Raw genomic sequence first — 67,124 nt, 5'->3', positions numbered from 1 at the left:
GCAGGCCAAATTTCACAGCAATAGTAGTGGTGATGGCTATGACCATCACCCCCATTTTCCTATTTTGTTTTCTCCTTCCCGTAAAATGGGAGAAACCTTAATGGGATCCCTTTCATGGGTAAAAAAAATGAGGTTTTGAAAAGGGAGTGTAGTTGCCGCCCCTGTTCTTTTTTTTAAGGAAACCCTAATGGGTTGGAAACAGATACGTTGGTGGTGCAGGATAGGGCAGTCGTCACCATGATGGTGGAGCTGGCGAAGGCAGCCGAGATGCAGAGGATGATTGTGTTGCTGGAGGTGTGGGTGTCGCTCGTGGATGAGGGCAGCTTCTCAATGCTCATTCAAGGGCGGAGGAGACCCGTTGAATGGTGGATGCAGAGGCGTTGTCCCCCTTTTGAGTAGGCAGAAGTGCACTACAAGAAATCTGTGGATTAGCGACGAATAGCTTCCATCGTGAATTTTTCGATGCTAATTAGCGACAGAATATATTTGTCGCCAGTTCCGTCGCTAACTTGCGATGGATTAACGAATGCCAAAATCCGTCGCAAGGTCGTCATTACTCTGCGGAGGTTTGGTTTTGCGATGGATTTCTCGTCGTCGCTAAATTTAATGCTTGATTAGTGACGGATATATCTGTCGCTAATCCGTCGCAAAAAAAGAAAAAAATTAAAAAAAAATATTTGAAAATTAAATATCGAGAAAAAATTTCTCGTGATACAATTTATATTTCCTGTACAATTTATATTTTCTGTGAATAAAAAACAAAGTACACATCAAAATACATATAAAAGAAAACTGAAACAATTAATCGATCCACCATAAAATTCGCAAGTTCTAAATATTTACAATTCAATATTTGCATTTTTGAAACAAAAAGAGGATAGAACAAATTCAACACATAAATCTAATCATCGCCAAGATTTTGTGCGTCCGCTTGTTCAGTGTCTCGATCTGTCCCTTCAGCTCCACTACGCTGATTATCGCCAGCAACCTACACGAGAAAAGAAATGTCAGTATTGATAAACAAAATATACTGAAATAAATTATACTCTATATGTGATTCTATCATGCTCATATGTGTTTTAAGGCAGTAAAAAAACTTTATACATGATTCTATCATGCTCATATGTGTTATAAAGCAGTAAAAAAAACTTTATATGTGATTCTATCGTGCTCATATGTGTTCAAAGGCAGTAAAAAATTTGTATATGTGATTCTATCATGCTCATATGTGCTCTAAGACAGTCAAAAAGTTGTATATGTGATTCTACCATGCTCATATGTGTTCTAAGGCAGCAAAAAAACTTTATATGTGATTCTATCATTCTCATATGTGTTCTAAGGCAGTAAAAAAATTGTATATGTGATTCTACCATGCTCATATGTACTCTAAGGCAGTCAAAAAACTTTATATGTGATTCTACCATGCTCATATATGTTCTAAGGCAGTAAAAAAACTTTATATGTGATTCTATCATGCTCATATGTGTTATAAAGCAGTAAAAAAACTGTATATGTGATTCTATCATGCTCATATGTGTTCTAAGGCAGTAAAAAAACTTTATATGTAATTCTATCATGCTCATATGTGTTATAAAGCAGTAAAAAAGTTGTATATGTGATTCTATCATGCTCATATGTGTTCTAAGGTAATAAAAAAACTTTATATGTGATTCTATCATGCTCATATGTGTTATAAAGCATTATAAAAACTTCATACGTGATTCTATCATGCTCATATTTGTTCTAAGGCAGTAAAAAAACTTTATTTGTGATTCTATCATGCTCATATGTGTTCTAAGGCAGTAAAAAAACTGCATATGTGATTCTATCATGCTCATATGTGTTCTAAAGCAGTAAAAAAACTTTATATGTGATTCTATCACGCTCATATATGTTCTAAAGCAGTAAAAAAACTTTATATGTGATTCTATCATGCTCATATGTGTTCTAAGGCAGTAAAAAAACTTTATGTGTGATTTTATCATGCTCATATGTGTTCTAAGGCACTCAAAAAACTTCATACGTGATTCTATCATGCTCATATGTGTTCTAAGGCAATAAAAAAACTTTATATGTGATTCTATCATGCTAATATGTGTTCTAAGGCAGTAAAATAACTTTATACATGATTCTATCATGCTCATATGTGTTATAAAGCAGTAAAAAAACTTCATATGTGATTCTATCATGCTCATATGAGTTCTAAGGCAGTAAAAAAACTTTATACCTGATGGGCACCAGAGCTCATGTTGAATGCAGACGAAGTTCCTTTGTCCTGAAAAAAGTTGCGCAACTCATTACGGACAATGTTGGGAATGACTTCATTTAAAAAGTACTGCATTTTGTCTTCAATATGCTGACGGACACCATCCCATGACATAGCAGGGTCATTAGGACGTTGAGAGTTGATGCTGGCGGGAGAACTCTGTGGGCCCGGGCTGCAGGAGGCAATGACTGGTGCGGTGTTCATGTTACTCCCAAACCTGAACACACGACCCTTTTTGGGTTCACCGGTTGCAGTCACCCATGCTGCAGGATCAAAAGGCGAATGCTGAGTGGAGTCATCGACATATTACTGTACCATTTGTTGCTCGTATGACTCCTACAATGTAATGATTAGAATATAAATTAATAATTAAGAATTAAGAATTATAATGTTTATGATAACGTAATTCATATTAACTTGTCTATTACAATGTTTATTAATAAAATAAATATATATCGTTGTCGCTCTCGCCTTCTCTGATACGAACTCTCCCGTGGTCTTATGTTTATGTGTTTCAACAAACACATCCTTGTATGACACAATGCCTCCTTTTTCTGCTTCCTGCGAAGTGAAATGATAAAAGATTTAGTTAACAGGTTTGCAACAATACTTATAAAATTGACAATATATATTAATGAGTTACCATTTTCTTCTAGTGGCTCCCAAAAGTTCTAGATTCACCTGCGTGTAGATGAGCTTCGGGCATTTTTGCTTGATTTTGTGCAACCTTCGCTGAGCGGTTTCGAAATGCATCCCCAGCCCACTTGTCGCACATTGCATCCCAAACATTTGACCTGATAGTAGGAGGTCCATGGCCCTTCCATTGCAGTGGATCATCTATCCCGCCAGATGATTTCTTGTTGCAGTCTTCATATTGTGTAGCATGTCTGCAAATCGATTGGCAGCCACCTTCTGCCATACCTTCCTTGCATCATGTTCCTCCACCGTATTCGCGAAGCGATTCAAAGCCTACAAATATTTTCAGAAAGTTAGTAGACATGACTATAACAAAAAATTAAATATGAAACATATTAACTATGACAAACAACTGTACACCGTGAATGAGGACCACAATCTGTCTATCACCTCTTTTGGATACTCTTTCCATTGAGCGACCGGTCTTGGTAGATGTTGAAGTAGTGAATTCCTAACTTCGCGTACTACTTCTTGTGGCTCGAACCTCGTGCTGCACATGAATTGGAACATAGTAAATATCAATATACAATATTTATAAGACATGAAATAAGTGAAAATGAAATACTTACGGTCGATTATCAATATACACTATTCGAATGAGTCTTCTTGTGCCGGACTGAGAAGACCCTGCATCCTGTGTTGGCTCCTGACTTGTATGATCAACTGTGTAGGTGGGTCATGTACAGGCGAAACATCATCTGTAAAAAAATACGTTAGAAATTCTCAGAATGCACATTTCAACTAATCAAGTATCCAATTAGTTAAATGATATACCTATCAAAGGAGCCCGTGAAGATGAAGGTTGAGCTTGGCTACCACTGGATGAACGACCACTGTAACCTCCACGAACCATATTCTAACAAATAAAAAATGTCATGCAATATATTCAAATTATTTCAAATCATTCACATCAAGTATTTCAATATATTCAAATAATTCAAATCAAGTATTGCAATATATTCAAATCATTCACATCAAGTATTGCAATAATACATTCAAAACATTCAAATCATTCATATCATGTATTGCAATAATATATTCAAAACATTCAAATCAAGTATTGCAATAATACATTCAAAACATTCAAATCATTGCAATACATTTCTATACATTCAAATCATTCACATCAAGTATTGCAATAATACATTCAAATCATTTACATCAAGTATTGCAATAATACATTCAAATCATTTGCATCAAGTATTGCAATAATACATTCAAAACATTCAAATCATTGCAATACATTTCTATATATTCAAATAATTCACATCAAGTATTGCAATAATACATTCAAAACATTCAAATCATTCACATCAAGTATTGAAATAATACATTCAAAACATTCAAATCATTGCAATACATTTCTATATATTCAAAACATTCAAATCATTCACATCAAGTATTGCAATACATTAAAAACATTGTAATACATTCAAATAGAGGTTTGTATTACAAGATTTTGCTCACTAGCTCGAGAATTTTTCTTCATCACTTGTTTGACTTTCATATTCTTCTTCTTCTTCTTCTTCTTCTTCATCTTCTTCATCTTTTTCATCATCTTCTTCTTCATCATCTTCTTCTTCTTTCTTCTTCTTCATTGTTTGCCCATCCACTTGGTATATCATTTGGATCACATTCTTCTATGAATGTTTCATCGACCAATGGCGATATGACATGCATATCATGCGCAACATCGTGACCATAAGAGAAGTCATAGATATCATCTGATTGATAGTAATCACTCTCTTAAGTTAACTTGTCTTCTTGTAACTGATCATTCTCAGGGTATAGTTTGGACTTCACCTTGCAAACTACCCACCATTCATTTCTATCTGACTTTTTTGTACTCGGATATGAAGTATAATAAACTTGTTGAGCTTGTGAGGCTAATATGGATGGTTCATATGTTCCAAACCTTGATTTATGATTCACTTCCACAATGCTTGAGGCTTTGTCGACTCTTGTTGCAGTTGGATCAAACCAATGACACTTGAATAAAGTTACCCTATTATTTATGTCTAAATAAGTCAACTCCATTATTTTCTCTATAACACCGTAGTAATCATGTTCATTTTCATCGTAGCTGCTACCCTTGACACACACGCCATTATTCATCGTTGATTTGTTTATACCGTAGTCTTTTGTATGGAATCAATAACCATTTACGATGTACCCGTTGTAACATTGCATAACTTTGGTTGGACCATTTTGTAAATCACATATTCCTTGATCTTTAACATCACCATGGCGGACCTACACACAAACATAAATAATGATTGTGATCACGACCAATTAAGTAACTTAGTGTTGTTTACAAGTACACAATTTATGTGAGCGTCCTTACCAACTCTTTTAACCACTCCACAAACTTAGTTTCACATTTTTTTTGTACTTCTGCATCAGTGAGATGTGAAACTTCTTTTCACAACTCCATATCAAATCGTCTGCAAACCATAAATACTTATATTACCGAACCATGTATGTACGTATAGCACATAAAAGGATTTAGAATTGTGTTGTGGCTACATATACTTACTCGATGTATGGGTCGATTGCTGAGCAATTAAAAAAAAATATAGATGTGTGATGCATCTTGCTCTCGATCTGCCAAGAGTCTTGATCAGCAACTATCAAATGCATGCCCAAGTGATTGAAATATCAATACTTTGTCAGCTACATTCATTTTGTCGTATGATGTTACGAAATGTATCCTAACCAGTTAAAAGAGAACCATCAGAATGCTATGATGAAGAAAATATCAAATTTATCATGCAATATATGATGTCATACAATCACAATAATTATGATGCATGCATTGATAACTTAATATTTTCATGTGCAAACTATTCATAACACGATACATTAATTTGAAGCATACTTTCATTATACAATTTCATATGGAAGTCATAATTAAGTTGAAAATAACTACATGCAAGCATGGATATAATCACATCAAACATTGCAATACATGGAAATCATTCATATAAAAAAAATATCAAACATGTACCTACAACAAACACACTTCAATATCTCGCTAACTACTACCATGCCTAACATGGAATCCGTACTCCAAAAATAAGAACACTTCTATTCTCATACATTAAAATCATGCTCAGCATGATCTTCAAACTCTAACAAAGCAGTCCTAGATATCAACAACTAAGTGAATGTGTGAACAGTAAAGTGTTGCATCCAATAAATTAAATAACATGTGATGCACTTGCATCACTTACTCACCATGGGTATTTACCCGATTTGCATTGTTTTTGTCACTTACTTAATACAGGTGGTGGGACACAAGCGGGTTCCGTTGAGAAATCTGCAAGAGACACTGTGTTAAAAGGAAGTCACTCCCTGTCGAAAAAAAAAACTAAGGCAAGGTCGCCCCCTTACCGGAAAAGCAGAGGGGCGACCCCATGCCTGAATAAAAAAATGACAGGGGGGCGACCCCCTACCCGAATAAAAAAATAACAGGGGGAAGACCCCCTGTCTGAATAAAAAAATGACAGGGGGGCGACCCTCTGCCCGAATAAAAAAATGAGGCATGGGGGCGACCCCTGCCGGAAAAAACAAACGAGGCAGGGGTCGCTCAGAAAAAAAGAGAGGCAGGGAGCGACCCCCTGCCCGAATAAAAAAATGAGGCACGGCGGCGACCCCCTATTGGAAAAAAAAACCATGCAGGGGTCGCCCCCTACCGAAAAAAAAAAGTGGCAACGAGGCAGGGGGTCGACCCCCTACCGGGAAAAAAAAAACGAGTGGCAGGAGGGCGACCCCCTACCAGAAAAGCAAAGGGGCGACCCCCTACCCGAATAAAACGAGGTAGGGGGGTCGACCCCCTGCCCGAATAATTAAACAACGAGGCAGGGGGGTGACCCTCTGCCAGAAAAAACAAAACGCGACAGGGGGTCGCCCCCCCCCCCTGCCGAAAAAAATAAACGAGGCAGGGGGTCGACCCCTTGCCGGAAAAACAAACTAGGCAGAGGGGTTGACCCCCTGCCGAAAAAAACAAACTAGGCAGGGGGGGTCGACCCCCTGCCGAAAAAAACAAAACGCAAGGCAGGCGCCCCCCTGCCGCAGGTAAAAAAAAAACTGGGATTTACCTGCGGGGGGCGACAGGCCGGGCGGCGGACTGGGGAGCGACGGGCGGTGGGCCGGGGAGTGCATCGGGCGACGGACCGGGGGAAGACGGGTCGGGTGGAACGGGGGGCGACGGGCGGCGGACCGGGGGGCGACGGGTCGGGCGGCGGACCGGGGAGCGACGGCCGGCAGGCCAGAGAGTGCGCTGGAGGATGGCGTCAGGCGGCGGAGGGTTGCATCGGCCGAGCATGAGAGACGAAACAGAAAAGAGGAAAAGGGGCTCTGATTAGGGATTTACGCGAAAATTAGTGACGGATTTGGCGACGGCTTCATTCTGTCGCAACTCCAGCGTAAATTTATATGACCCCTTAGCGACAAAATATTTCTGTCGCTAACATCGTCGCTAAGTAGCGACAAAAAACCATATGTAACCCAATCCATTGCTAATCATCGCGTATGTTGTGACAAAAATGGGCCGCCGCTACGTAGCGACGGATGTAGCGACTGAAGGTTTTCCGTCGCTACATCCCTCAATATTACAAATCTTAGCGACGGATAAGTTTTTGTCGCTACATCCATCGCAAAGTTGCGACGGAAAAAATCCGTCGCTAATTGGCATTTTTCTTGTGGTGGTGGTAAAGACCCTGTGTTGAATGGTAGTGGCAGAGACGCCACTGTGTTTCCTTTTTTTCTTTCTTTCTTCAGGTGAGGCGGTGGAGCAGGCTTCACTGTTAGGGCATTAGTGCCCTGCCGGATGGGTGGGTGCCAGGAATCGCAACACAGAGCGACCGTCGAAGAGGAGGAAGGAAGCATTGTTGTCGGTTGAATCGGCGGTGGTGGACTCAGAGATCTCCACCAGATGCTCGCCGAAAACCTTTGGCCAGAAGATGGAGGAGAACCCCATTTTCATGAGGTAGTTGCACCAGTCGAGCGGTTGCCAGATCTTCAGGCAAGGAGGCGACGCAGTTGCCGCATCTCCCGGCGAGACTTTATTTCCACCGGACTCTCGCCGAAAATCTCGGCAGCGACGTCGGTCGCAGAGTAACCTAAGAAAAAAATAAAAATAAGGGTTAGGGTTTCTCAAAAACTTGAGAACCCTTTATCTCTTTCTTTTGTTTTTTATTTTTTCATATTCAATCCATATTTTTATGTGATACTACATTTTGGTACTTCTATTGTTTTTAGAATAGAGGCTTTAGTTTTTGAAAATTTCAGAAACAAGACTGTCTTCTGGTTAATACCTGAGACAAGGACATATTTTTTAAAATTACAGAAGGCCACCTGAAGTTTTCTGTTTAACTCGAAGATATTATGTTTTTAAAGTTCTACTTTTTTTTATTTTACTCATAATTATTTCTAACTTTTCTGATTTTGCAGAAAAGTACTTCTGGTTAGCAGAATACCTCCCAGAGCATCATCGTGACAGGTTTGGATCTAGTTGGTACAAGTATTTTCGTAAAAGATCTGGTTGGATCTGGTAAAACTTTTGGATCCAGAAGTTTTTTAAGTTATTGCATTGTTCTGATGCTTAATATTATGATTCATGTTTTGGATCTGGCATCGCTTCAATTTATTGGGTCCTAATTTGTATGAATCTGAATATGGTATGACTTAGTATAGATTCAGTTTTTATATGGATCAAGTTTAATTAGAATATGATACATTACATCGGTTGATTGGATCTGACCGGTATTAAATCAGAGGTTTGGATCTAGTAAGGTGACATAGACCTAGTTGATCTAGTAATTCATATTAGATTTGGTTGAACATATATGAATCTGAATAGAGAAAATTAATTGAGTATAGATCCAGTTGTATTAGTTTTAGATCCAAACAATATTATTGAATCTTGTTAAATTTGAGTGGATCTAGTGTTATATCCAGACAAGTATAATTACCATAGGGGATCCAAGTTTGTGACTGATTCAGATAAATCTATTACCATATGAGATATGGATCTAGTTTGATCCAGTTTTTGAGATTGGATCTGAATGAGTGTTATAGTGTTATGCCTGGATATGGGATATCGATCCAGTTTTCTGATTGGATCCGGATGAGTGTTATGCTCGGATCCAAAATTGATCCAGAGACAAATCTAAATATATATACATATATTATATGGATCTAGATTTGATCCAAGTTTTATGTTGAATCTAGATAGTATTAGGCCAGATATTTGGATCTAATAATGATATATTTTGTATGGATCCAAAATTTACACAGTTAGATCCAGATAAGTGGAATATTGGATGTGTAATATGGATCCATTGGCATTTGAAATATATGGTTTAGGATATGGATTTGGATTATGGTCAAATCATGTAAGATCCATGGTTTTATTTAAACTTGTATGGAGATCCATTTTAATATGGATCGTATTTGACTTGATAGATAATATCTCAAGTCGGTTTTGGATATAGACTCCTACAAATCCAATAAATTCGGATATATATATATATATATATATATATATATATATATATATATATATATATTACGTGGATCCGATAATGGATCTGAACTTAAATGTTCAAACTTGTGGTCTGATTAAGGCCTTGGAGTTGGCTTATCATATTTGGCATATCCCAATGATATAATGGATCCAGTGCATATCTAAATTGGATTTGGGTATGGGATTTATGATTTAATTTATGATGAAAAAATAACCTAGTTTTAGAATAATCTCATGATAGGGATATATTATGAAGGAGAAATCCAACTAGTGTATGTAAAACTACATGATGTCATGGTTTAATGCAAATATTGCTTAAATGCAATGCATTGAAAATTTTTCAGGTAGCAAATGAGTGGAGCGATCACGGGTGTCGCAACGAAAGTAGCCATGGGATCTCATCTTTCAGTGTTCATGCTTAGACTCTGATTAGTTAGATTTATGTTTCAGATATGAGATATAATTAATGACATTAATACTTTATTTAATGAATGAAATGTTTCTTAGTACTCTCTGTTTTACCTTGTAATTTGCTCGACTATTGGACTGGTCACTTTTGCTATTTCAAAAAAAAAATTATCCAAAATTTTCCGTCCAATTTGTTGGGGTGTTACAACTAGAACCAAATATTATTTTAGAAAGGTGTACGATAAGGAAAATCTCACTGTACATGATAGTTAATCCAACAAATAACTTAAAAGAGAGAGAAACGGCATACAAACCTATCGAAATTCGGCAAGGGTGGCTCATCGAAGCATAGAGTCACTCATAAGTCATGGTCAGTATGTCCTTACATCCGGTACAGTCACAACCAAGAGATTCTAGTGTACAACTTATCGGTGCAGTGAAATAAAGAGGTATAGGCCAAAAACAAATTGGACATAGTTTATGTTCAACTGGGTTCAAACAAACTTCAAGTGGGCTAGACTAGGTCAAATGAGTTGAATCTAGTCAAGAAAAATATAGATGAGGTCAAGACCAAGGGGTCTGGACTCAACTGAATTCAGTCTAGGTCAGGTGGGTTCAAGCTCACCTCAAGTGGGCTCAGTCTAGGTCAAGTGATATTGACCCATGTTAAGACCAAAAACAAAGGAAGAGAGAGAAAAGCTAACCTGGTAGGTCAAGTCAACATGACCCAGGTGAGCTCAAGGTAGGAGAGGTAGGTCTAAGCTCACTTCGAGTGGGCTTGGTCCAGGCTAGAACTAAGAGAGAGAAACAGAAGAGAGAAAAGTGGGGAGAGAGAGTATAGAGAGAGAAAGTAGAGAGAGGGGAACGATTTTCTAAGAGGGGGTCTCCTCTTATTTATAGCCAAGAGTTTGGATCTTGGGTATGGACTGGATCTGATCCATCCAAATGACCCAATCTAAATCTAAACTTAAGGCTAAAGTAAGATAATGGCATTCATATCCCTTTGGGGCCCACTACATATTTTTATGAGATATTTACGTAGGGCCCACAAGATATTTTTGTTAGATATCTATGCAGGGCTAGCACATTTTTGAAGTTTTGTCGATTTTTTTTACAAAAAAAATGAGTATGCGATTCTTTTTATTTCGACGAGACGAAGCGGATTGGCTCTGTGAAATTCTCTAATTTTGCCCAGTGAGTGAGATATGACTTTCTGATTGTTTGAGCGTATATCTCTGATAATATATACATCCTAAGTATAATTGGCTCTGTGAAATTTCTTCATTTGGCATTCTAGGTTAATATGATAAATTTACATAAAAATACCTCTTATTTTTATTCAAAAATTGACTAAAAAATTGTGGTTCTTACAGATAAAGTAAACTATCATTATTGTTGTAGGTAGGCAATGAAGGCATCTGAAAGGGCTAAAGTACACTATCGTAGGTCTGATTACACCAATTTAAAATCTATAGTGGTCTCAAAAAATATTACCTTTAAGAAATTTACAACTTTGATGCCTCGTAAAACTAGATATGATGCAAACTTATTGAGCCTTCTATATAGTTATTCTCCAAACTTAAACAACCAAGAAATATGGATAGATGGAGGATGATGACGTATAATCAATGTTATTTAGTGGTAAAGTTTACTTGAAAATATGCAAAGTTAATGAAGGAGCAATTAGATGAGTAAGTGATCAATAGAATGATGCAAATCTCATGGAGAATGTGCTTGTTTTTCAGGCACCATCTATCGAGTTAAGTCCTTTGTCGGTTATCCAACTATCCCAAAAAGTGGATGATATTGATGTTGTACATGTTCAACGGATCACTGCAAAGGTTATGGAACTACATGGGCAAAGAAGTGCTAGTGATCTTCATCACAATAATTTAAATGACATGCAGCACTCTCGGGTATACGACAATGCTATGTATAAGTTATAATTTTGATGTAATTTATGGTTGGCATGTAGGTGTGATGATGAATGTGGTATTTTAATGGTTAATCTTGAATGTTGAAAATATAAGAATGATGCATGCATGAAAGCAAATAAAGTGATAGATATAATGAATTTTGATTTAATTATTACAACTGAATAATCAATTAGTAGTAGCAGGGATCATGTCGACAATGAACAATCGGATGATATTGATGATGATGAGTATACCATGTTGATATGAGAAGATGAAGACATTGATGATATGGAACAAATAAGGGCGATGAAAGCGATGCACCAATAGCATTTGAGAATATGAACCTTTGGTTCTCGTTCAATGGGTTCTCATACAATGAAGAACAATTAAAAATCATTGAAGTAGAGACATCTGATTTGTATGAACAATTATGTAATGAAATACTTAATAATTATGAACAATTTTAATAGCTATCAACGCACTAAAATGATTGAGAAATTGCTTTGGGCAAAAGGTTTAATGATCTTCAGCATTGCCGTGAGTTTTTTAAAGATCACTGATAAGAATAACTATAAAGCAAAATTCTTAAAGAGCTGCAATAACAAAGCCATTGTTGTATGTACGAGGAAGAATGCTCATATGGCGATTGGTTGCCTCTAAAAGATTCATTGCACAAAGGTACGTGAAACAAGTTTTTTTCAAGTGAAGAGACATGATAGTAAGCATATATGTACTCATTTTTTTTGTATGTTTGTTATCTCCTTTTTTTTTATATATTTGTTATCTTCTTTTCGTGCATATGTGTTGCAGGTTCATTTTTATAGCGTAATTTGTATTTGATTGTTACAAAGATTGGACGGTGCAGACCATGGAGAGTATTCCTTAATAAGAGAATGAATAATTACTTTGCATTTGTTTGTTAACTCAGTTCGTATATATACATATTTTTCACTTGACTATGATATATTTACATACAGTATATGCAGTACTTGGGTAGAAATTAGAGATTGAACTTCACACAAGTATTTGTTTATATGTCAGTTGTTCACTAGTTTGGGATGTTCATCGTAGTTAAGTATTGCCAATAAAGGGTTATTTTCAACAAGATATTATAGATATAAGAAATCGTATGATCAAGTTTCACATGCACGTGAAGGAAAGAGTTTACAAAGGTACGAAAGACAATGAAAAGGAAAAGACATCGGTTAGAGATAAGCCAAAAGATTATGTCTAGCTCGCTAAGTTGTAGACAATTATGCACATTTGTGATAGATTAAGTTAAAGTTATATTTGTAATTGGATGGATCAAGTTAAACTTTGTAATTGAATGGATCAAGTTAAACTTTGACTGTAACTTTGTAATGAAGTCACCATCGAGGTTGCATCCCATGTAGTAAGCGGGGTCATGTGTCAAGCTGAAGGTCTGGGATCAAATTCTTCTACCATGCGGGGGCGGTTGTTGTTCTTGTAGGGGTCTGCCTAACCCCAACTTGCTTTTCAAAAAAAAAAACTTTGTAATAAAGCCCATGTATTGAATGCAACTTTATAATTGTTAAACTTTAAGTTATTTGATTTCTTGCAAACCAACTGTATTTAGTTCTGTGTTAATCATATTGACTTGTCCATACATGAAGAAACAGTTTTGCAAAATTATCCAATTTTTGTTGATCAATAGGATTTTCGTAAATATATTTGATGAGATTTTGAAAGGTATATGTGAAAAAATATGATATAAGCAAATGAGTTGCAAATAGTTGCCGAAAGGTAAGCAAATTAAGGATAAAAGTTAAAAAAAAAAACTTGAATTATGCAAAAATAAGCAGGTTGAAAACCACAATGGGTTTATATATGATTTGAGAAATCCACAAAAAATAAGAAATATTGCATAATTTTCATAATTTTTTAAATATTTAAGTACGTTGTTTGTGATACAAAAAGATTCACAAATAATTTTATGTGAGATTGTGCACAATATGTGAATAAGTTATATATTTACGAATTTAGTGAGAAGTGGTTTCACACATAAATTTATGTGATTTCGGAAAGTATATACGAAAAAGTAAGATATTTACGAAAAGTGTTTCACAAATATATTGATGCAAAATATTGACGTATATGCAAAAGAGTAGGATATTTACGATTTTAGTAGTTTCAGTTTTACCAAAAATTCAAAAATAAATTTATGTGAGTTTGTGAGCTTCTCATAAAAAACCTATGATTCTAGATTTAAGTGAGAGTTGGACCTAACCAACGAGCAGTACAATTTTATCACAATAAGACCTAAATTTACAGCTGCAAAAGGTGAAAAAGTCTTAACAATGCCAGATATTTGCGATTTTGAACATTGAAAGAATATAAAAATTTATAAGATTTTTAAAAAATCAGGTCAAATTATCCGGACAGTACCATCATTTTCCAAAAAAAAAAACAAATATATAAATTGGCATCAAACCAGAACAAACGCAAATTGATTTAAGGTTGCGATTTAGCATACCCTATAGGACATCATGTTGAGGTTTTCTTTGGTTTGTGTAAATAGGTTGCTTAGGTACCAGTTAAGTTTCGGTTTGGATGTAAATCAAATCAGGTCCATAATGGCTTGGTGGAATTCATTTGGTTATCACTTAACTTCCATAAGAGTTCACTTCGGGTAAGTTGGTAATCACCTATTTCACTGGGATACTCGAATTTTCTCTCGTGTCCTGACTCCTATATTAATATCCTATTCTTATTGATAATTTGAACGGAGATATATCTGCATCCATAAAATGCAGAAAGGCCCTTCATAAAAATTCAGGGGCTGCATACCATGTAGATACCACTGGATGAGGATCCCAAAAGATTAGGCTATGATGATCAATTTCTTCAGGCACGGCCTCTTCTTTTTCATTGATAAATTTTCTTCAACCAAAAAATCTATACATAATTACAAATTCTACAATAGAGGCCTAATTACTCCATATTCAATGGCTCACGTAGTACCACAAAATTGACTCAGGCTCTTAATTATTTCTAACACCAAAAAAAAATAAATGTGTATGCAGCGAGTGTGGATGCTGCCGGTGCAGTGGGTGGAAGAAGATATTGAAGACCTGTCGATATGGACATGAGAGAAAATACAAGATGTACAAAGAAGGCATGCTCTAATCTTCAAGGCCATGAATCTCGCCCATCATGATCCGGTTGCTTGATACCTTGAACCCAAGAAGTGCCGGGTCAATCTGCCTCCCTTTCTTACCTTTCTTCTTGTTGCTTCGAGAGACCTGAGAAGCCGCTTCAGACACCTCTGTGGTGTTGATCTCAGGCACTGGCTTCTTAAGCATGTCTATGAAGGATGGCTCAGAAGTATCAATGTCGCTGTATGAAGAGGCTCGCCTGAAACCCATTCGCGCATCTTTCTTGTTCATGGCTGGAGTTTCTGCTGCCACTGCCTTTGGCAGGTTTCTAGCTGCCTCCCTCCCATCTGGAATTAATAAGAGGAACTTACAGTCAAGAGGAATTTGCTGGAAGAATGAATACAGGGTGGAAAGAACAGTTCACTAGCAAGCAACTTTACCGGCCAAAGATGAAGGGTTGGCAGAGGAAATTTTCCCTTTAGATGTAGCTGAGGCAGCTAAGTCAGGCAATGCTTCATTTGCTGGCAAAGGCTGAGAGGGTTGAGGTTTGATCACAGACTCGCCAGGACCTCTTAAAAGAGATGTGGAAGCCCTGAACCGAGCAAAGTGATTCTTTAGATGCATAATACTTGTACAGACACTGAAACATAATTTCCCAATATTCAACTCAACTATAAGATCTAAAACTGCCAAAGCTTGTGGCACCAATCCAACATCGCACAGTATCGAGCACGTCCACTGAAATCCAGAAATGGTGTAAACTATCTAAGAAGCAACATGTTATGGATCATCATCATCACCATTCTCATCAACAATGAATCTGTAGAATGGTTTGTGGATCTACACTAAATCAGCTAAAGGTGCATAGAGCCATGAATAAGATGCCAAATTCATATGGACTTCGCTGATCAACGAACAAACCATAATTTGGCAATACAATCAGGTCAGTTAAAGACGCACTCCTATGTGGATTCTGAACACCAAAAAAAAAATACCTTCCATCAGTGAAGCCCTCATCCACACCCAGCATATGGTGTTGCAAACCAGAATTTCCACCACCTGCAACACTCCCAACAACCCATAATCATTGAATGAAGAAAATGTAAGACCAATGAGGAATTCAGCCTATCAAGAAAATGTGTAGCACGAAAAAGGAAGGTTCTCATATAGCTCACCAGAACTACCCAGAGAAGCATGACAAGTAGGAGTATGAATTAACAATTCCCCATAATCCATCATTGCTGGTTCTTGATCAAGAGCAGTCTGATGATTCTCCACAACCAATTTGTTGGCAGGCCTGACCTTCGATCCATGTTTCTTTCCCTTCTTCCCCTCAATTGACTCTAAAACCTCCACTCTGTCAGTCAGTGACCTGCCAACCAGGTCTCGATCTGTGTTGGAATTCTGTGACGTGTCATCGGCAGCAGACAAAAAAAAATCGCCTTCTACCGAGGCATCGGAATAGAACGCCTTCCTTTCACCGAGTCTAACACCATCTGCTTGCCCTTCAAGACCAGCATTAACCAAATTTTCTTGCATTGGCAGCCCATGATCAGCAGGGTCCCTTTTTGCAAAAGAATTTCCTAGTCCCACCTGGTCATGAAGAAGCTTGGCTGGATGAGCTGAAGACACCTCATGGAAAAGCCACGACGGTTCTCGTCTTTCCAGGGAAGATGCAAACTCGCTATCACCAATCTCCAATGAATGGGAAGGATGAAGATGCTGCTTTTGATGCAACAAATCCATCAGCAAAAGATTTGATCTTGGGTCGTCCGCAACATGATTAGCTTCCTTTTCCTTTTGCCTCTGTGCTGTTTCCAGATGCAACCGCTGGAGGTGTGCTTCCACCCAGCTATCTGCTTGCTGTCCAGGCTGAATCAGGTTACTGAATGACAAGTGATGCTCGGGCCAACGACCATCCAAAGTGTCCCTCTTGACACCATGGAATGCAGTAGGGATGGACCCAGGGTTTGAAGGGTGAATTTCTTGGTTGAATGAGCTCATCCGATCGGCAAGATGTATTTGAGCATGCCGCTCTTGTAAATCTAGATCATGAAGGTGAGCAAGAGTGTCTGCCAAATCCATGTTCACCCCCGAAGCTGCATGTGGCACAGATGCCAGCCTCTCAAAAGGCAATGTGTTGTGATCATACAGCCCATGCTGCAGATGCTCTTGCATTAGAAGGTTCTGCTCAAGCTGGCTTTGTTGCTCAAAGGGACCAGATCCCACAAACTGTGGCGGCTGCATAGACCTCTGCTGCAGCTGGAAAAGATCCAACGGACTCAACCTTGTTGAAATGGATTGATGAGGATTAGGCATTGTCCTGACAAATTGACCCAATTCATCAACTGCCCAAGCACCTCCAAAATGCCTCTCTTCTTCCATAGCCTGCTGGTGGTGCCTGGATTGCAGGGGAAATTGCCGGGCCTGTAGTTGCTGATGATGCATTGCCAAGAGAAATTGCTCTTGAGGAGAGAGCCTTGGCTCATGCTTCGCCTGTGACAGGAGTTCCAGTAGATTGTTGTGCTGTTCTCGATGAAGACCCTGAGCAAATTTAGCTTGAAGAAGCTGCTCCAGTCCAGGGTCATGTTGAAGCATAGACGGCTCCAGACTAGGGTGACCACCTGGAAGAAGGCTACCATGCTGCTGAGACAGCACCTGTTCAAATGTATTGCTGCTTCTTAGTGGATCAATTTGACACTGCTCAAAACTAGGATCATGCATTCGCCGCTGAAGCAACTGTTCAAGTAGATGGGACTGCTGATGATGACGGTGTTGCTGCTCTAATTGCATTTGGTGCTGGTGAAGTTGTTGCTGCTGTTGTTGGAGCTCCAACTGGTGCTGTTGTTGTTGGAGCTCCAACAGATGCTGTTGTTGAAGCTGAAGTTCAAATAGATGTTCCACATTGGATAAAGAGTGAGCATTAGGTCTTTGAGAATGATTAAATCCATGACCAGCAGTTGAACCTGGCAACTCTGTATTCGCCCCTCCAAAAGGCATATTTGGATGAGGCAAGTTGTTCTGTTGCTCGAACTGTTGTTTCTGCAACTGTTGTGAAAACAAGTGGTCCATTAGATCCAATTGATGGGCTTCTTGTTCAAGGTGCAATAAGCGGCGAGCATCTATTGTTTCATGATAAATATTAGGACCTACACTTGCACCTCTTTTGCCAACATGAGACCATGTTTCTCCAGCAGCAGAATCAGTAACACCCCCAAGAGGATTCTGCCTATGTAAAAAATGAACTGCATCTTTTCCCATCTCATGATTGCCAAGGTACCCAGGATTGGCAGCACCAGATGACATGTTTGATGACCGGGAATGCCGAGGGTTGGCCCCTTCAAAATCACGCCACAAGGAACCAAGTGGATGCAATGCATCACTTTTAGAAGCAGAAACCACTGGATTCAGACCACTGCTATCTGATTCATTTGCAGGAAAATGCTTCATTGAAAAATCTTCTGAAGGATCAGGTAGGCTTTCAGTTGGTTTTCCCAAATGACTGATACCACTCGGATGCCCCTTCAAGAACAACGCTTCTGCACCCAAAGCAGCACAAATGGAGTTAGGGGGGTAAAGCACACAAGAAAAATCCAGTTTTTCCTAAAAAGTACAGGCAGAAACACAAACCATCAATACTTCGAGAAACATCCATGCCACCTTGCTTGTCAGCATTGAGAATGCTCTGTGGAGCTTCTGAATTAACATCATAAAATCTACCATAAAGAGCTTCCATTGACTCTTCATGTTTGGAAATTTGATGACTGTCCATTTTAGAGAGCGACCATGTCTGGCTGTTCACAGGAACAGATAAAGAGAATTCAGGACCATTGCTACCTCCATTTTTCTCTACAACAGCGTCTGTTAAATCTTCCTTATTTCCAATGCCAACCCCAGACAACCTTTTAAATTTCAAATGAGGCATGACATCACCAAGCTCCCGAAAAGGTGTCCCTTCTGGGGCATCTGAAAGACATACAGGCAAGTCGCTGCCAAAGAAACCCTGTTCAAACCAAGAAATAATGTCAACACCAAGGAAAGGACCCTGTATATCCCCCTGTGGGTCCCTGTAAAATAGGCTCAGTTCTTCAGAATTGTAGCTCCTATCTGAAAATGTCAGGTCACTGTTATCCACTATCTTCGGCACATGAACAGAAGTCTCCTCGAGTCTTGGTAGATCAAAAAGGCAATCCGCATCAGTGGGCAGCTTGGACTGTATATCAGATAATAGTGGAGGGTCGGCAACACTATATTTTAAAGGTTTGAGAGAAACAGCATCAGCAACCTGCGCATCACTGCTCATCGAACTTTTATTGCCAATCATGAAACCCAAATCACTGTAGTTAGGATCACCTTTTCCTGTATTGGTGTCACTATCAGAATTAGAAGCTTTCAAACTGAAGTCACCAGAGCCAGTCCCCTCCATAGAGGAGGAAACCTTCTTCTCACTCCAGCCAAAAGAGTCATGTTCTGAAACCACAAAGACAATGTCAGATGCAAAGACAGAAGGCATCGGATGAGATCAGACTGATTCAGACAGGAAAACACAAAATTATTTACCAATAAACTTGCTTGATTGTACGGCATTTTTATCAGCTGCGTTAGGATCTTGAACACCTACGGAAAGATATAACTGTCCGTAAATAACCCCAAAAAAATATATATATAAAGGAAATCCCCCCATAAAGCATCAAGTAGATAATTATGTCTACCTGCCCCAGATTCGTAATTCTCCACCCTATCTCTAGTTGCATTATGTGATACACCACTGCTTGTGATTTTTCCCTTCCATATATCTTCCAAGATGGCCTGAGATGCAGATTAACAATGTAAATCAGCACAGCAGAATACGGGGAAATAAAGGTTTATTGGTCACTGGAAAACAAAAGCATCATCACTTGGTTAAATTTTGATGTAGGACAGGCATTTGCAACTTAAAACACTTGAAAAGGCATAATTGTAAGGAATAAAAAGAAAATACAAGATAATGCTGACAGTAATGCACAGATACAAAAAAAGGCCAATTGATCGTAATTGATTCTACAACTGCACTAAACTATCAGTGATAATGCACTAGAAACATAGACAAGGAATCATGTTTCAAACTTCCCATACACCTCAACCCTATCTGATATAGGCATAGATATGCAAATATAACTGACATACACAGATATTAGGAATAACCAATTCATGGGGCAGTTGGAGTATTACAGGAGAAACTATAACCAATCCAGGTATTTGGAGTTACAATGAGCATTTTTCTACTTCAGAACACAACCTGCAACCACGAACCCGCACGCTTGACATGGCCGTCCATATGCAAAGTGTCACCACACACACACACTTACATGCATGCATTCATGCATATTTTGTATCCGTTTTAATTTTATGAGCCAAGTGCAAACCTAATTTGCTGTTGTAAGAATTTAAAAAATGACATGGAGTCCTTTTTTCCATCTTTTTGAATAGGAAGTTTGTAAGTACTCTTAAGAACCTAATGTACACTTCATCACAGTAAGACACATAGAGAGAGGAAATCATCCAATTCTTCCTACCCTAGTTTTAAACAAAAAAAAAAGAAACAGATAGTTAACAAGTTGGGTTAAAGTAGTTTTTTAATAAAAGGAAACCTTGGCAGTTTAAGTTTGACTTAAACCCAGTATGAAATTCCTACATTCATAACTAGGCAAAATAGTAAAAATTATTTGAATTCCATATTCATTAGCATTTTGAACAGCCTGATAACCTTCCTATGATGTTCTTAAGTATATTGTTATTTAATCCCAAGTTCCCAACCCCCCCTCCCCCATTACATAGAGACTGACAACCTCCATATCATTCTCTATAATTTCGAATATTTTCCAAAAAGGCAACATAATCCCATATCTCTCATGCCAGCATGTCACTAACAATGAAATTGCCATAGAAATTTGTTCCACAACAATTTGTCCAAAGTTAGATCATAAAACATTAATGGAACTAGAAAGAGACATCAACTAAGTAACACCATGTGAAATAAAGTTATAAGGCTAGCCTATTCTTATATCCCAATATAAAAAAACATAGATTTATAAGAAAAAAGAAGACATAGATAGTATAGGATTAGCTTACCTCCTCATCTGCATCAGGAGATACAAATGCTAAAGGTTCTATTGGGTCAGCCTGTGTGATTTGAGGAACTTCTTCACGGAGTCCATTTGGCACAATATCAGCACAAGAAAAAATATTGTGTTTCCTGTAGATGTCAAGAAGTTTTCCTCGTGGGTAGCAAAGTCTATTGGTAGACAGACCAAACTTCCCATGTCCAGATCCATTTGCCTCTACTCGTGAGGCACCAATAGGGGTTGATAAAGATAGACCATTAAGCTGTTGGCTTCCACTGAACCTTGACCTCCCACGCCCTGGAGCAAATCCAACATTGGTACCATCAGACCGTGCTTTCTCCAAACCAAACCCGGGAGCAGCTCGGTGCACCATCGAACCCGTGGAATGAACTTCCAACCGGTGACGTGGCCTCCACTTGTCACGAGAGTCAGTTTCACGCTCACGGTTGGTGCCAGGGAAAGACTGTTTCTCGTTATAAGACTCCTCCTTCTCAGCCTCCATTCTTTTTTCATTCCGAGAGTCCTTTTCCCTGTCTTCAGGACCCCACCTAGAGGACCACTTGCTGTCACGTCGTGTTTCATGTCCAGAATTACGGCCATTAACATCAAGCCATTTATCTGATGAAGGAAGGGATCTTCCCTCACTGACTTCTCTTATTGAAGAACTATCTATACGGTGATCACTTTTGCGGAATTCACTTTCTCTATCTCCTTCTTTTCGGCGATCTCTCCGAGCAAGTGCACTGGTTTCCCTCTCTTCCTCACGCCAACGATGACCAATTTCAATCTCAGATGCATTCCTTCTCCAGTCTTTCTTATCTTGGGAGCTATCTGAACGCCACATCTCTTTCTGAGGTTCCAGAGAACGGATATCCTGCACAACAGAAAGGAGCAGGAAAACTTCAACATATATTCACCAAATCATCAAAAAGAAGTTAGCCAGTGACTAAGGAAAAACTTTTGACATCCCTGGTTACCAAAAGCACCAGAATATGGAAAAATCCAGAATGCACTTGAAAAGTTATATAGAGAAAAACAAAGAAAGAAAAATTTTTGGGACCCCCATCTAGAAGGAACTGACCCATAAAATACTGAGAGAAGGCTATAGAATGCATAATGATTTCCACAAAACAAGAGTACAAGTCATCATCCATATGCAGCAACTGCATGATAGAATTTGAGAATGACACACATAGAATCAACTGAAATTGGAAATTGTCCCAGAAATATCCAGTTATTGAGAGATCTTATGAATAAATCAGGATTTCACATAAGAGATAAATAGTGGTTAACCTGTACATCTGGCAAGCCAAAATCTTGTACATGCATGATTTTATATCATTGACTATACTTCCGCAAAGTATAATGGGTAATACATTAGTTTCACGTTTCATCAATATAAAAGAACAAAAGAAACAGCACCAACATGATTAATCACGAGACTCATTAAATGGGTAATTGGCACCTTCTCTCATCCATCTTGTGTTCAACTACTAAGCCGGCTGCATTTGTTGACCTAGGTCCAAAGGTGCAAAGTATTTCTCCATCTCATCACTATCCCTATAATCTTATTTTTCTTTTTCATTATCTATATCTATCTTACTAATTAATCCTCTTTAAAGTTTTATACATCAGTTTTTCCACCACTCAACTTTATTACTTTCTAACGTACATCAAGAAATGTAGTTGCACCAAGTTAAATCTTCAAATAAGACAAAACAAAGAACAATTTGTCCTTTTCATTGGAAAATGATGCTTAATGGGTCAAGTCAGTGGCACGAAAATCTCACCAGTTAGCAGGCCAGGTGTTGGCCAATTTGTATTGACCTACATCTTTTAGTAGAGTGGCTTTATTCCAATTTAATAACATTTGCTGCACTGCCCATTTTTATAACATTTTAATCACATATTATACCAAAAAAAAAACTTTTTAATCACATATCAGTGCCAAAGGCTGCTCAAGATGGTGAACCACAAAAGATGAGAATGAGGATGATAAAACCTGCAGCCGTGGACTCCTCTCCGCATCTAATAACATCCAGCAAGCAATCTTGAGAACAATAACATTTGGATGATAAACAAACAAGCAAAAGGCAATAACTATACTAAAACCTAACATACATACTTGAGTGGAACACTCCTGCTATGATCTTATAGGTGTTCACAACCAAGTTTATTAGCTTTGAGCTGGATCCTGTTTTCCAAAACTCAAAGGATCTAAAATCATGTCTATATCTCAGACACCAACGCTTATACACATTGTATGGAAGCAACATGATTACCACTGGGACCATGGAGCAAATGCTATCTGCTTAGCGTCGGGAATGGGTCAAATCTGAGATTGTTACTCTCGACCCATTTTGTTTGGAGTGGAGACTAAATCTCAACACCATATCCAAAGGCACCATTTTGGATCCTGAAATAGATTTGACTAGAACTAGTTGTCCATATTCTGATAAACATGAATCAGATGATGTTACAGCAATTGACACAAACGAACTTGGATCTTGAGAAACCAGAAATGGTTATTTATCTGACCTGTGCCCTAATCCGACTATTTTTTAACAGTTCAAATTGGATCTTGGGAATATTAAGTTAAGAAAATGTAATACATACACAGCCCTGAATCCATCTTGATCTACCTCAAATCCAAACTATTTACATCACTATTCCTGCAGCTGACTTTGGCTATTACCTACTCTTGTGAGATTCTAGCCACCTTGCAATATGAAATACAAATTAGCAAGGCTGTGTCGAGACAATGAAAATTGAACTGTATGATGTGAAAAGAAGATGCAGCAACAAATGCATTTCATAAAATCAACATCGACCAAAGGGAAACCACAGGATGAAGCCGTTTTTGTTAAAATCAATATCTACCTTTTATTAACAGGAGAAGGCTACACAATAAATACCAGCCCCAGAAAGCTCTAGGCAATCAAAACTTAGCAACTGTTTGATGCACATTATTTAGTTGAAGGGAGGATCATGGTTTGGAAATATCAACATCATCAAGGATACAGGAAGCTGCATCGACAGTGATTTACATACCCCTGATGGTGCTGAAAGAAAAGCCTTGCTCTCACCGGGTCTCGAGTAGAGCCACTGTGGTGACAACGGTATAGTCTCGGATACCGGTTGATCTGAATCAACTGCACACAAATAAATTAATTCACTTACCAAAAACATAAATGAGTAAAATCTGCAGAAGACACACAAGTGCATCCATGGGAATCCAACGAGACAATATTATGAACAGAAAATCAATACATTCCAAATAATCATGTGCAGCTTAAAACTGAAAAAACAGAGCGATTAGTTGATTACCTTTTGAAACATCGAAAAATCCCATCACACTTTTATCTTCCCGATGTCCTTCACATGCTTCATCTGATAAGAAAATGAGACATCATTATCACAAGAACCATCTGAACAAAATCATCGTGATAAATATGGCCAATATATTCCCTTATCTTGAAGTTACAAGCAAAATGACAATCATAACGATTGAGAAAGAGCATGTATAGAAAAAATAAAGCATACAAAGTTCAAAAAAAAAAGTCAGATAATGATACTTAAACGACAGATGGATATCATGATTATGACTTTTAATATGTTAGTTACATCCTCTAAGATACTTTAAGCGGAAGAAAAACTCTTCGCAGAAAAAAAATATTAATAAAAAAAGCAAAACAAACGCTTATCTAAACAGAAAAATCATTCCAGAACCAAAACAAAAACCTAAAATCAGATTCAAGGACGAATTTCCTGCGCATTTCGAGATCAATCGCATTCAAACCCACAAGAAGTAATCTGCATCGAACAATTCCTCAACAACCACAACGAGCTCATCGGGCCTTATTAAGCCAAACATCCTAAACAAAATCAAAACAAAAAAAATCGCACTGCTGCGATTCTGGGAACCCTAGATTACCTTTCGCGTTCCACGCATCATCGGGAGATTTCACCGATAAAATATCGCCCGGCAGATCGACCTTCCCGTCGGCCATCGTCCAACCTTAGTAAGGCGGAAGAAGATCGAGATAAACGAACCGAACTCCGGCAACGAGGGAAGAATCCGGCGAAGAATCGGGAAGCAGGCCGGAATTATGGCAGGGAGGGGGTGGGAATCGCAATGGGTATGGAAGGGAGAACCGGTGGACGCCTAGAGATAAAGGTAGCAGAGAGACACGTGAGGTGGAGGAGGAAAGAAGGAAGAGGGAGAGGAGTCGCGAGAGAGAAAGGGTTTTCTGAGGGAGAGGGAGAGGGTTTGGGTTGGGAGTGGAGTGAGCAAGAAATGCGAGAGGAAAGAATTTTCCTGAGAGGGGTGGGATTCAAAACAAAATTGCAGAGCAGCCCCATTTTTGTTTTTTGTTTTTTTACTTTTATTGCTTTCCCTTCCCCGTAGTATAATGGTACGTTTGGTAGCTTTTTTGAAAAATCAAAATATTCTTTGAAAGAAATTGAATTTCAAAATTTCTTTTGATTGAATTTTAAATTTTGAATTATGTGCGAATTCACGGCTTAGTTTAGAGTTTTGTGTCAAAAAAAAAAAATTTATGTTTAGTTGTTTTCCGGGTACTGTTGAGATTAACTTTCTAAAGTACATGAAACTCATGTAATAGAATCAAAAGTATCCTAATTTTATAAGTCTATGTACTTTTTGTTTATGTGACTCACACCATCACCCATATTTGAAAAATATTGCAATAAACAAACACCAATATAAACCAAAAAAATCAAATTTTATAAATATACGTTGAACCCTTTGCTTATTACATTTAACCGCATTTTTTAGGTGCTTTATGACAAAAGTGGCCGGAGTTTCAAAACCTTGGAAAGAAGCAAATAGAGCTGATATGAAAGATTGTAAAGTAATACAAGTTTTAGATATAGGTAGACAAGAATGAAGAGATAGGTCTGGTAAAAAGCTGACCCCATGTAGTTGGGATAAAGGCTTTATAATGATGATGATGATGTTAAGCAACTTTTTTCGCTATTTGTTTATGTCATAAATATCACCAGTATTTTGAAAATATTACAACAAACAAACATTGGTATCGTCCAAATAGTGTCACAAAATTTTCAAAATAACATTTATTTTAAGAATTTGTGATGATATTACTAAAAGCTACTTTTTATTATTTGTGTTTCTATATTTGATGATATTTCTCAACATTTTCAAAAAAAAAAAAGGTTTAATTATTACAATATTTTCCCTCACCTAGAAAACCCCCCAAAGTCGAGATGTGACATTGACGTTCATGTGTTAAAGTAAGAGCATTTTAGGTAGTTAATGACAAAACGATGATCAATCGATTGATTTTAGAACGAAAGCTTGGTTTTGGATCAAAGATGAACAATGTAGGTGGTTAAATGCAATAACCAAATAGTTGAGATTGTTCTCCACATAGCTACTAAGTTGAGCAGCTTTTTGGCTCTGAGTCGGATCACCGGGGTGAAGGTCGCTGGTGAAAACGGATCTGAAAAGGGTTTAAATGAATCTGAATCCGAAATGCTATAATAGATCCGAAACCATGTCCCAGAATCGAATCCAGATCTGAAATATATACGGTAATACCGGATATGTAAAGAAAAGAAAGCAACAAGCACTGTTCTTATAAAGAGTACAAAATTATCGATCCGAATACATATTTTAAACTTATTTAGAAGCCCAAAATTTGAGAATAATGTGTTGCATTCGGATCAGATAAATAAATCAAACTTTATCCATCTGCATTCTTACATTGTTGGCACTCAAACTCAAGCAGGATCCAAATGGATCGATCAGGATCGGGTCAAATTTGAAGGCACCATTGCTGGGTCCACTGTCTCGATCTTGTTAGATAAAGGTGGTCCTGTTTTGGGTAGGTGTGTCAACGGGTCAGGTTTGCTTCAGATAACCAGACTTGGACCAGATTTTCGGGTATGGCATCGAGTCCGGACCTGGGTCTAATCGGGTCGACTATATGAAAAACCATACCCAGACCCGATAAGAACTACATGAACCACACCTGGACCATACCCGGTAAACCATATTTTTTTATCATTTTTACATTGAAAATGGCGGGTCTTAATCAGAACTCGGGTCAGGTTCGGGTCTACTATAAAATTTAACAAACTATACCCGGGTCCATGTATTAATCGGACCTTTGAGTCCAGACCCAGGTCTTAATCGGGTCTTATTATTTATCACCATACCCAGACCCTTATAAGGTTTGGTTCCGGTCGGGTCTGGGTAAACCAGGCGGGTTGACACCCTTAATTTTGGGTAAAATCCAGAATCGACTCAATCAGGCAAAAATGTGACCTAGTGCAGCCAGCAGGTGAGGTACGTAACTGAACCGGGCTGTGTTCGGATTCATGTTAAGGTTACCTCGTTTTGGTTCTAACACATGATAGCCAAACGATGCTAAATTGCGTATATTTATTTATTTTAGTAGCTATCACATATGCTACATGAACACGCTATTTTTTATAGCGTGTCTCCAGTGACACGAACCGGACACTTTATGACACAGTAACACAGCTTGGACACATACAGATGTTATTTTAACAGTTTATACTATTTTCTATTATATATATCAATAAAATGTATTTTTATATATTAAAAATATCAAAAATAGTTTTATTGATTAAAAAATAAAAAAAATCGTGTGGTGTCCTATCTTTAAAACATTTACGAACAAGTCGTACATCGATTGATAAACGTATCTTTGTGAGATTGACACGCGCACAGAAAGTTTAATGTGGTCTATTCAGTATTTTTTTTTTAACTAACAATGAGATATTTATTTGATATATATATATATATATATATATATATACATTTTTTGTATTAAAATATTTTCTCGTGTTTACATTTTGATGTTCAAGGAAAAAAGAAGGAAAAAAAGTGCCTTATCCTCTTTACAAATATTAATCTCATATCCAAAATATAATTTGAATAGCCGAACGAAGAATTGAGTCCAACTAGCATTGAGATTCTGCAGTTCACCCATGAGATCATGAAACCTGCTTGGGTGGTCCAAGAGGGCTAACCCTGATAATTCTAGTAAAAGTCCAATGGGTCAGATTGGACCCAGATCCGAAGATTCCCAACAGCATCTAAGTTCACAAGTGGGTTCGTGTGGTCGATGAGGTTCAGTCAGGTTTTACTTTGGTTTCAACTTTTGTAAGTATCGATTTTCTATCAGATATTTACGGGTCAATACAAGCCCATACGAACCTAAAACTAAAACTAAAGAAAACTGCTGGAATGGTCACCAGAGCAGTCAGAGAACCCGGTGTGGCAGCCGGCGTAGACTTTGATAACTGCCACCTTATCCAAGTGGGAAGTGAAATAGAGTCGGCAAATGTCATTCCGGTTCCTTCATTTTCTATAACAACATTCATTCCAAATGGTTTTAGTGCCTGTTTGGGGTCGGTAGCTGGGATGGGCGTTTATGGACTTTATGCATTCGAGGAAGTGGCTATTAAATCCATCATTTAGGGTACGTTTGGAAGTGGAAAAACATGTAGGAGAAGTGAACCGAAGTCGAAAAATTATACAGTTTTTACGACCTTTTCAAATAAGAGAAAATGTTTTTATGAGAAACATTTTGAAAAAAATATATTTTTTTCATAGGAAACACTCCTCCAGAGGGGGTGGAGGAGTGTTTTCTGTCAAAGTCTTTCCTATATATCCCCCCTATCACCTCTTACCATCCTCTCCCTCCCCTTCATCACCACCACCACCACCACCACCACCAACATCACCATCATCGTCCCCTCCGTCTTCACCATCAACACCCACTTCCCGACTTCCCTTGCTGACTGCTGACTTTCACCACCACCATCATTGTCTTCCTCTCCTTTCGTCACCACAGTAATTTGTTGGCAGGAAGAAAGTGAGGTGGGTCGCTTTTGTTGGTGTTATGCTTGAAATAATTATGAATTTATCTTTCTTTTTTTTTTCAAGCAGTAGTGTGAGTTTGACTGATCTATTTTTTTGTTGGTGTTTGTGAATTTTAGGTCCATGGTTTTTTTTGCAGGTTTAATCCAATAACATTGTTAATCTACCTTAAAAATAAGTGTATGACGTTGAACTTTTTGGTGTATTTTTCAAAACTTAAATTCTTTTGTTGCTTGCTCTAGTTAAAATCTTGATCTTAGCAGACTTTGATTGTAGATTGTGTAGTTTTAAGTTTCCGTTAAAGCTTAGTCCTGATGCATATTGAGTCTCAATTTTTGTAAGTCTGGTATAATTTTGGTATGTCTTTCTGTAATCAATATGAGTTTTTTATTTTATGTTGGACTTTTCGGGTGTGTAATTTGACGTCGATACAATCATCTCAGGTTATTAGATTTTACTCTTGAATTTTGAGTTTCTTAGCGTCTACTGTGAGATGAATTTTGAAAATTGTGCTTGAGTTTTGTGTTGTGTAAACTGTAAGATGGATTTAATTTTGTTAAATGACGAATTGGAGATTTGTCCTGATGAAATTTTAATTCTTGCACTTATTATATTTTTTTTGTTGTCAATCAGGGCCAATGAATCTCACAACAGTTACATTACATAGCGATATTCGTCAACTGACTTACCTCAATGGCAATTTCTACATTAACTGATATTGCATTGCTTAGTTCTCTTACATTTATACTTAGCTTCAACAAACTTAGAGATGTTCATGACAATTACAGATTCTACAAAGACAAAAATTCAAGCATTGACCTTTGCGTTGTTCATCTTCCATTATTTAACTACATTCTCATAATTCGTATCTTCAAGTTTAGGATTCACTACATTTTCGTTTACCATCACTGACAACTAGACTGTGTATATTGTTTTAGTTATCTTGACAGAGCAAAGTGTCATCCTTTGAGTAGAGTAAAATAGAACTGATGGCCGAATTGGTTGGGCCATGATCATACAGTTGATGGTGAAGTAATACAATGGCAAATTGGGATAGATGATTCTTGTTTTTTGAATTATGATAGATGTATCCTAAATCAGTGAAGGAGAATTCTTTGTTAAGATGTCTGAAGTTGGGGTCAACTAACTGTATTGTTCAATTGACAAATAACCAGCTTTTTGTATAGCATGAGAAAATTTTTCTCTTTCGTTTTCGGCCTGTTCTTTTCATGCTACACAAACAAGCGAAAAACTTTCTTTTGAAGAACTTCTCATATAAAAAACTGTCATAGGTAAAACTTTCTTTTCCTGAGTATTTTTCTTGCTTCCAAACATGATATTAGTGTAAATACAAAGGAGAAAGGGGCCTTACTTTCCATCCCAAATGCATAAACAACCATCCTAGTGCCAAGATTCCAAACTGGACCACCATGGGCGTTTGACAAAGATTTTGTCTTGGGAACACCAAATGAATGCATGAACGCCCATCCCAGCGCCAAGATTCCAAAGAGGCCCTTAGAGTTGAGTATTCCCCATCTCTACTCTGGCTGACAGTTTCCAAACAGTGCAAAGGTCTTTGGGACTTAAAGGGATTGTAACCTGACCATCGAATATGGGAATCAGCATCTTAATGGTGCTCTAAATTCAAGATGGGTTTGATGGGGATGACTTTCATTTTAATGAAGATGCTCGTTCTCAGTAACAAAAGAAAAGAAAAAGAAAAAAAAATAAAGCAAAAGCATGATGGTTTTTTAGTGTCGTTGTTTCTTGTTATAAGCAAACATGTTATAGGAAGTTTCTAGCTCAATAATACTCTCTCTCTCTCTCTCGTGTAGGGTTAAAGTCTCCTACAATCGTTTATATATACAAACGCTTTAATAAACTTAACTTTTTTTTTTATCTTTATTTTTTTTTTGTCAATCTGTCCCTACCAATGAGATACAAATTTTTTTTTTAGTATGAGCTAACTTTTGAACCACCAGAATCTAACATGTCTTTAGGTTTTTCCGACAATGCAAAAATCAATGGTTGTAAAAGCAATGATTTATTTTAATTAAAAGAAACATATTTTTTCATGAAACGAACATAATCCAAGGGTTGATTTTTACTAAAGTGTCCACGTTGAACACATGTACTAGGTTAGATTCACTCAAAATAATTTGGATCATCATATTCCAACTAGATTGTAGGTACAATATATATATATATATATATATATATATATATATATATATATATATACACACACACACACACACACACACCGTCCATCCAAAGAAAAGTTCAAATCTACATATGATGCAAGAGCATAGCTATGCATATCCGGATCCACTTCATTAATTGGATCATTTGAGATCCATCTTATTTAGTTTGGATATTTTAATATTTGAATTATTTTGTAATAAATCTCTGATCCATATCCATGTTTTAATATTAGATTAAGATAAGAATGATTTTTTAGAGGGTTATCAGTTTTGGGAGTTTATTAAAATTAGAATTCTTCTCTTACAAATATAGAAAATATCTAGAATTAGAGACAGTTAAGTTCATAATTGGATTCTTAAAATTGTTATTTTTCATCTATTCAGTTGATTTTCTCCTTTGAGTTAAATTCTCGCATTTTCTAGCTATTTCTCGTATTTTTCAGTTTTTTCTAGATATAATCGTAGTTGCTAGATTTTCTAGTAAATTGAGCCCACTCAATTTACATCACATTCCTTCTTTAACTATCAAGTTTTTCACTTATCAAACTTTACATATTGGATTTTTATCATTCATGTGGTGAGCAACATATTTTGGATTATGAATTTTTGATGTTTAGATGCATTTTTTAATGCGCTAATTAATATCAACGACCCACAATACTTTGTATCATAAAGTTTTAAATGCATTATAAGCCATCACTTTTTAATGTTTTGAAAAGCATTTTTATATATGGTCGTGTAAAGCATATTTTTATTAAATAAATTATAAAAAACAAATATATGTAGTCTGATGGTGAGATGCCAAGTATTAAAGAAGGAGAGTTGTTCAATCATCTTTGGTTGCGAATTTTGGACCTTCTTTGGTTTGGACGGTCCTTCCCTCTCTCTCTCTTATATATATATATATAGGTATGTGTTTGCTGCAATCGTTTGTACCTGCAATTTAATTATAATATTAAGGTACAAGTTGTTTTTTACTCAATTTAACCTCGTAGATATATGAAATGACCCTTGCTACATTTTTAATGAAAGACCATGTAAAAAAACAATGAATTTTGCATAATTACAAAAACCTATACATAGGTTGGTTTCCAACTATCCGAAAGCAAGTCTCTACTCTAAAAAATATGTTGATCACATCTACAATGTTAAATATAACAAAAAAAAGAGAGCTTTGCTAGGTTGGTTGTAGGTACAATCCACTAGCAAGCATTAACCTTATATATAAGTTTAAATTTTTTGTATTAACTTAAAAAAATGATTAACTAATATAAATTACTAAACTATGTCCAAGGTGGCGGTACTTTTGAAATTTATAATAATTACATTTAAGGGTAAACTTTTTTCTCCCTTTGAGAGGAAAAGAAAGAATTAGAAAGATGTTTAAAGGTAGCAAATGATATTTGTTCGACAAAAGTGCTACAATGCAATAATATTTTGACCTTGATGAATATATATATATATATATATGGAGTTTTAACATTGTTGCCCTATTTGTTGGTGATGAAATAAGGTGGAAGTTTTAACCCAGGTTCAAACTGGATCCAGCTCACATTATCTGATCCAGATTATATATATATATATATATATATATATATATATATATATATATATAGGTCAGATCTGGACTGGACAAAGTCAGGGTCTATTTAGATCTTGATTGGAATAATACAAGCATACATGGACGGTTCTGGATTATAATGGGTTCAAACTCAAGTCGTTTATCTTTTCACTTAAAAGTCAGTTTGTTTATCCATTGTCTTGGATCCAGTAATATAATATAACGTCCCAATTTTTTTTACCTGAATAAGTTGGATTCAGATCTGAAACCTAATCCACCGTTCCAAATCTGTCCTGATCTGACCCATGTCCAGCCTATTTTCAACTCCATTATTTATAAAGGGTGTATTTAGGTTGGGTGAGGCGGGTCTCATTAGACCCATTCATAAATCAAGACAAAAAACTTCAACAAAACCTACCCAATACAGGTTCGGTTTGCGCTCGTCTTTGGTATGATTTAGACATATTTAATGGATCAAGTTTTAATGAGAGCCATTTTCCACCTCACATTTAAAATTAGACCCAAACAAACCCAAACTTATATGAAGCAGGTTTTGGGGTTGAGTATTAAAGATACTAAACGGCTTAGATTCCCTATCAGTTTATATATTGTCAGTCCTAGATACTGTATATCCAAATCCACATCAGTTTGGGGAGAAATATATGTTTGGGCTTTGTTGAATTTGGGTCAAATTCTGGTAAAAAAGATGTGATTGGATCTAAGTTGAACTTGGACCTAATCTAATCCATTTTATGATATTTTTCACATAGAAATCAGTAGATTTTACATATTAACAATGGATTCAATACCGGATTGTCTAATATGATGACCAGATCCTAAATGTTTGAATATGAAAAACTAGATTGGTAATAGGATCTATTTGTCAAAAATCAGGTCCATTGCTCTATCAAGCTTGATCCAGCCTATGCCCAACCTGTTCCCCTACTAGGCTAGTAGAGAGGGAGAGAGAGAGGTCTTAGTCAAGTTTCCTACTAACTGAGACCTTTAATTTGGGAAAGGTGTATGGGTAGAACGGTCCTTGTATTGGATAATCAACAGAAGTTATGAAATGAAGTTATGAAATTAACTAAGTTGGTGTCATTTGACATTTGCTTAACGGGAAGTTGAAAACTTCCAAATTTTTGATGTGCACATGAATTAAACCAAAACGTTTGGTGGTTATTTGAAAATTACCCCCCAAAAAACAGTGAATTGAATACAACCTATTATGGATTCACATAAATTCGTGCGAATCCCTGCTTTTACATCTAAACCGTAGATTTCTCAAATCCATGGTGGAGAGTAGGTGGAGTTCAATTTCTTTAAGGTAGGAGACCTGCCTATGCGCATGTGCATGCTGGCACACACATGATGCAAGGGAAGACGCTTATTCATACAACTGAAACACCCCCAACTCTTCTTCAAAAATGCAACACCATGAAAGATCTTCACCCGAACCACTGTTTCATGCTGAAGAACAATTTGGTGTATACCCGCCAAGCCCATTTAGGCAAACTAATAAGCCTTTGTTTCGAATTCAAGAGCATGGAGTATGCTCACAAACTGTGAAATGCCTAAACCAAAAGAACCTTACCTATGGAACCTTATGATTAGAGGGTGCTCTCACTCGATCTAGGGACCGCCGCATCGATGACCATGTACATTGATCTTCTGCAGGAGAGAGTCTCACCCAACAAATTCACCATCCCTCCACTGCTAAAAGCTTGTGCGGTGTCTTCCAAACTCAAGGAGGGAAAGCAAATCCACGCTCATATCGTGAAATCTGGGCTTTCGCTTGGGGCTTTCGTTGCCGATGGTTTAATTGTGATGTATGCGGAGCGGTGAATGATGCACACCAAATGTTTGTGACAATGATGGAAAGAAGTATTGTTTCATGGAATATCATGTAGAATGGTTATGCAAAACTCATGGAATTGGAAAGTGCGTGCAAGGTATTTGATGAAATGCCCGTTAAATACGTGGTCTCTTGGAACTCAATGATCACTGCATACATGAATTGTGGATATCCGGATAAGGCGAGGCAGATGTTTAATGAGATGCCTGCGAGAAGTGGGTGGTCATGGAACACCATGATAAGAGGGCACATTAAATGGGGGGAATTAGGAGAGGCACGATCATTCTTTGACAGCATGATTGACAAGAATACTGTGTCTTGGAATGCCATGATCGATGGTTATGTTAAGCAGGGATTTTATGAAGATGCTATAAAACTCTTCTGGCAGATGCTATTAGAAGCAAAGCCCAATGAGAGCACATTAGTAAGCGCTCTTGCCGCTTGTGCACACTTGGGATCTCTGGACACAGGGAGATGGATACATGATTGTCTAATAAGTAGAAGCAACAAGCAGTCTTTGTTGCTAAACAATGTACGGATAGACATGTATGCAAAATGCGGAAACATTGACAAGGCCTACACAATATTCAGTGAGATGCCTGACAGAGATATCTTCACTTGGAATTCTATGATTCTTGGCTTCTAGAGAAGCAATGAAGCTATTTTCGGATATGAAGGCAGAAGGGATTCAGCCAGACGATATTAGTTTTATTGCTGTTCTATATGCATGTTCTCATGTAGGGTTGGTGGTGTAGGGATTTGCGAACCTGATGTGCATAGATGAAGACTAGAAGAGTAACATGCCTTCTTCAGGAGGGGGTCTTCTTTCACTTTCTCCTATGTATCTTTTTAAGTGGGAACCTCTCCCTTATAAAGAAGAGATTCCTAAGTAGTCGCTTACCCAGTTGTTGGGACTTACCAATTTTCTCTTTAAAGCGAAAAAATAGATAACTGATTTCACCTCGTGCTTATCCGAATAGAACACGTTCAAATGTGCTTTGTTTGGATAAGGCCTACTATTGGGCATTTTCATGTGTTTAAGAGAGAGTGGACCCACCTCTCTTCTCAACGCATGAAACATGGCCAACTTTGGTCATGTATGACTAACAGGTGAAAGAAGGGTAGCATTATAATCTAAATCCGAAGATGAGCATTATGGTTGCATGGTCGATCTACTGGGTCGTGCGGGAGGTATAGAGGAGGCTCATAAACTCATCAAGAGCATGCCTTTCGAACCTAATTCTTGCATATGGATTGCATTGCTGAAGGCTTGCAGAATGCATGGCAATGTAGAATTAGGAGACGAGATAATAAACATCAGTAAGGTAGATTTAGATTGTCGGCACCAGGTTCTGTCCAATATTTATGCTGGAGATGGAAGAGTGTGGCCCTAATAAGAAAGAACCTGAAAGAGAAATGCATTCATAAGCCTCCTAGATGGAGTGCAGTTGAAATCGACCTTGTTATACACAAATTTGTTGCTGGGGATAGGTCTCATCCCCTATCAGAAGAAACATATGTGAAACTTAGTGAGTTGATGCTAAGGCTAAAGGATGAAGGCTATGTTCCTGACACCAAATCAGTCTTTCTTGATCTCTGTGATGAAGAGAAAGAAAAGGCACTAAACTATCACAGTGAGAAGCTTGCAGTTACCTTTGCTCTCCTCGCCACAGATGATGGGGAGCCTGTAAGGATTGTGAAAAACCTTCGGGTGTGCCATGATTGTCATTCTGCAATGAAGCTTATATCGAAGATCACAAACCGACTCATGGGATAGAACTCGGTTTCACCATTTCAGAGATGGCCAATGCTCTTGTACAGATTATTGGTAACAGTATGATGAAACAGTGTAGCCATGAAAATCGGGAAATTTGATGTCATATAAAGAAAAAGTCGACCCTGTTTGGTCAATTTTTTGAGAATTTGTGGTTAGTTCATAATCGATTGTGATTAATCAGTAAATTAAGTCTGTTATATTGTTAATAATACTTTCAATCGCAAACTATGTCACGAGGACATGGAAGCAAACCAGGGTTCAATTAGGCACAAATTCGCAAGTTTTTGAAAAATGGGAAAGAGAAAATGGTTTTTTCAATTATTTAATTTTTTTAGTTTTTTGATATTGTTGAAACTATAATTGAAATTACTAAATTACAAAATAAATTGCATGAGTATCATAATGTATCATGTGGCATGTCAAAATGCTACGTCGTCAGTGTCCTTTTGGCATCCATTTACATTTCTCCCTCTCAATAACCTCGTTTAATCATTACAAAATTGGTAGTTATTTGCTTTGTGTCCATCTTTTGAAAAAAAAAAGAGAAATGTAATTATTATCTGTTTTTTTTTTTGCTAGGCCATGGCAAACCCCCCTTCGTTACCAACCACACATTGGTAGGTTTGGTTTAATAAAAACATTGAGATCACCTGTCCACCGGAGAGTACACCCAGCTTTAATCTTTATAGGTTTCAAACCTGTGATATCCCGTCAACCCTACCTAGTGATGCACAAGAGCTGTGTTCGAGCTGAACTTGGGCTAGCTCGGCTTGAGCTGAACACCTTTAATTTAAAAAGGTTCTCAAAGTTTTTGAAATTTGTGTAAAACCCTCTTTGAAAGAGATAAAAATGGTGGCAATTTGAACTCACACCACTTCTAAAGGTAACCAGTGACTTACCCATTAAGGTAGGACTTTACTTTATATATTCATTATGAACAAAATCCATGCATATATAAAATCTAATTTATTTATATAACTGTGAGCCAAGCTTAATTGGGCTTACCAAGCTGGACTGTCTGTTCAAGCTCGGCTCGTTTAGGTGTACTAAGCCTGAACCATTGTTCAAGCTCAACTCATTTATTTTTTTTGAATGAGTTCAAGCTGAGCTTAAACGGGTCAAACCCGGGCTAGCTCAGCTCGTTGTGCATCCCAATCCCTATCAAATGAGCAGAGCCCTCGAGGGCTTATTCAAGATACATACCTTTGCTGTTTATCAAATATTAGAGGATCAAGTAGCCAATATTGAATCGATGAGTCGCCGCATTTAGGCTGCAAAGAATGAAGGGTGTGACTGGCACAGCTGCATTGGACAGATTGGTGACCTCTTCAACGTCAGAAAGGAGCTTCTGGTGAATCTAACTAAGTAGCAAATAATCAAGAGTACTGTACAGTTTAGCACCGAGATCCATATGGATCTAGCCAGGACCAAACTCCAGCTTCATAAGATTTCCTACCGAACACAGCCTCACTCTAGACAGTGGAGACTGGAAAGTCTAGGCAAACTGGGATCAGGATGGAGTATTATGGGCCGGGTCGTCTCGAGGAATATCCAAGACAGATCTGGATCAAATTCTTCACGAGCCCAGGCCGAAAACTAGGTCCAATATCGATCTTGGAATGCCCCACGTTAGGCCACGTGGCTAGTTTCCCAACATACACGTGGCACCTGCAGGGTTCTCCATGTGCCACGAGTTCAACGCCGATAAATATCTTCCCCAAGGAGTGGCAGTTCAGTAATTTCTTAAAAAAAACAGACGCAACTAGAAACAACCGTCTAGAAGCTTCCACAAAAGGTACGCTACTTCGAGAACGTTCCGGAACTCTAACTCCCTCAAATAAAGGAGTGCATATCTCCCCGTCCCATTTCATTCAAGCCAAGCGTCGGATTTCGTATCGTTCTTCCATCTTCGCAAAAGAAGCAAAAATCCGAAATTTCTCGATTTTCCATCTTCTCGAAAACACAGCCGGAGATTTTCTTGAATCTTGATTTGCCAAGTTTTGCTTGTTTGCTTCACAGCGTCGTTCGTCCCTATGGAGAGCGCGTATTTCAGAAACCCCTGGAGGAGCCCCGCCATGCCCCGATACTATTCGCCGGTGACCCGTGGTGTTCCGGTACGCTCCGCGAAAACCGAGTCGCCGAAGGTCGTCTCCATCCCCGTCCGCTTCATCGCCGCCGGGAGAGAGAGGTCAGCCGCGGCCGTGAAGATCCAGAGCGCGTTCAAGGGGTTCGTAGTGAGGAAGAACGTCAGGAAGATCGCTCGGGTCGCGGCCGAGGCGGACCGGCTGGCGCAGGCCATCTCGACGGCGGAGACGGCGAAGCTCCTCCGGGATCCCAAGGAGCGGCTGAGGTTGAACGAGTCGCTGATGTCTCTGCTCTTCCAACTCGACTCGGTTCGCGGGGTCGACTCCGGGGTGAGGGATCTCCGGAAAGCCGCGATCCGAAAGGTCATCTTGTTGCAGGAGTCGGTGGACGCGATTCCGTCGCGAGAGGCGGACATGGAGGAGATACCTGACGCTATTCACGGTGACGGAGCCGACGGGAAATCGTGTACCCGTCGAGATGCCGTCGGTGAAACCCTAGACGAGCCGGGGGACGGAGATAGATGCGGTGCCGAAGGCACGATCGAGCAAATCCTAGAAGATCAAGATCGAAGCGATCTCGGGTGCGATTCTGCAGTAGGAACCTTGGCGGTACGCGATCCCGTCGAATCAGCTTGCGATCGCGAAGATCTGCAACGATCAGACGCCGATCTCGTGGAAGAAACCCTAGATAATCAGGAGACCGCAAGAAAAGAGGGGGCTTCTGCCTGCGAGAGAGCACTCGTAAAGCAGGACGACGACTCAGCGCCCCGATACGCCGAGAAAACCCTAGAATCGCATAATGGAATGGAGGGCGAGGTCCCCAGAGAGGAGGGCTTGGAGAAGGACGCGATGGAGATCCAAGTCATCGAGAGCAGCGTGAAGCCCGCAGAAGCAGCCGACGTTGGGGGAGACCAGAGATTGACCGTCGAGGGAGCGTTCGAGCGCGTTGTGGCGGAGAACGAGAAGCTGAGGAGCCTCATCGCCGAGCTGTGCGAGAGGAACGTGGTGCAGAGCCGGCTGATGAGCTCGCTGGCGGAGCGGGTGGAGCACCTGGAGAGGGTCGTGAGCCAGCATAAGCTGAGGAAGAAGATGAAGAAGCAGAGGGTAACGACCAACGCTGCAAAGGCACGGGGCCCTTAGTCCACGTAAACGTGTTCGATTGGCGAAAAGAGGAGCGGCAAAGAGGTGTGCATGTCTTGTGAATATCCCATCTACTGATCTTCCCCACTTTTTGTTCGTGAAAATATTGTAAAGAACGACAAAAACTATCTTCCCCACATTTTGTGAAAATATGCGAATGCTTAGTGTTTAGGAAATGCCTTGATAATATGCGATTGCTAAGCATGCAGTATCGGAGTTCGGTTCATCCCCCATCTTTATACTCCACGCACGTTGTTTTGATCAAATCTGGCTTTATAGATGGATTCAACACGGTTGGATCGGATTTTTTTAACAAAAAAAATGTTTTTTAAATCATGTCAATCGTTGATTTTTGAATCGCCATAATATCCTGCAAATAAGTCAGATTTAGGTGATTCAAATGTTGATATGATGTGGATCATATCTGTGGAGTCCGATTTGATCAGAACAACTTGCAACAATGAAATCCCGAGGGGTATAAAGATAGGAATGACATTGGAGATGAGTGGAACCGATTTCTGCAATATCCGAGAGATCTCTCGGTTATGATAGTGCGGCCCCACCATCCGATTGTCTCAATCGACCCGGACATGCACTTTTCACTAAATTGCAACTTTTTTCTTCTGGGGGGAATAAGCAAGCTGAAGGATAACTCTAAGATTCGAACTCGAGACCCCTTGGTTATATGATAAGTGTGACCTAACCAGGTTGCTAATCTCATTTGATCCCAACTTTGAAACCATTTTACGGAAAATATCAATGAAACATATAGGTTTAATAAGCAAAACATAATTTAACAGCAACACAAATTTTCTAACGTAAAAAGTTCGTTCTCGAGGTCAATTACACGTTGGAAAAAAGACTTTCTTTTTCTGGAAGTATCTTTCCCACAGTTTTTCAAAATCTAAGTAAGCTTTCAACTTCTAGGATGACATGTAAATCTGGAAATGTTTAAAGTGACATGTACCATCATGCCTGGCCGCATTTTCTTAAGCTTGCAACGCCCTCTTCCTGATAGTCCTCTTTGCTGATCCAAAGCTCAGGAGCGTCCTGCAGAAATTGTATGTTCAAAAGCTTGTAGGGATGGGATGTTCCTTCAACTAGTAAGAAAAAACTGGTCAAGAATCTGCTCTTGTGGCTTTTGGGAATACCTTCATTATACTTGCAAGTACATCGCCTCCAAGATAGACTAGGTGCTTTCTCCGTGGTGGGTCCTCTGTTCGCAGCCTTAGCTTCTGGACCAAGAAAGTACAGGTACAAGTGGTTGAGCTCAATCATGCACCCAGAGAGAGAGAGAGAGAGAGAGAGAGAGGTTCAGCCCTTCAGCCCATCTCTATTTCCTTTCAAGACATGCTCCACATAACGGTCGATTATCTCCTTCTCCAAGCTGCACATTTCGAGGGATGTACCGTGACACAGGGAAGAACCATTCCACCAATTTTGTACCAAAGATGAGTAGTTTGAATCATTACCGACTGGGCAATCCAGGGTACATGGTACTCCCTCCGCTGAGAACGATATGCTGGTAAAGCTGCATAAAATAAAGCAAAATTAGAATGCAGAAATAGATGCCCTGACAGTAATAGAACACGTCATTTTATAAAAGGATAATGCTAAGTTTCCAACTTAATGTTTGGCATTCCGTTCTGGCACTGAGAAGAATGGATGCCAAAGAGAAGCTCTTGCAAGTGAACAGATTGGTGAAAAGACACTTTTTCAAAGGAAAACTAGAGGTAAAGCATAAGCTACGCACTGAATGTGGAAAGTCACCAACCTCCTGCTGATGGATGTCTTACCAGACTTCACAACCATTACAACTACATGGTTGAAGAATAGGTAAGGTTATCAGCAGAAAGAGATTCTAAATTTTGATTCTGATCTTTCACTTTATTGTAAGAGATGCATGTAAAATAGTCAATTCTTGAAGATGCGGTTAGAGATCAGCATATCAATATTGCAAATCTGCCATTCCTAGACTTCATTCGGTCTCTGTCAATAGGGATGCAACTTAATAGCATGAAACTTCTATTGATATAAATAAATCGATTTTTCTATTTAAATGCCCAGTTGTTGGAAATAAAACAACAAACTAGAGAAGAAGATTGTTTTCTAAAATGAAAAACACACAAAAATGGTGCAAAAGAAAGAGAAGGCTACAAAAGACTTCAATACATTCCAATGACTTGTCAAAATGATGATACATGGTTGCTATATATATATCATTCAAGCTCAATCAGAATATAATTACATATTAAATTTCTATCATAGAAAAACTAAAAGACTTACATTTTCAAGAAGAAAAATTAAATGAGAGAGAAACCCGAAGAGTTTGCATAGAAAACTGCAAAATAACCTTAATGTAAAATGAGTTTCAAAAATGAGGGAGGAATACGAAGAGTCTAGCTTATAATTCCAACAGCCCCTCTTAAGCTAGATTATAACGACACCTAATTTCTCTCTCAATTTATTGAAAGTTTCATTCTTCAATGCTTTTGTAAAGATATCAGCCACTTGGTCTTGGGTCTTGCAAAACTTGACATTGACATCTCCATTTTTGACCAAGTCTCTAATGAAATGATACTTGATTCGAATATGCTTGCATTTGCTATGAAAAACTAGATTTTTGGTGAGTGCTATGGCTGAACTATTGTCACAAAATAAAGGAGTATTTTCCCATTGAGGATGCTTCAACTCATGAAGAATCCACCTTAGCCAGAGAGCTTGACAACTAGAAAGAGCCAATGAAATATACTCAGCTTCGGTTATGGATAAAACAACAACAGCTTGCTTCTTCGATGCCTACGAGATTGCACCTGAGTCAATGTGAAAAACGAAACCTGAAGTGCTTTTACTATCATCTCTATTTCCACCCCAATCACTATCACAAAAACCCACCAATTTTGAATCTTCAACACATTTATAATGAATTCCATAATTGATAGTGCCACACACATATCTCAAGATTCTTTTGCCTATGTCCCAATGAGTATTAGAAGGAGATTACATGAATCTGCTAATCATGCTGACAGTAAACATAAGATCAGGTCTTGTAGCAGTCAAGTACATAAGACTACCAACAAGGCTTCTATAGAGAGTTGCAACGATCTTTCTCTCACCATCATTTTTGCTAAGTTTCAGTCTAACTTCCATAGGAATATTAAGAGGTGTAGCACCCTCCATTCTGAACTTCTTTAATATATTTTCAACATACCTTTTTTGAGATATGAATATTCCATCTTCGGCTTGCTTTACTTCAATGCCCAGAAAAAAATGGAGAAGCCCCATGTCAGTCATTTCGAATTCGTGCATCATATCCTTCTTGAATTTTTCACACATGCTTGCACTAGTGCCGGTAATTATTAAATCATCAACATATAAGCATATGACTAAGAATTCCCCTTGATTGCCTTCTTTGATGAAGAGAGTATGCTCAAAGGGACACCGTTTGAAACCATTCTTCAAGAAATATCCATCAATGCGACTATACCAAGCCCTTGGCGCTTGTTTCAGCCCATATAAAGCCTTCTTCAATCGACACACTTTATTTTCTTCATCCTTCTTCACATAACCCGGAGGTTGATCAATATACACTTCTTCTTCAAGGAAACCATTCAAGAAAACTGATTTAACGTCCATTTGATAGACCTTCCATTTTCTTTGAGCAGCCAAAGCTATCACCATGTGAATTGTTTTAAGGCGAGCTACAGGAGCAAAAACTTCATTAAAATCGACGTCATACCTTTGCTTGTAACCTTTTACCACCAGTCGAGCTTTGCATTTTTCAACTTCTCCATTTGAGTTGAACTTTGTTTTATATACCCACTCGACGCCAATAGATTTGTGCCCTCTTGGGAGCTCAGTCAACTCCCAAGTATGATTTCTTTCAATGGAGCCCATTTCTTGATTCATAGCAATTCTCCACTTTTCTTGTTGAGATGCTTCTTCATAAGTAATTGGATCAGCATCCGCAAATAAAGCAAAATTCACCAAATCTTTCTCAAGATTTCTTCTTGCTGTTTCATAAATTTCTTGAAGACTTCTTGTCTTCATACAAGGAGATTCAGAACTCCTTGAAGATGAGGAAGACGGTGATAAATGCACAGATGGAGAGGAGAGTGAAGTATCTCCTTCGCCACCATCACTATTAGGGTCATAACTCTCCTCCTTGTTGATGAAATGCGAATTTTTATTTTCATTCTCGTCATCCCAATTCCAAGATTTTTCTTCATTGAATTTTACATCTTTACTTATGATAATTTTCTTGGTGATTGGATTGTAAAGCTTATAATCCTTTGAGCATTCAGTGTACCCAACAAGGATACATTTTTCAGATTTATCTTCAAGCTTGCTCCTTCGTTCATCGGGAATATGAGAATAACATATACTGCCAAATACTTTCAAATGAGCAACACATGGTTTTTGCCCACTCCAAGCTTCTTGAGGAGTTAGGTCTTGACTACTTTTAGTGGAGGCACGATTAAGAAGATAGATAGCACATGCCACTGATTCAGCCCAGAATATGTTAGGCATACCTTTAGATTTCAACATACTTCTTGCCATCTCCATGATCGTGCGATTCTTCTTTTCCGCAACGCCGTTTTGTTGAGGTGTGTACCGAGTAGTCAACTGGTGATGGATGCCTTTCTTTTTCAAGAATTTCTTGAACTCATTGGACATATATTCAGCCCCACGATCAGTACGCAAGGTTTTAATAGAAAGATCATTTTGCTTTTCAATAAATGTCATAAATTGCTTAAAATATTTAAACACCTTTGATTTTTCTTTTAGAAAATAAACCCATATCTTCTGACTGAAGTCATCAATGAATGTTAAAAAGTAACGATTACCTCCAATAGATGTGGTGTGCATAGGGCCACATAGATCAAAATGAACCAACTCAAGTGGTTTTGATGCTCGCCAAGATTTGCCACCAGGAAAAGAGTCTCTGTGATGTTTTCCAAGAACACAACCTTCACAAATTTTGTCTTGCTGATGAATGTTAGGCATGTCTCTGACCATATGTTTTTTGCACATGAGAGATAAAGAACTAAAATTCAAATGCCCATATCGAAGATGCCATAACCATGATGGGTCTTTAATAATAGTATTGAAGCAAGGAAGAACAACACTTTGAAATGTAAATGGAAACATTTTGTTTTGAGTCATTTTCACCTCGGCTATAAGAGTATTCTTCTTGTCCTTGATTTCACATATTTCTTCTTTGAAATGAAGATCATATCCTTTTAGAATAAGTTGTCCAACACTCAAAAGATTGTGTTTGAGGCCAGGAACATAGAAAACATCGGTGACGTGCTTGCTGCCATGGTTAGTTTTAACAAGAATATCACCACGTCCCTTGACAACAAGCCTATTATCATCACCTGTTCTAACTTTAGTTTGAACCATTTCATTTAAGTCCACAAATAATTTTTTGTTTCCAGTCATGTGGTTACTACAACCACTATCAATATACCATACTTCATCATGTGTTTCTTCTTTGGTATCATAAGCAAGAAAGAGAATATCATCATCAAGAATTTCATTTTTCTCATGCATGAAAGTTACCTCATTTTGGTTTTCTTCTGCCAATCTTTTTCTACAGAACTTTATGTTGTGACCATACTTCTGACAATGAAAGCATTGAACTTGTGAGAGAGAGCGACCACGACCTCGACCTCTTCCTCGCATAAAATAAGATGAATCACAACATCTTCTTTCGTTTCTTGATTTCTACCACGTCCATATCCTCTTCATCTTCATCTTCGTCCTCAAGCACCACCACAAATAGAGAGATGTGTCTGAAAAGCTTGCTCGATTGGAGGAGAATCAAATTGCTTTATACGAAGTTCATGGGATTGAAGTGATCTCATTAAACTATCAATGGACAAGGTGGATAAGTCTTTGGATTCTTCTATAGCAACAACAATATGTTCAAACTTGTGAGTTAAGCTTCTCAATATCTTTTCAACAACTCTTTGATCTTCAAGTTTTTCACCATTTACTCGCATTTGATTAACAATGGAGAAGACTCGATTGAAAATACTTTAATAGTTTCAGATTCTTTCATTTTTAAAGAATCAAATTCACTTCTAAGAGTTTGGAGTCTCACCATTTTTACCTTGTCTTCTCATTTATATGTTGTATAGAGAGTATCCCATGCTTCCTTTGCCGATTTCGCCGTAGATATCCTTTCGAAAATGCCTTCATCAACAACTTGATAAATATAGAACAATGCCTTATTGTTTTTCCGGTTTTCCTTCAACTCAGTTAGTTGTCGTGGAGTGATGTCCTCCACATTGTCCATCACATCGAAACCACTTTCAACAATGTCCCATAGATCTTGAGAACCAAAGAATGCTTTCATTTGAATACTTCACTTGTTATAATTTTTCCCAGCAAAGCAAGGAACTTGAGGTTGCACCATATTGTTGGAAGTCATCCTAGCTCTGATACCATTATGTTGGAAATAAAACAACAAACTAGAGAAGAAGATTGTTCTCTAGAATGAAAAACACACAGAAATGATGCAAGAGAAAGAGAAGGCTACAAAAGGCTTCAATACATTCCAATGACTTGTCAAAATGATGATACATGGCTGCTATATATATAGCATTCAAGCTTAACCAGAATTTAATTACATATTAAATTTCTACTATAGAAAAACTAAAAGACTATTACATTTTCAAGGAGAAAAATTAAATGAGAGAGGAACCCGAAGAGTTTGCATAGAAAACTGCAAATAGCCTTAATGTAAAACGAGTTCCAAAAATGAGGAAGGAATACGAAGAGTCTAGCTTATAATTCCAACAAGCCTTAAAGTAAAATGAGTTTCCCAAAAATAAGAAAGGAATACGAAGAGTCTAGCTTATAATTCCAACACTGGTTTCTACTGTAATGCTTTCAACCAGTTACTGAGCATGCACGCGATTCTGGTTGAGAAACAAGGTTAGTATGAACTTTTCGAATTTCAACTGCAGTGTCATGTATACATTTTGTTAAAAGATGAAAAAAATAAAGACCCCTGCCAAGAAAATCTTCTAAAGGCCTTTTACAATGCCAGCACTTGCCACTGCTTGGGTTCATCACTGGATTAGGCAAGTATGAAAAATCTTATGGCTCAAGTTATTCAATCTGAGAATGTTACACTGTTAATAAATACAGCTAGTACTGCATTCTGGTCAGATGTTTGCAAAAAGATTCTGACCAAAATGCAAAACATGACACTATGGCAGTAACAAAGGGCCCGACAACCATCTTCACCTTTTTCACAGTAAAGTGGATGGTGAATTTGTGTGTGTGTGTGTGTGTGTGAGAGAGAGAGAGAGAGAGAGACTAATCCAGTAATTTTTTTTCAAACTTGTAGCTTAAGAATCAATAGTGAGTCTCTCGTAAGATCAATATCCCTAACATAAATGTAATAAAGAGATCCATAACACGGTTACTTCACTTTTCTTGCGTGAGACATCCATCCAATACGCACTTTTTTAGTAGAGAAAAGTTGAATCCTTGTGATAGCTCCTAAGCTCATACGATAAGAAAATCATACAAGTGACCACAGCTAGATGCTCATAACTACCAGACATTACAATAACCGCAACAGATTAATATGTTTAGTCGGATATAATAGCAGAAATAAACCAAAAATGTAAGCCATTGAAAATGAAATGTGGCAGCTCCTATGTAGCAACTCGTACTTCAACCCTGCAACTTCTGGAAATCGAGGTACTCTACTATCAACAGTTAAGCAATAAAGCAGAAAACTTTCATACCAACATACGGCTGTCAATGTCCGTCTCCTGGATACAACGAAATACCATGTCAGCCATACCATCGCCTTCAACATCTATAAGCTCCTGCATGAAGCAAGTTAATCCCTGAGATGGAAAAAGAAGAAAAGACTGGCTTCAAATAAGATATAGTAAGATGAAGACTTCGAATGGAAGGATGAGAACAGCAAACTAGTTCTACTGTCAAGTCAAAAGATACATCATTTAGTAAGAAAAAACACAAAAAGACTTACTGGAGTGAAAAGAGCCTCAGGTGCCTGGAAACGTTCAGTTCCAACTTTTATAACCCTGCCATCTGGAAGCTGACCCCAAACAAGATTAGCAAAATACAACGTAGTAAATGCCTCAGCAAAATTATCTAGCAACTGAAGAGGAAACATACAAATCAACAACTCAGCAAAATTGATGATTGAGGAACATGTTACTCAAAGAAGGATAGCATGCTTATTTAAATAAAAAAATCTACTTGATCCTGGATTGTGAAAATTAACGTACTGAGCTCAAGCCCATAGTCCAAGCTTGAGCTACACCAAACTTTCATGAACTTGGTTTCACAAAGTCTGATAGCATTACATGGAGATCATTATAAAATACTTGAACTTCATAGTTGGATACTTTTTGTTTTAACCATATCAATGTAGACCACATTTGAAACAAAATGAAGTTCTAATCCAATTTTAACTTGACAGTAGCAAGCACTCAGATGTAATATTTATTACTTTTTTTTTCCATGTTACAAATAATATTAGCAGAAAACTTGATCTTGAACCTAGGATGGAACCTGAGATCAAAGTGACACTCTGAAGCAACGCACTTTCAAGCTCTACATTTAACAAACCAAGTCTGAGAAACCTACACCTCAAACTGCTCGGTTCATTGACGCATCACTTATCAGCATACTAGACTGTAATACAAATTTAAAGCAGGAGCCTAATTAGAATCGTGATAAGCATGATTACAAAGCTAAGGGGTTGCAGCTTTGAAGCATACTGTGAAGTCTTTGCAGAGCACAGCGGCATTATTTAGTAAACAGCAGCAGAAATCTAAAGATGGACTTGCAGATGTGAAAAGCAACTCGGAGAATCTTATAGTGTGAAAATAAAGGAGACTGAATATGCCCAAACTGAAGCATGCTATATCCGTAAATTTCAACCACAGTACAGGATATGAAACAAGATATTCTCATGATAATTGTTGAAATATATATTTTTATACACTGAAAGATATAGAACAGGAAGTGTTAGGGTAATCAACTAATCATCTTACAGTGTAATTCTTAACCAGGATGGTGGTCTCTAGACCCAATTGGTAGTCACGTTTGTAGTCATAACTGCAACAAAATTAGAAAAGGAAAAAGGGAGAACAGAAAGCAGTTGAGTCCTGGAAATACTACAGCAGAGGAAATAACTAAGTTGAGTAGATCTTCTGACCATAAAAGTATCAATACAATTTAATTCAACTAATTTTATTATTTTCCTGCAGAGAATTACAACAATACAAGTAAAACTTTAAAATGTCTTTCAAATAGCATAACCTTAAGACAATAGCCAAAGGGAATTTTTGGGATTAAAAATGTGTTTTATGTGTAGATACCAGTTTGCTTATATTGTTAAGGGTTATCTTTTGAAGATTAAATTCAACAGATGCTAATTCAAATCACCATCAATTATGAGAGGGCCTTAACAAGGAGAATTTTACCATGTTTGAAAAATAACCAGTTTGGATTACAAAAGCTGTTCCAATAGCTAGAAAGGCCATAACTTTAGTGGGAAATAGATAAGCCTTTAATCACAACAACCTTCAGGGATAGGTGTATCCTGAGTTCCAGATTTATCTAATTCTTCATACTTAATTGCAAATTCTAGAGAAAAAAAATGATGCCCTTTTAAAAAATGGGTTAGAGAAAAGAAAGATTTTAAAACCACCGATAATTGTTAAGCAGCAATTGCTCCTCAAAAATTTTGTAGCACCACAAATTCTCAGCACAGGGTTAACCTGTTTATGAAGATAGGCAAAGTCTATAAAGTACCAATCTCAAAAAAGGGTGGAAGAAAGTCCATAACAACCTAAAAAGATTTTATTTCACTATGATGATAAAAAACATTGAATACACATTCCATGAAATAGGGTAAAGATACTTATGCATTTTGTGTGCGTAGTGTGTAGACATCATAAGAATGTAACGTGAAAATCCATGGGATGAGATAGTAGATCCATAGCTCATGAGAGGGGCCATCAGTTTTACTAGAATGCACATAAACTGGAAGATTCCTTATAGTTTCTCAAGAGGGATTCTCTAGTAGCTAGGACATGATTTGATTTCATTACCCCCACCCCCCAGAAAAAAAAACACTGGAGATGCAACTTATTTGTCCTTAATAGCAAATTTAAACTGAAGATATGTAATAAGATAAGAGTCATAATCCACCTTATATAACAAAGTTTTTCCTTAATTTCTCTGACAGTTTCAAAGTCCACTGATCGATTCATTGCATACCTGAAAACAAGAATAAAATTACATATAAGACTAATAAAAGCACCAACTGTTGAATAAATAAGCCTAACTCGCCAAAACTAGCCTCTCACCCTCTTCACAGCAACAAATCCACAAGATAGGATGTTATGTGCCTCCCAGCTACATTCATTAGCTTTGTGAGATGTGGGAATAAGTAGCCCTCCACAACAGGAACCTAAGAGGTGAATGAGAGTGATTTGGTTAGACTTATAGAAACAGACCTGAGGTTGTGCAGAAAGTAGTTGTTAATAACTGAATTTTCATGCAGACTACAAATGATAGATGAACTTAAGAACCACGCAGCTTTACTAATACAGTTCACATAAAGCATAAATATTCCATTTTGCTTCACACAATGCAGAAACACTATTTCAAAATTTAAACCTAAAATTAATTCCAGAAGTCTAACAGAAATTTCTTTTGTAAGAAAATCCAGTTGGTAATACTCCAGGACTACTGCAGAAAAGAGTTACCACATGAGTCACACTATTGAAAGTTTTTCATCTATACCTGTATTGAGAAAGAGAGAAGAGAGAGAGAGAGAGAGAGAGAGAGAAGAACCCAAAGTGGCGATTGCGGCTGTCACGATTTTCTTAATGAAATCGTGACCTAATGACTGTATTAATATGCTTAAGTTTACATTGTGGTTGGGTCGGGTCTGGTGTAATATCCGAACCCGGAGCAAAGGTAAAAATACAAGTAAAAATACAGAGGACTTATACATGAATGAACTCGGGTCTGGTATAGGATCCAGACCCGAAACACTATTCACCTTTTTCACCCCTCTTCAAGTTTATCATGGTTATGGACCATGAACAACTTGCCTTTAAGCATCCAAAAATGATCCTTTGTTAACCCTTTGGTAAATAGGTCTGCAACTTGTCTTTCAGTATTGACGAACTCAGGCTCAATCTCTTTTTCTTCAACTTTCTGTCTCACTGGTCAATCTCAATGTGCTTAGCACGACTGTGATGTACTGGATTGAATGACATGTTTATAGCACTTTGGTTGTCACATAACACGATAGTGTGGGAGATCTTTTCTCCTACTTCAGTTAGTAGATGTCTGATCCATGTGGCTTCGGCAGTAGCAGCAGCCATAGATCTATACTCAGCCTCAGTACTTGATCTAGCGATAGCCTTTTGTTTTCTACTGCTCCAAGAGACTAAATTTCTTCCAATGAAGGCACAATATCCTGATGTAGATCTTCGTTCATCAGGATCTCCTACCCAGTCTGCATCACAATATACAGTGAGTCTGTGCTCATCTTTGCCATATGGCTGTGGTGAGTATATCAATTCATCCCCAATAGTCCCTTTCAGATACCTAAGGATCCTCTTGACAAATTTCATATGTCCAGTACATGGCACATGCATAAATTGAGACACTTGATTGACTGAATAAACAATATCAGGTCTAGTGAATGTGAGGTACTGTAACATTCCTATAATGCTTCGATACCTGGTGGGGTCATCACACAGATCTCCATCACGAGTGCTAAGTTTTTGAAGAAACACACTCGGGGTTCCCTGAGGTTTGCAGTCTTTCATGCCTGCCTTGCTGAGAACATCTACGGTGTACTTATACTAAGTGAGTGTCAAGCCATGAGCCTGATTATCAACTTCTACACCAAGAAAATAGTGTAGAACTCCAAGATCTTTCATTATGAACCTCTGACCTAGTAAGTCTTTTACTTCTTGGATGTGGGCCGCATATTTTCCTGTGATAACAATATTACCGACATAAATTAATAACAGAGTGGTCACAGTCTGACTTCTGAAAATAAACAATGAGTGGTCCAACATGTAATGTGAAAATCCATGTTTCTGAATCTCTAGCGAGAAGCTATCAAACCAAGAGCGAGATGCTTGCTTCAGACCATAGATAGCTCTTTTTAACCTGCACACATGAGTTTCACAATTTTGTTCTTGATATCCAGGGGATTGCTCCATGTACACTTCCTCCTTCAAGTCCTCATACAAGAAAGCATTTTTTACATCAAGCTGACTCAACTTCCATCCATGTTCAACAGCCAGAGAAATAATAATTCGAATTGTTCCCATTCTTACAACCAGACTGCCCTGCTTCTTGAGTGAATCCTTTTGCCATGAGTCTTGCCTTGTATCGTTCAATGGTTCCATCTGGCTTGTACTTTATCTTGTAGACCCATTTACATCCAACAACATTTTTGTCAGGTGGTCTGGGAACAACTTCTCAGATTTCACATTCATGCAAGGCTTGCATTTCATCATTCATGGCTTCTACCCACTTGGCAGAAGTGATTGCCTGGTAGTACATAGTAGGCTCATCTTCCTTATTGAGGGCAGTTAAAAAGAGTTGAAGATCCAAGGAGAAGTTGTTATAGCTAACCCACCTGTCAATGGGATGTCGTATGCAGTTTGATTTTCTGACCTCAAGAGTATGAGAAGGAGTCAGATTGCTGACTGAGACATGATCTGAATGGCTTGATGCTGTCGGTCTCTGTCTAGAATAGACAATGCCTTTGTATTCGCTCGATACTTCCTCTGAATTTTGTGGCCCCGACGTCCCAGTGTTCTCAGACATCTCTTCTTCTTGCTGCATGCAATTTGATGAACATGCTTCATTGGAGCCAGCAAAAAGTTTTGAACTCAACAAAGGATAGTAAACTTCAGATGGCATATTCGTTGCATCAGCTCTGTCATCAAAATTTTGTTCATCAAAGACAACATTTCTTGAGATTTTGATACGTTTGTTGGTGGGATCATAACACTTATATCCTTTATAGTCATCATCGTATCCTACAAACCTACACTTCTAAGCCTTGTCCTGAAACTTGTTTCTCAGAGACTGATCAATATGCACATAGCAAACACATCAAAAAACACGCAGCTCATGATAACTAGGATGAACTCCAAAGAGACAGTGATAAGGAGACTTATTTTCCAGAACGACCATGGGCAATCTATTTATCACATGCACGACAGAATGGAAGGCTTTTGTCTATAGGTTGATGAGAAGATTACTGTCATGAAGCATACTCATGGCACTTTCAACGATATGTCTATGTTTTCGTTCAGCAATCCCATTTTGTTGAGGAGTGTGAGGACAAAACACCTTTTTCCTATTCCGTTATTTCAAAGAAAAGAAATAAAATCATAGGATGAGAATTCCCCACCTCCATCACATTGGAAAAATTGAATGGACTCAGAAAATTGATTTTTGACCAAGGAAAGGAAATTTTGAAACAAAGAAAAGACTTCTGACTTATTTTTTATGAAATATATCCAAGTGTATCGAGAATAACTATCAACAAAGATTAAATAATATTTGCTTCCAGATCCAGAGACAATTGGGGCGGGTACCCACACATCAAAACAAATAATATCAAAAGATTTTAAAGCGCTCTTATTAATGGAATGGAAAGGCAATACATGACTCTTGCATGAAAGACAACTAGAACATTTATGACTGCTCTCATCCCCATTAAGACTTTCTTTTGGAATAAGATTATTAGAGACAAGTTTCTCAATAAAATGACTCCCACAATGTCCTAACCAACTATGCCATAAGAATGACTTATTACATTCAGAGATGCTAAAAACACTGGTAGAAGAGGATGAATGTGACTCTAATGAAGGCTTCAAAATCAGGTGAGCAGGGCGAACAACATGACATGGAGCTTCTTCAAAGACATACATGTTGCCTCGTGTCTTTCCTTCAACGAATGTTTTCCTCGTGCGTAGGTCCTTGACCTGCACAAAGAAGGAAGTGAATTCAACTAAAGCATTATTATCATCAATAAGTTTGGAGACGGAGACAATATTTTTCTTAATGTCAGGAGCATGAAAAACGTCAGAAAGAGTAAGAGTGGAATGTGACATGGGAATGTCAGTCTTTCCAACATGAGAAACAGGATGGTGGGATCCATCTTCAGTGACAATCTTACTTTTTCTGAAATAAGGAATAGGGTTAGAAATTTTACCTGCATCGCCGGTTACATGAGTTGCTGCCCCTGAATCGACAAACCATGTGCCTTCATCACTCTGCTTCAATTTTAACTCTAACAAGGCAGATATTAGCAAATCTTTAATCTCTCCACTGTCTCTAGTATTTGTGAACTTTCTTTTGGCTTCTGTTTGTGGACCCTTTCCTTTATTCTCTAGATTATGCCAACAATTCTCCTTGATATGCCCCTTCTTGTTACAAAGGAAGCAAGTAGGAATAAATCTTGGTCCCTGCGCATGAGCTAACATGTTTGGAGTGGGAAGCAGACCACGCCCTCCGTGTCCACTTCGCCCTTGTCCTCCTCGTCCCCGTCCTCTACCATAAGTCACTCCTATGGTCAAAACTTCTTGAGTATTTGGATGATTATGAGTTTCTTTAGAGAATCCCTACAAAGTCATTTCATACTGGATCAATTTGGCTAGTAGCTCATCGAAGGTAGGAAGAACAAGAAGGAAAAATAGTGAAGTGACTATCATATTGTAGTCAAATCTTAATCCACTCAGAGTTTGTTGCATCATGTCATTATCACTAACGGCACACCCTATAATTGCAAGCTGGTCTGTGATGATCTTTATCTTGTTCAAATATTCCATGATGGTCATAGAATCTTTTCTTAGCAACTGAAATTTCCTTTTTAGAAAAACCACCCTTGCTTGAGAAACCTGCGAATACGTCTGAACCAGTCGTTCCCAGAGTTATAGCGATGTACAGTTGTCAGGAATGGCAACAAGAATCTCTTGAGACAGAGTTGATGTGATGTATGCAACAACTGATTGATCTTTCCTTTCCCAATTGAGAAATTCAACATTTTTGACATACACGATTGAACTCGCCCCTTGATCATCTTTTTCTTCTCTCGGAACAAATTCTGGTGGGACTAAAGTGGTTCCATCCAGGTGACCTAAGAGACCTTAACTCCTTATGAAAGGAATAATTTGTCTCTTCCAAATAAAGAAATGTGAGGTGTTTAACTTTTTAGAAACAAGCTGGTTGAGAAAACTTGAAGAAAGGTTTGATTGAGAGTGATAAGAATCCATTGAGAATGAGAATCAACAGGAGTATCCACGAAAAATTTCAACCCTCTTTCCCTTTTTTTTTGCGGAACAGAGGGTCGTAAATTGTCGAAATCAGAGGATGCAGGAACTGATATTCAACTTGTGAAAACTGATATTCAACGTGTGAAAAACACCTTCACATGTTAAATATACCTCTCCCTTTTTGAAAAGTGTAGAAATGAGTAATCAAAGGATAGATTGCACAACAAGGCAATAAGAAATCATGGGAAAAACTGTAGCATTCGAATATGCAGAGATATATTTGGAAAGGTAGGGCAAAAGATGATCAAACAATGAATAAAAGTAATTCTCGTGAATGGGTTCACGTGAAATCCTGTAGCCCCTCTTTTTTTGCACGATCTGGGTTCACGTGAATGGATTTCACATGAATCACAGATTGACAGAAGTAGTCCCACGCGAGGTGTGAGAACATGGGGGACTTCAGAAAAAAAAAGAGAATAGATAAAGAAGGAAAGAGATGAAGAAGGACAAAAGGGGAGTAAGAGAGGAACAAAAAACCTTGGATTTCAGATCGTCGACTCTGCCAGAATTCTTTTTCAGCCTTTAGAGGGATCTAGGCTCTGATACCATGAAAGTTTTTCATCTGTACCTGTATTGAGAAAGAGAGAAGAGAGAGAGAGAGAGAGAGAGAGAGAGAGAGAGAGAGAGAGAGAGAGAGAGAGAGAGAGAGAGAGAGAGAGAGAGAGAATAACCCAAAGTGGCGATTGCGGCTGTCACGATTTTCTTAATGAAATCGTGACCTAATGACTGTATTAATATGCTTAAGTTTACATTGTGGGTCGGGTCGGGTCGGGTCTGGTGTAATATCCGAACCCGGAGCAAAGGTAAAAATACAAGTAAAAATACAGAGGACTTATACATGAATGAACTCAGGTCTGGTATAGGATCCAAACCCGAAACACTATTCACCTTTTTCAACCATCACCTGAGTCAATAACAAGACCATTTAGTAAGCCTGTCAGAATAGCTGAATGTTATAACAAGCACAATTAAATTGAAACCACACATAATGCTACTTGAGGAAACAACCCTGGGAGGAGAAAGCCTAACTCGGTAGGGTTAGAATCTTAAGCATAGTGACAAAAGTTAACAACAACAACAACAACAACAACAACTACGCCTTCATCCCAAAACAATTGGGGTCAGCGATATGAACCAAAAAGAAATTCATTTTGGGTCTTGCATCTCAGCTACACTCATTTTTTGAATATGATGTCTCTTGGCAGCCCAACATTCCGTACCATATAGTAAAGCGGGTCTAATAGTCGTCCTATAAAACTTTCCCTTCAACCGCAATGGCATTCTACGATCGCACAGCACTCCAGTAGCACTTTTTCATTTCATCCACCCAACCTTTATCCTATGATTTACATCTCCATCAATTTCTCCATACTTTTGAATGATGGATCCCAAATATTTGAAATAATCATTCACCGGTATATCTTGCTCACCAAGCTTCACTACACTCCCATCACTACTTCGTTGCTTACTAAACCGACATTCCATATACTCAGTCTTACTCTTACTCAACTTAAAACCTCTAGCTTCCAATGTCTGTCTCCATAATTCTAACTTAGCATTAACCCCAGCTCTAGACTCATCAATCAAAACAATATCATCAGCAAACAACATACACCACGGTACATTTTCTTGAATTGATCTCGTAAGTTCATCCATCACTATCGCAAATAGGAAAGGGCTTAAAGCAGATCCTTGATGTAACCCAACCATATAGTGACAAAAGTTAAAAACAGAAAAATATTGGCAACTAAAAACTTTGTGACAAATAGATTTTTTTTGAAAAACTCACATTTTTTCGAAAAAATATCGACAATAAAGACAAATTAACAATATAAAAAATAAAATGTTATAAGTAAATACAAATAACAATATTTTAAAATAAAAACGCATGGTTTTTCATGATAAATGATCGACAAAAACATAAATATCACATTTAAAATGCAATGTTTTATGATAAATAGCCAATAAAAACATAAATATCATGTTTAAAATGTGATATTTATGTTTCTACAAAAAACTCACAATATTTTGAAAATATCATGAGAAATTAAAGTTTAAAAATTTTAGGTAATTTCATGCAATATTGTAATGAAATGGTGGTCTTCCACAAAAGCATGAGAAACCTTCAAAAGTGTGTCTATTGGAGACACCTTAAACACAACCCATAAAAGGGTAAAAATAGAAGAACACACTAAAATAATAAATATTTATTTCTTCACAAGAGATGCTTAAAAAAAATGGGATACAAAGGATGGGGTCACCCATATATATACAAGAGGAGAGTGAGGTGGGAAGAGCTCTTCCTAAGAGTCGTTAGATTTAGTCCAATGGCTCTATTTATAGCCGTTGGACTAGGTTAAACGACTATATAGTTGGTCAAGATCTAACTAGATCTTGACTAACTAGTTCAAAATGAACTAGAAAATAAAAGAAATAATATATATATATAAATATATATTATTTTATTATTTTATTAATATATATTATATATGTATTACATATTACATTTTAACACTCCCTCTCAAACTTACGGTATAATGAGCGAAAGTTTGTTTAAGAGGAAGTGAAATCTGGGAGCAGTGAGATGTTTGGTGAAGAAGTCCGCTAATTGATACTCTGATGTAATATACGACAGATCAATGGTCCTATGTAGATATTCCTCTCTGACATAGTGATCGTCCATCTCAATATGTTTGGTGTGTTCATGAAATATTCGGTTGCTTGCAATATAGATCACACTCTTGTTGTCACAGCACATTTGTAAAGCTTGTGTTGCTTCAACTCCCATGTCAACAAGCAGACATTTGAGCCAAACTACTTTTATTGTCGTGGTTGCCATAGCTCGGTATTCATCTTCAGTGGACGAGAGAGAGACATTCTACTACTTTTTGCACCTCTACGAAATTAAAGATTCACTTAAGAAAACACAAAAACCAGTGGTTGAGTCAATTATTGGGATCACCTCCTCAGTCAGCATCAGTATAGGCAATTAAATCTAATGAAGATGAAGAAGACAAGAGGCCTCGTGAAAGAGAGGACTTTATGTATCTAATAATACGTAAAACTGCTCCCATGTGAACAAAAGTGGGAGCATGCTGAAACTGACTAGTTGTGTGTACAACGTGTGCTATGTTTGGTTCAGTAATGGAAAGATAGGAAAGTGATCTGATAAGCTGTCTGTAAGGAGTGTGATCATCAAGAGGTTCATCATCATCAATTCTCATTTTAATGTTGACAACTTCTAGAGTGCCCACTTTCTTATCATCTGTAATTCCAGACCTAAAAAAAATATCAAAAGCAGATTGAGATATCAAATACGCCCGAGGGGAATAAGCAACTTTATTTCTTAAAAAATATCTCAATAAACCTAAATCAGTCAATTCAAAATAAGTTTTAAGAAGTTTTTTAATGTTTTCAACTCCATGTTTGTCGCCTTTGGTGATTACCATGTCATCCACATAGAGAAGAAAAAAAAGAATCCCTGTATCAGAATTCTTAATAAACAAAACAGTGTCAGTCAAACAAGATCAAAAACCAATATCAATCATAACATGACTAAATTCGTCATATCAGGCTTTTGGTGCCTGTTTAAGACTATAAAGAGTTTTTTATAAATGAAGAGTTTTACCTTTAAGGATGCTAATACCAGGTAGGGCTTCCATGTACACATCTTCAACTAGATTTTCATTGAGAAAAACATTTTTTGACATCCATATGGAATATGGACCATTTTCTAATAGAAGCTAAAGCTATTAATGTTCTCACAATGGTCATACGAGCAACTAGGGTAAAAGTTTCTTCACAATCGATGCCATACTCTTGAGCATACCCTTTGGCCACTAATCGGGCTTTATACCTTTCAAGAGTTGCATCAATCTTGGTTTTAACTTTGTAAACTCATCGACAGCCTATAGGTTTCTTACCTAGAAGAATTTCTTAAATAATCCAAGTGTTAGACTTTTCTAATGTGTCTAATTTTGCCTTCATGGCTTCTACCCATTCTATATGATTTTTGGCTTGAGAATAGGATGACGATTCTACATATGATTGTATTAATGCAATGACTACCTTATATGTGGGTGAAAAAAGATTCGTATGACACAATTTTTCCAGAAGGTCTAAAAATTTTGGATGACTTTCTGGTTGGTATTTCGGAATATTTTTCTAATGCACATGGAAGATTTGACTCTCTACATCTTGAATATTGTAGACTAACGTCCCTATGAATTTACTTTTCATTATCAACATTATGTTCAAAGTCAATAGTACTTTGATCATTATCAAAATCACATTCATTAGATTCTGAAGCCAAATCTATTAAAAAAGAATATTCAACGACTTCCTTGGGTTTTTCAAATTCAAAAAAACTTTTTTTTCTAAGAAAGATATATTTCTTGATACATAGAATTTTTCATTTTGAAAATCAAAACACCTATAGCCTTTTTTATTATCGACATATCCTAAGAAGGCACAAGGAATCACGCGGGAAAAGAGTTTGTCATTCTTGTTGGTGAAAACAAAGCACTTGCATCCAAAGACTCTTAATCTTGAATAATCATGAGATAAGTTAACAAGTTTTTCATTTAGAGTTATATTTTTCAAAGAAGAAAATGACATTCGATTAATAATATAGGTTGCAGTTAGGGCAGTTTCTGCCCAAAATTCTTTTAAAACTTTGTTTGATATTAATAAAGTCTTAGTTTTTCCATGATGTGTCGATATTTACATTCAGCTAGGCCATTTTGTTGTGGTGTGTGTAGACAAGATCTTTGATGTGTGATGCCAAATAAGTTGAGATAATATTTGAATTCTTTGGACATAAATTCTCCTGCTAAATTAGTGCAAAAAATAGAAATATCATTTTGAAATTTATTTTTAACCATTTTATGAAATGTTTGAAAGTGTGAAAAAACCTCAGATTTAGACTTAAAGAAGTAAATCCAAGTATGCCTAGAAAAGTCATCGACAAAAATTACATAATATGCATATCCACCTTTTGAAATAACTGGTGCAGGACCCCAAACATCTGAATGTATTAATTCAAGTGGTCTAAAGGAAACAAAAGTTCTATCATGAAATGATAATCTTTTCATTTTGCCAAGAATAAATCTTTACAAGTAAAACCTTCAGAATTACAAAATTTTTCTAAACTTGAAAAATGTTTAACTTTAGACATACGAGGATGAAAAAGTCTTTTGTGCCATAAATTCAACTTTATTTTCTAAACATTATAACAAAAAACATTCTTAGGCAATTCCAAAAAGTTCATATAATAGAGTCCTTCTCTATGGCCTTCACCAATCAGCTTCTCAGATTGGTGATCCAGTACCCAACAACCATAAGAAGAGGAGATATTACACCCATAATCAGATATTTAAGAAACAAACAAGATGTTTAAATTTAGTTTAGGAATATATCTAACTTTTGAGATAAAAAATTTCTTTGTTTTATGATTTTTTTCAAAATTTCCTATTCCTTCTATTTTAAGAGAGGTACCATCAGCTGAGAAAACATTTGACACACTTGAGTTATTTTTAAGATATTTGGATAAGCTATTGACATTTGGGGTCATATGAAAAGAAGCACCAGAGTCAAGGAACCAAGGAAAATTACCAGGATCGGAGAATGATGAAACAACTGCTCCAGTTGAGGCTTTAGTTGAGGAGGATGCTCCCTTGAGAAGAGGTTGAAGAATCTCTATTAATTGAGTCATAGATACTGGTGCATCTTGATCTTTTGATTCTAATCGGACAGATACATCTTTCAGGCCTATAGTGCCCCGGCTTATGACAATGATAGCAAATGACTTTTCTTTTGTCAAAATTACCATTTTGTCTACCAAAATAAAGTGGCCTATAAGTGCGCACATAGTTACCTGGTCTAGACACAGCTAGAACAGAATCATCTTTAGATTTTTGAATATTTTTCCTAAGTTTGTTTTCCACCATAGTCAGTTCCTCTATAGTATCAATGATAGAGAGAACCTTTCCTCGATATAAAAGAGCTGATTTGGTCAACTCAAATTTTGGTCTTAAACCGTTTATAAATTGATAAAAATGTTCCATATCGAGTTGCTTTTGACGAAGCTCGATATCTTCAAAATAATGTCATTTTGGCTTAAGAAAAGTCAACTCCTCTCAAAGTTCAGATAACTCATTATAATATTCCCTAATAGTTTTGTCATTTTCAGTCATCATCCAGACTTTGCCTTAAAAATTGCATACATGTGCAATATCTTTAAGTGAATACATATTTTTAAGATATTTTCAAGCTTTATCGACATGCTCAAATTTGGCAAGGCTAGAGCATTTATTAATGTTAACGCTATTAATTAGCCATGGCATAATTTTAGCGTACCCTATCCTCCACTCTTTCCATTTTTTCTCATAGGTTGCCAATGCCTTATTCTTCTCTCCTTCCATGAGAGGTACTTCTTTGTCATTCTCAACTTTTGTAAGAATTAGTTTTGGTTTCGAATCGGAACCATCCACTATACCCCACAACCCTTTTCCCCAAATGTGGTGCTTCATGATTGAAGCCTACATTACATAGTTGGTGTCATTTAATTTCATGGGTACGATGATGATCTTATCATTGTCATCCATCTTTTACACGGGTGAGAAAAGAGAGAATAGATGAGAGAAAAAAAAAGAGAAAGAGAAAGATAAGAGAGGAGAAAGAATGAGCACAATTACAAAATTTCATAGCCAAGCTTCCTCTAAAGGCTTTGCTTTCTTCAAAAACGGTCTCTTGAGTCACGAACAGTGTTATTAAAAGCGTGCCTCAAGGCGCAAAAAGCGCACCTCGCCGCAAGGCGAGGGGCTTTGTGCCTTGAGGCGCAGGCATAAGGCGTAAAAGCCCTGAGGCACACGCCTCATACGCCTTGAGTCGTACGCCTCAGGGCGAGGCGCGCCTCAAGGTGAGGCGTACACGCCTCACTTAATTGAAGTTGAAGGCCTTAGACATTGCCCTTAGCAATGTTGAAGCCATCATTGCTCGCATTCTCAATGTGGGTGCTTGCAATCTTTGCAATTCTTAGCTTCCTTCCGAGAAGTAAAGGCGAAAAGTGGGGCATTTGCTATGGCACTTCATCCATGGCTTCAGGCACACACGATAAAACATGTGATTGTAGGGACTAGGGAGTGAAAGGTGCACCCTTCTACCAGATGGTGTGGTCATCATCCTTACTGTGGTTTTCGATTTGGGATAGCACAACTTTTCTTCTTCACCACTTTGTTCGATTCTTGATGGGTAGGTGTTGTAGTTTGCTCATCCATGGGGAAGCTCGGCTGCACACTTTTGTTGTTTCAGGCTTGGGTTCTCACCCTCTCCTCAGATAAAAGCCCATGTATCTGGCAGGGTCTCCTGCTGACATGGGATGTTCCAAGTTTCAACCACCTTAGTAATGTTTGGTTTGTAACAGTAGAAAGTGTCGACATGCAGAATTCAAATGTAGGCATAAGGTGCCTCACCTTTTTTATTTTTTGTTGGTTGTTACTTCATCAATAAAGCATTTTTATTTATTTATAATTTTAGATATTTTTTATAGTTTTTTTAAGTTTTCAATTTTTTTTGAGGCTTACGCTTTACGCCTTGCCTCAGATTTTGGTGAAGCGCCTCGCTACGCCTCAACGCTTTTCACAACACTGGTCACGAACAAGAAGATAAATCACTTTTTGCAAAGGAGGCATGAAAAACAAGGCAAAAATCTTCAAGATCTAAAGGTCTTCAAGGCTCTGATACTATGTAATGAAATGGTGGTCTTCCACAAAAGCATGAGAAACCTTCAAAAAGAGTGTCTATTGGAGATACCTTAAGCACAACCCATAAAAGGGTAAAAATGAAAGAACACACTAAAATAATAAATATTTATTTCTTCACAAGAGATGCTTAAAAAGCATTGGGATACAAAGGAGGGGGTCACCCATATATATACAAGAGGAGAGTGAGGTGGGAAGAGCTCTTCCTAAGATTCGTTGGACCCGGTCCAACGACTTGATTTATAGCCGTTGGACTAGGTCCAACGACTATATAGTTGGTCAAGATCTAACTAGATCTTGACTAGCTAGCTCAAAATGAGCTAGAAAATAAAAAAAACAATAAAAAAAAGAAATAAAATTAATATATATATTATATTATTAATTTATTAATATATATATATATATTATATATGTATTACATGTTACATTTTAACAAATATTTCCACGAGATTTTCATAAATCTCACGATATTTGTCACACTGGTCTTGGGTCACATAACAAGGAATTCAAGAACTTAACCAGGACAACCAGCTAGAGTCCACGTGGATCCATGCCAGTCACCTAAATGAACCTTCTAATGCAAATTAGAATGCCCAAGTCCACAATGAGTTGTACAAGGCAGCTAAGTTGGAGAGACAGACCAGGTGAACCTAGTAACACGCCAGCTGGCATTATGAGCTACTAGAGGAAATGACCCACAGAACAACTTAAATATGAAACTTCAATAATAGACAGGAAGTAAGATTTTGAAGAAAACTAATTGAATTCTGGGATTCTGGAATGACATTAAGTTTTCTAGAATGAAAATACAATCAAAGATCTAAAGCAGGAGGGCCACCAAAAATCAATTTGAGCACTTATTTTCATGAAAAGATTCCTTATTTGGATGAGAACAAAGTAATATATGCATGTGATGATGCTATTCTGGCTACTGGGCAAAACAAACATTCAGAGACAAGGTCTAAGAAACAATGAAATAGAAAAATAGATTTCAGAGGAAGTGCAGGAAGCAAGGAAGACATTATCAAGTCTTAACCTCCAATTATGTTGGGAAGCACCTTGAGCATACAATGTTAGAACAGCCTGGATTTGGATAAAAACAGCATTGAATCCATACTTCTCAAACATGGTCTCAATCTGCAACAGTTTTCATACAACAGACCATGAGATTGAGTGAAAAAATACAACTCTATTCAACATCCCTGATAACAGCACAATAAAATGTAATAACAACAAGCTATATCTGTCAATGGGAAATGATGACTAGCCTAGAAAACTCAATATTATTGAATCTGGCAACTGCACTCACCATTGTTTCTCTATTTTTTGAAGGATTTAAAGGAGGATCTGTGAGCAAGATCCAACATTCTGTTGGGTCTATCTGTCACAAGCCAGGCAGAACATAAATATGTTTCATATTCAAGTGGATAAGAACAATATCAGTGATTGAATTTTACAAAGAAAAAGAGTGAAATGTCAGTGATACAGAATCTAAAAGCGGCAAAATCACCAGACAGCAAGAGATTTACTTTTAATTCATTGAAAAAAGCATGGTCCCAGACATAGCCCATATCATCCCAATTCTGAACTATGCCATTATTGATAGGCTAAGAGATGTCAAGTTGATGACGCAATTATGCACATGCTTCCCCCACAATAATATCCTGAATGACACAAAGTCAAATTTTATCACCTCTGATGATCAAAACAGTAAGGCTGTGAGTCTGTGACATCCAATTATAACTGTAAAGTGAACATTGAAGTCGTATAGATGCTAAAAGACAAATATTTGGAACCTGAAGAATACAAACTGGAATAGTAATAAACCACATAACGTTGGCGATTGCATCCACTCATGCACCACGGACACTACCACCATCTTCAGTTACTCCTTCCAAAACTCTAAACCCCACCCACCAACCCAAACTCCTATACGTCCTCCACCACCTCCAAGCATGCACCAACCTTCCCCAACTGAAGCAAATCCACGGCCAGATCTTCAAGACCCATCTCCACAATCCACGGCTTTACTTGCAGCTTGTAGGAATCCTGGTGATCTAGAGCTTGCAGAGTATGTAATTCGAAAGGTTACAGAGTTAGGGCCACAGAGCACGGGAAGCTACATTATGCTGTCCAATGTTTATGCTGCTAGCAAGCAATGGGATAATGCGGCAAGGGCTCGAGCAATGCTGAGAGAGAAGGGGATCACAAAGTTGCCAGGGTGCAGTTGGATTGAGCTAAATAACAAGGTTCATTTGTTCATTTCTGGGGACAAGTCACTCCCTCAAACAAACGAGATCAATGCGATGTTGGATCAGCTGGGGGAGAGGCTAAAACTGGAGGGCTATGTGCCTGATACTAATTCGGTATTGCATGTAGAGGTGGAAGACAAAAATTGCTTGGGTGGCACAGATGAGAAGCTGGCCGTTGCCTTTAGGTTGATCAACATGGAGAAATCTGACCATGCAACCTGATTCGGATTGCAAAGAACCTTCGTGTCTGCAGAGACTGCCACTTGAGGACCAAATACATGTCCCAAGTCGGGATTGGCATCGGCATCGGGCTTCTTCATCTCAGTAATGGTTCATGCTCATGTGGAATTACTGGTCAGGAAGGTCTAGATAGAATGTAGTGCCAACTTCTTAGTTGCCATTGGTTCCCTACTCAACAGGAATGCTCAAACAAGGCTAGACTAGCCCAAGTAACAATCCTTGCAACTTTTTGGTGGAAGAGAAAGTTATTAATCGTTTGAAGTACATGAGTGATGACACAAGGGTACGATGCTTTCATGAAACTGATGCCGTCACTGCTGATCTTCAACGCGGTGACAAAAAAAAAACTTATGACCTTGTAATAGGTTTGATGTTGACAGTGAACCTCGTGGTGCACGTTCAGTCGTGCGGTAGCAAAACAGTCAATGAGAATGCAGAGTAAAGGATCTGATCAATCGATCAGATCTATAATATATTTAATGGATTGATAAAGATTACAACGAATAAAGGTAAATGACAAATCAAACTGATAAATAATGGCTGAGTGCAAGAAATAATGAATTCAACGTGAAAGAAAGGACGTTGCAGTATCAGTCAACAGAAAAGGAAACGCTGACAGAAGAAGACAAAGAGGAGAATACGAATAAACTAAAACAATGAACGACTGCGGGAATGAAATGAATAACCCAATAAAGAAAAGGCATGGAAGTAAAGATGTTGCAACATAATAAGGGACATAAATGCAGTTAGCCAAAAGGCTGTTGTGGGCTGAACGTGACAGAGAAAGAAAAATAAAGAAACAGAAAGAAAGTAAAGACTGTTGCAACCAAAACTGACAGTTCATTAAACAAATGAAAAGGTTGACAAAAGTAAAGGTTGCTGCAAACAACTAACAGAGCAATAATAACAAAAGGAAAACAACAAAGGCGTCAGACTGTAAAAGAAAACAATAAAAAATGAGGAAAAGAAAACTGCTGAAGAAAGGAAAGTTGCGGCTGTGATTTTTGAATTTTTTGTGCGCACGCAACCCTAAGAGGGTCTATTTAAAAGTGTTTTGCGATAGTTGGATCCGGATCTCGGGTCCGATCCAGAACCCGAGACGACTTCTGAGTGTTGTTGGATATGGGGGCGTTCCGGCCTGTACTTTCTAAGCTCGTGGACGTCCTCGACCTGCTCTGCATCATTCTCTCCTGGTCGGAAAGAAGTCAGCTTTGACGACTTGTTGTCACCATGGTACATATATAAATCAGACACATTGACGATAGGCAACATGTATCGATATTTCTGGACGATTCCAAATTAAAGCCTGTAGATTGGTTTTGAAATTGACTGTCTATACCATATGCTATGGCATCCCATGGAAGCACAGGCCGAATATTTGTCCCTCCAGCACGCTGTCTTAAGGGTTTGGCTAGAATCCCAACAATACAAGCATGCTTACCAAAAATTGAACCACCTGCTGAAAACTTCACTATATCTGCCCCGAATGCATAGTGGCTCTGCTCACCGTCCATGGAGAAATCCCCGATCAGGATCTTGTTCTCAAAAGCAAACCCAAACAGCTTCAAAAGATTAATTATTGTTGAATGTTCAATGTTCCGTAAAGAGGCCCATCATTCCCCATTGCTGAAACCATAATAATATTATTTGCAGTCAATTCCCAAACCATTTTGATCAATGGAAGGTCTAAGTAATCAGGTCCCTTTGAATCAGTATCTTCAAGAAGATGCATCAGAGATTGTGTCTCACCCCAGACTTGATATTATTTTCAGGATAGGCATTCACACCCTTATTATCCATTTTTAGCAACTCAAGATGGTCCATTGTTTGAGTATCATTCTCCTTTACTTTATTTAGCTTTGAATTGTGGAGCAGGGCATGGTTATCTATTGTTAGATGGGATTCACGCTGAGGATGCATCGGCTGGCCAGTTTTC

The 67,124-nt window shown here is 37.8% G+C and overlaps 2 protein-coding genes and 3 pseudogenes across 3 annotated transcripts; 3 read left to right on the top strand and 2 right to left on the bottom strand.

Moving 5' to 3' along the window:
- Positions 1-14,796: 14,796 nt before the first annotated feature.
- Positions 14,797-25,258, bottom strand: LOC149840452 (uncharacterized). Of its 2 annotated transcripts, none has more exons than XM_090004435.1 (11): positions 24,970-25,258; positions 24,363-24,425; positions 24,087-24,187; positions 21,043-21,909; positions 19,644-19,740; positions 19,492-19,548; positions 18,562-19,401; positions 16,107-18,470; positions 15,927-15,990; positions 15,372-15,523; positions 14,797-15,278 (listed from the first exon to the last, which is right to left on the bottom strand). In XM_090004435.1, exons 1-11 carry the CDS (start codon positions 25,043-25,045, stop codon positions 14,959-14,961), a joined length of 5,001 nt encoding a protein of 1,666 aa, XP_089860561.1. In that variant the 5' UTR covers positions 25,046-25,258; the 3' UTR covers positions 14,797-14,958. The 2 variants fall into 2 exon arrangements, with proteins under 2 accessions (XP_089860561.1, XP_089860562.1); XM_090004436.1 differs by lacking the exon at positions 14,797-15,278 and adding an exon at positions 15,604-15,669 and having other exon boundaries at positions 15,429-15,523.
- Positions 25,259-34,344: 9,086 nt separating this feature from the next.
- LOC149840451 (pentatricopeptide repeat-containing protein At4g18840 pseudogene) lies at positions 34,345-35,195 on the top strand (annotated as a pseudogene).
- Positions 35,196-36,086: 891 nt separating this feature from the next.
- On the top strand, positions 36,087-39,550 carry LOC149840450 (uncharacterized). The gene is made up of 4 exons (XM_090005073.1): positions 36,087-36,260; positions 37,597-37,677; positions 38,001-38,121; positions 38,346-39,550. Exons 1-4 carry the CDS (start codon positions 36,087-36,089, stop codon positions 39,548-39,550), a joined length of 1,581 nt encoding a protein of 526 aa, XP_089861199.1.
- A 969-nt stretch (positions 39,551-40,519) lies between these two features.
- Positions 40,520-64,575, bottom strand: LOC149840449 (actin-related protein 2-like; annotated as a pseudogene).
- A 76-nt stretch (positions 64,576-64,651) lies between these two features.
- Positions 64,652-65,170, top strand: LOC149840448 (pentatricopeptide repeat-containing protein At2g03880, mitochondrial pseudogene; annotated as a pseudogene).
- Positions 65,171-67,124: the final 1,954 nt, after the last annotated feature.

Source organism: Nuphar pumila, chromosome 4 (genome assembly GCF_984573655.1).
Source record: "Nuphar pumila chromosome 4, dmNupPumi1.hap1.1, whole genome shotgun sequence".
Taxonomy (NCBI): domain Eukaryota; kingdom Viridiplantae; phylum Streptophyta; class Magnoliopsida; order Nymphaeales; family Nymphaeaceae; genus Nuphar; species Nuphar pumila.
This window is presented reverse-complemented; position numbering and strand designations above follow the sequence as displayed.

What these genes read in the sequence shown, in the direction of transcription:
- LOC149840452 (XM_090004435.1), bottom strand. Translation starts at nt 25,045, where the DNA reads ATGGCCGACGGGAAGGTCGATCTGCCGGGCGATATTTTATCGGTGAAA. An exon ending in ATTTTTCGATGTTTCAAAAG is followed by an intron (nt 24,188 to 24,362) that starts GTAATCAACTAA and finishes ATTTGTGTGCAG; the next exon opens with TTGATTCAGATCAACCGGTA. An exon ending in CAACCCTTCATCTTTGGCCG is followed by an intron (nt 15,279 to 15,371) that starts GTAAAGTTGCTT and finishes TATTAATTCCAG; the next exon opens with ATGGGAGGGAGGCAGCTAGA.
- LOC149840450 (XM_090005073.1), top strand. Translation starts at nt 36,087, where the DNA reads ATGCTAAGGCTAAAGGATGAAGGCTATGTTCCTGACACCAAATCAGTC. An exon ending in GGATTGTGAAAAACCTTCGG is followed by an intron (nt 36,261 to 37,596) that starts GTGTGCCATGAT and finishes CGCCGCATTTAG; the next exon opens with GCTGCAAAGAATGAAGGGTG. An exon ending in ACGTCAGAAAGGAGCTTCTG is followed by an intron (nt 37,678 to 38,000) that starts GTGAATCTAACT and finishes TGGCACCTGCAG; the next exon opens with GGTTCTCCATGTGCCACGAG.